Source organism: Microtus oregoni, unplaced genomic scaffold (genome assembly GCF_018167655.1).
Source record: "Microtus oregoni isolate MIOR12 unplaced genomic scaffold, Mior012 000005F_ref0000423, whole genome shotgun sequence".
Taxonomy (NCBI): domain Eukaryota; kingdom Metazoa; phylum Chordata; class Mammalia; order Rodentia; family Cricetidae; genus Microtus; species Microtus oregoni.
In genome coordinates, this window is record NW_024543064.1 from 244900 (window position 1) to 316988 (window position 72089).

At 39.3% G+C, this 72089-nt stretch overlaps 2 protein-coding genes across 2 annotated transcripts; both read left to right on the plus strand.

Moving 5' to 3' along the window:
• Window positions 1-18696: 18696 nt before the first annotated feature.
• LOC121448698 (zinc finger protein 431-like) lies at window positions 18697-38911 on the plus strand. The gene is made up of 4 exons (XM_041652868.1): window positions 18697-18730; window positions 18931-18991; window positions 20121-21341; window positions 38905-38911. The coding sequence occupies exons 1-4, from the start codon at window positions 18697-18699 to the stop codon at window positions 38909-38911; spliced, it is 1323 nt and encodes a 440-aa protein (XP_041508802.1).
• On the plus strand, window positions 36088-36573 carry LOC121448699 (SUMO-conjugating enzyme UBC9-like). Its single transcript, XM_041652869.1, has one exon. The coding sequence runs from the start codon at window positions 36097-36099 to the stop codon at window positions 36571-36573; it is 477 nt and encodes a 158-aa protein (XP_041508803.1). The 5' UTR covers window positions 36088-36096.
• Window positions 38912-72089: the final 33178 nt, after the last annotated feature.

Here is a 72089-nt window from a genome sequence, read left to right on the forward strand (position 1 = left end):
TGGCACAAGGGGAGCCTGGTCCTGTCCTGAAGATCCTTCGGAGGGGTGAGAGGGTTCTTGGCCTGCAGCAGGAACCACAAAAGAGAGTGAGGGCATTTTGTAAGCGGAGCCCTTGGCCAGCAGGGAAACCTAATCCGGTTTCTAAAGGATCCATTGGATAGGATCAATAGGAGGAGATGGGCAGGCGCCAAGGCAAGAACTCACCCAATAATCCGAAAAACAACATGAAAACATCAGAACCCAATGATCTTACAACAGAAGTATTTGAACAACCTAACACAGAAGAAGTGGAAAAAATCGACTTTATGAAGATAATAGAGTCCCTTAAACAACATGTAAAAAATGCCCTTATAGAAATGGATGAGAAGTACAACAAAAAGTTTGAAGAAATGAGTAAATACGTACATGATACCCTGGGAAACCAAGAAAAAACCATCAAACAGGTAATGGAAACAGTTCAAGAATTGAAAACTGAAATGAAGGCAAAGAAGAAAATACAAACTGAGGACCAGCTGGATATGGAAAATCTAGGCCAACGAGCTGAGTCTACAGAAACAAGCATAATCAATAGAATCCAAGAGCTAGAAGAAAGACTCTCAGATGCTGAGGACACCATAGAGAAAATAAACGAACAGATCAAAGAAAACAGCAAAGCCAACAAATTCTCAACACAAAACATTCAGGAACTATGGGACACAATAAAAAAACCAAACCTAAGAATAATAGGAATAGAAGAAGGAGAAGAGTCACAGCTCAAAGGCTCAGAAAATATTTTCAACAAAATTATGGAAGAAAACTTTCCCAACTTAAAGAAAGATATTCATTTAAATATTCAAGAAGCATACAGAACACCAAACAGACTGGATCAAAGAAAAACATCTCCTCGCCATATAATAATCAAAACACAAAATATACAGGTTAAAGAAAGAATATTAAGAGCTGCAAAAGAAAAAGGGCAAGTAACTTATAAAGGTAAACCGATCAGACTTACACCTGACTTCTCGATGGAAACTATGAAAGCCAGAAGGTCCTGGATAGAGGTTCTGCAGAAGCTAAGAGACCATGGATGCAAACCCAAACTACTATACCCAGCCAAGCTATCGTTCACTATCAACGGAGAAAACAAGACATTCCAGGATAAGAACAAATTTAAACAATACGTAGCCACAAATCCAGCCCTACAGAAAGTAATAGAAGGAAAATCGCAACCCAAGGAATCCACCACTGCCAACACTGCCTACAATAACCCAGGCATCTAATGGCCCTTCACGAGCACATCTCAAAGAAAGGAGACACACAATCTCTACTACCAAAAGCAATAAGAATAACCGGAGTAAACAACCACTGGTCATTAATATCACTTAATATTAATGGGCTCAATTCACCTATAAAAAGGCACAGGCTAAAAGATTGGATACGAAAACAGGATCCAACATTCTGCTGTTTGCAAGAAACACATCTCAACCACAAAGACAGGCACCTACTCAGAGTAAAGGGTTGGGAAAAAGTGTTTCAAGCAAATGGTCCTAAGAAAAAAGCAGGTGTGGCCATACTAATTTCTAACAAAACTGACTTCAAACTAAAATCAATCAGAAGAGACCGAGACGGTCACTTTATACTCATAACAGGAACAATTCATCAGGAGGACGTCTCAATCCTGAATATATACGCCCCCAATATAAAAGCACCTACTTATGTAAAAGAAATACTACTAGAACTCAAGGCAGACATCAAACCACACACACTAGTAGTAGGAGACTTCAACACACCTCTCTCTCCAAGGGACAGGTCAATCAGACAGAAACCTAATAGAGAATTAAGAGAATTATTGGAGGTAATGAAGCAAATGGACTTAACAGACATCTATAGAACATTCCACCCAAATAGGAAAGAATATACCTTCTTCTCTGCAGCTCATGGAACCTTCTCAAAAATTGACCACATACTCGGAAACAAAGGAAACCTCCACAGATACAAAAAAATCTCAGTGTCCACCTGTGTCTTATCAGATCATCACGGATTAAAGTTAGAAGGCAACAACCACGCTGCCCCCAAAAAACCGACAAACTCATGGAAACTGAACAGTCAACTACTGAACCACGCCTGGGTCAAGGAAGAAATCAAGAAAGAAATTAAAGTCTTCCTTGAATTTAATGAAAATAAAGGGACAACATACTCAAACCTATGGGACACAATGAAAGCAGTGCTAAGAGGAAAGTTCATAGCACTAAGTGCCCACTTAAAGAAAACGGAGAATGCATACATTGGGGACTTAAAAACACACCTGAAAGCTCTAGAAAAAAAAGAAGCAGACGCGCCCAGGAGAAGTAGAAGACTGGAAATAATAAAACTGAGGGCTGAAATCAACAAAATAGAAACACAGAAAACAGTCCAAAGAATCAATGAAACAAAAAGCTGGTTCTTGGAGAAAATCAACAAGATCGACAAACCCCTATCCAAACTAATTAAACGACAGAGAGAGAACACGCAAATAAATAAGATCAGAAATGAAAAGGGGGACATAACCACAGACACAGAGGAAATTCAGAGAATCATTAGATCTTACTACAAAAGCCTGTATGCCACAAAACTGGAAAATACAAAAGAAATGGACATTTTTTTAAATAAGTATCATATACCAAAGCTAAACCAAGACCAGGTGAATGATCTAAATAGACCGGTTTCTCGCGAAGAATTAGAAATGGTTATCAAAAATCTCCCTTCGAAAAAAAGCCCAGGACCAGATGGTTTCAATGCAGAATTCTACCAGAACTTCCAAGAAGAATTAATACCTATACTCCTTAAGGTATTTCACAATATAGAATCAGAAGAGTCATTGCCAAATTCCTTTTATGAAGCTACAGTTACCCTGATACCAAAACCACAAAAAGACCCAACCAAGAAAGAGAATTACAGACCGATCTCACTCATGAACATCGACGCAAAAATCTTCAATAAAATAATGGCAAACCGAATCCAAGAACACATAAGAAAAATTATCCATTATGATCAAGTAGGCTTCATCCCAGAGATGCAGGGCTGGTTCAACATACGCAAATCTATCAATGTAATCCACCATATAAATAAACTGAAAGAAAAAAACCATATGATCATTTCACTAGATGCGGAAAAAGCATTCGACAAAATTCAACACCCCTTTATGATAAAGGTCTTGGAGAGAATAGGGATACAAGGGTCCTACCTAAATATAATAAAAGCTATTTACAGCAAGCCAACAGCTAACATTAAATTGAACGGAGAAAAACTCAAAGCCATCCCACTAAAATCAGGAACACGACAAGGATGTCCACTCTCGCCATACCTCTTCAATATAGTGCTTGAAATTCTAGCAATAGCAATAAGACAACATAAGGAGATCAAGGGGATTCGTATTGGAAAGGAAGAAGTTAAGCTTTCGTTATTTGCAGATGATATGATAGTGTACATAAGCGACCCCAAAAATTCTACCAAAGAACTCCTACAGCTGATAAACAGCTTTAGTAACGTGGCAGGATACAAGATCAACTCCAAAAAATCAGTTGCCTTCCTATACACCAAGGATAAGGAAGCAGAGAGGGAAATCAGAGAAGCATCACCTTTCACGATAGCCACAAATAGCATAAAATACCTTGGGGTAACCCTGACCAAGGAAGTGAAAGATCTACTTGACAAGAACTATAAGTCTTTGAAGAAAGAAATTGAAGAAGACACCAGAAAATGGAAAGACCTCCCTTGCTCTTGGATTGGGAGGACCAACATAGTAAAAATGGCAATTCTACCAAAAGCAATCTATAGATTCAATGCAATCCCCATCAAAATCCCATCAAAATTCTTCACAGATCTGGAGAAGACAATAATCAACTTTATATGGAAAAACAAAAAACCCAGGATAGCCAAAACAATCTTATACAATAAAGGATTGTCTGGAGGCATTACCATCCCTGACTTCAAACTCTATTACAGAGCTACAGTATTGAAAACAGCTTGGTATTGGCATAAAAACAGAGAAGTCGACCAATGGAATCGAATAGAAGACCCTGACATTAACCCACAAACCTATGAACACCTGATCTTCGATAAAGGAGCTAAAAGTATACAATGGAAAAAAGAGAGCATCTTCAACAAATGGTGCTGGCAAAACTGGATGTCAATCTGTAGAAGAATGAAAATAGATCCATATCTATCACCATGCACAAAACTCAAATCCAAATGGATTAAAGACCTCAATATCAGTCCGAACACACTGAACCTGATAGAAGAGAAAGTGGGAAGTACTCTACAGCACATGGGCACAGGACACCACTTCCTATGTATAACCCCAGCAGCACAGACACTAAGGGCATCATTGAATAAATGGGACTTCCTGAGGCTGAGAAGCTTCTGTAAAGCAAAGGACACTGTCACTAAGACAAAAAGACAACCCACTGACTGGGAGAAGATCTTCACCAACCCTGCAACTGACAAAGGTTTGATCTCCAAAATATATAAAGAACTCAAGAAACTAGACCGTAAAAGGCTAATCAACCCAATTATAAAATGGGGCACTGATCTGAACAGAGAATTCTCAACAGAAGAACTTCAAATGGCCAAAAGACACTTAAGGTCATGCTCAACTTCCTTAGCGATCAGGGAAATGCAAATCAAGACAACTTTAAGATACCACCTTACACCTGTCAGAATGGCTAAAATCAAAAACACCAATGATAGCCTTTGCTGGAGAGGTTGTGGAGAAAGGGGTACACTCACCCATTGCTGGTGGGAATGCAAACTTGTGCAACCACTCTGGAAAGCAGTGTTTCGGTTTCTCAGGAAATTCGGGATCAACCTACCCCTGGATCCAGCAATACCACTCTTGGGAATATACCCAAGAGAGGCCCTATCATACAACAAAAGTATATGCTCAACTATGTTCATGGCAGCATTGTTTGTAATAGCCAGAACCTGGAAACAACCTAGATGCCCTTCAACGGAAGAATGGATGAAGAAAGTATGGAATATATACATATTAGAGTATTACTCAGCAGTAAAAAACAAGGACTTCTTGAATTTTGCATACAAATGGATGGAAATAGAAAACACTATCCTGAGTGAGGTAAGCCAGACCCAAAAAGAGGAACATGGGATGTACTCACTCATATTTGGTTTCTAGCCATAAATAAAGGACATTGAGCCTATAATTCATGTTCCTAGAGAAGCTAAATAAGGTGAATCCAAAGACAAACACATAGGCATCCTCAGGAATATTAACCTTCATCAGGCGATGAAAGGAGACAGAGACAGAGACCCACACGGGAGCACCGGACAGAAATCTCAAGGTCCAAATCAGGAGCAGAAGGAGACGGAGCACGAGCAAGGAACTCAGGACCACGAGGGGTGCACCCACACACTAAGACAATGGGGATGTTCTATTGGGATCTCACCAAGGCCAGCTGGCCTAGGTCTGAAAAAGCATGGGATAAATCCAGACTAGCTGAACATAGCGGACAATGAGGAATACTGAGAACTCAAGAACAATTGCAGTGGGTTTTTGATCCTACTGCACGTACTGGCTTTGTGGGAGCCTAGGCAGTTTGAATGCTCACCTTAGGAGACCTGGATAGAGGTGGGCAGTCCTTGGGCTTCCCACAGGTCAGGGAACCCTGATTGCTCTTCGAGCAGATGAGGGGGGGGGACTTGATCGGGGGAGGGGGAGGGAAATGGGAAGCGGTTGTGGGGACGAGGCAGAAATTCTTAATAAATAAATAAATTAAAATAAAAAAAAAAAAACTATTTTCTATGAAGTTAAGACATGAGAAGGTTTCAAGTGAATCTCTCCAATTTTGGTGGAACATCCCTACTCACCCAAGCCATTTTCTGTTATTGTTAAAGGAGAGAGAACTGAAGTCTATAGGATGAGTGCTGGTCAGTGATTTTTTAGAGTTCGATTTTGGTTAAAATCTTGTAGTTTTTATTTAAGAAAGCATAATATGTCTTTGTGACTTTGTCATCTATGTTATTGATTTTATTAATTTAAGAATATTGTTCATTTTCTGGGAAATAATGGTCTCACTAACTTTGTATTCAAAAAATTTCTCATGTTATTAGTTCCTTGAGTTTTTATTGGTTTGGGAAGTTTCTGTGGAGAGACACTTTTAGTTTTTTCTTCTTTATCTTGTATGTTTGCCATTTTCCATTCTCTGGCATATCTATCTTCATGTTTGTGTTTTTGCTGGTCAAGTGACTGATGTTATTAGTACATTGCCTTTAGATCTTTAAAATATTTTTGTATATTATTGTCTTTTTCTCTTAATTAGCCTCAGCTATCAGCATGCCATAGCTTAGAGTAATCTGAGAAAACACCAATTGAGGGTATTCCTAGATCAGAATGTCTGATTAAGTTGTCTGAGAGAGATTGTATTGGTTTTGATTGATATGGGAAGGTTTTCCCACTGTGTTGGCAATATGTCTGAGCAAGCAGCTCTGGGATAGATAGGAGAGCTAGCTAAGCACAAGACAGTGAGAAAAGAAGAGAGAAAGCTAGAAAATAATGGTTTCACATGTTTTGCCTTTAGCTATTATTTTTAGCTTGATTATCTGTTTTAAGCTCCCATAAGTAAGAATTGTGAAATAGGGTTAACAACCAAATAAACTTACTCATTACCTGAGTTTCTTTTGATTAGATAATTTAATAGCAGCAACAGAACAGAAATTTGGAACAAAAATGGGACTCAAGTGCTGCAAAGGACCTGGGAATGTTGACTGTTATAAGAATGCTAAAGATATCAGAAAACTGGACAAAAGGTCTAATCAGCTGTTCTTTGGGGACCTGGAAGATGGAAATGTTGAGAGTAATGGCAGAGAGTGGACATCAAAGTCATAAAATTTTTGTGGGCTGTAAGCTCTGCAGAGAACCATAGAGTTGGCCTGATCTAACTTCCTTGAGAGACCTGTGTCATAGGTTTTTCAGGTTAAAGTCCATGGTTCCTGGGTCACAATATACCTCCCAGTTCCTGGTAGACTGTTGCATTCCCTCAGACAGTGAAACATTCAGGCTGATTTGTGCTTCTTTGTATGATCCCTCAGTAGTCAAGGAATCATGAAAGTTTAACAGGACAATTCAATTTAAACATTAATCTTGTGTACACTGTATAGCTTGCAAATTTTATTATATCCTGGTATATACAGAGGCTGCTTGTTCATTTAACAGATGCCTAGACCTGCAATAAATATAAAAAATTATTTTAATTACAAGTCTGCTTAGCCAATAGCTTAGGCTTTTTATTAAGTAACTCTTACATCTAAAGTTAACCTATTTCTATTAATCTTTGTGTCATCATATGACTGTGGCCTACCAGTAAGTTTCCATCCAGCATCAGTCTCCTTCAGCAGCTACATGGCATCTCCCTGACTCTGTCTGCTTTTCTCCTTTATCTCTGCTTGGAATTTCTACTTGTTTTATTCTGTGAAGCCATAAGCCCAAAGTAGCTTCCTTATTAATTAATGGTAATAAAACATCTTCATAGCATAGAGGGGGAATCCCACATCACCTCCTATTTTCTGTCTAAATAAAAAGGAAGGTTTCAATTTTGACATAGCAAGATTACATATAATGAAACCATTATCCAGCAAGAATTAGACTTGCAATATTTAGTCCCTTTACACTTGGCAAGTTAAGGAAAATACTATATCATCTATTCCATCTTTTCGAACCTAAGGTTTTATGTCTAATCTTTTCTTTTTTTTTCTTTATCGAGACAGGGTTTCTCTCTGGCTTTGGAGCCTGTCCTGGAACTAGCTTTGTAGACCAGGCTGGTCTCGAACTCACAGAGATCCACCTGCCTCTGCCTCCCGAGTGCTGGGATTAAAGGTGTGCGCCACCATCGCCCGGCTTCTAATTTTTTTTTATAATTATAAAACTGTCTCTTTCTTCAACTTCATCAAAGACTCCAGAAGGATATACTACTACCTAAGTAAACAGGAAGTACATTATAAGCAACTTCCAAAACTCTAGAATTGACAAAGACATCTTGCTGCCTGGACAGTCACCCAAAGTTCTTCTGTAAAATTGGGGCATCCATCTCCAGCCTATAGGCCCATAGTGTCTGGCAGACTTTTCCATGAAGCAGGAAATTTCAAAGACAATTCTGCCTATATTGCCTAAATAACAGTTTGTTATTGAAAAAATTTGTGCCTCCTCCTGACCTACAATTTCCTTCCCCCTACTCCATCTCCTCTCCCCTCCTTCTCCAGTCCAAAGAGCAGTCAGGATTCTCTACCCTGTGGGAAGTCCAAGGTTCTCCCCCCTCCATCCAGGTCTAGGAAGGTGAGCATCCAAACAGTCTAGGCTCCCACATGGCCATTTCATGCAGTAAGATCAAAACCCAGTGCCATTGTCCTTGGCTTCTCATCAGCCCTCATTGTCTGTCATGTTCAGAGAGTCTGGTTTTATCCCATGCTTATTCAGTCCTAGTCCAGCAGGCCTTGGTGAGCTCCCAATAGATCAGCCCCACTGTCACAGTGGGTGGGTGCACCCCTTGCGGTCCTGACTCCTTGCTCATGTTCTCCCTCCTTCTGTTCCTCGTTTGGACTTTGGGAGCTCAGTCCAGCTCCAGTGTGGGTCTCTGTCTCTATCTCCATCCATTGCCAGATGAAGGTTCTATGGTTATATACAAGATATTTGTCAGTATGGCTATAGGATAGGGCCATTTCAGGTTCTCTCTCCTCAGTTGCCAAAGAAACTAATTGGGGACATCTCCCTGGACACCTGCAAGCCCCTCTAGAGTCAAGTCCCTTGCCAACCCTAAGATGGCTCCCTTAATTAGGATGTATACTCCCATATCCACCCTTCCTTTATCCCAACCATCCCATTCCCCCAAGCTTCCCCCATCCTCCATTTCTCACTTTTCTCTCCCCATTTCCCCTTACCCCCATCCCGCTCCACCCCCAAGTTCCCAATTTTTGCCCTGCAATCTTGTCTACTTACGATACCCAGGAGTTTGACTATATGTTTTTCTTTGGGTTCAGCTTTTTATTTAGCTTCACAAATTATAGGCTCAATGTTCTTTATTTATGGCTAGAAACCAATTATGAGTGAGTACATCCCATGTTCATTGTTTTGGGTCTGGGTTACCTCACTCAGGATAGTGTTTTCTATTTCCATCCATTTGCATGCAAAATTCAAGATGTCATTGTTTTTTACTGCTGAATAGTACTCTAATATGTATATATTCCACAATTTCGTCATTCATTCTTCCATTGAAGGGTATCTAGGTTGTTTCCAGGTTCTGGATATTACAAATAATGCTGCTATGAACATAGTTGAACAAATTCTTTTGTAATTTGATAGGGCATCTCTTGGGTATATTCCCAAGAGTGGTATTGCTGGGTCCTGGGGTAGATTGATCCTGAATTTCCTGAGAAACTGCCACAATACTTTCCAAAGTGGTTGCACAAGTTTGCATTCCCACCAGCAATGGATGAGTGTACCCCTTACGCCACAACTTCTCCAGCAAAGGCTATCATTGGTGTTTTTGATTTTAGCCATTCTGACAGGTGTAAGATGATATCTCAAAGTTGTTTTGATTTGCATTTTTCTGATTGCTAAGGAGGTTAAGCATGACCTAAGTGCCTTTTGGCTATTTGAATTTCTTCTGTTGAATATTCTCTGTTCAGTTCAGTGCCCCATTTTAAAGTCTAGTTTTTGAGTTCTTTATATATTTTGGAGATCAGACCTTTGTCTGTTGCAGGGTTGGTGAAGATCTTCTCCCTGTCAGTAGGTTGCCTTTTTGTCTTAGTGACAGTGTCCTTTGCTTTACAGAAGCTTCTCAGTTTCAGGAGGTCCCGTTTATTCAATGTTGCCCTTAATGTCTGTGCTGCAAGCGTTATACTTAGGAAGTGATCTCCTGTGCCCATATGTTGTAGTGTACTTCCCACTTTCTCTTCTATGAGGTTCAGTGTGTTCAGATTGATATTGAGGTATTTGATCCATGTGGAATTGAGTTTTGTGCATGGTGATAGATATGGGTCTATTTTCATTCTTCTATAGGTTGACATCCAGTTATGCCAGCACCATTTGTTGAAGATGCTTTCTTACTTCCATTGTGTACTTTCAGCTCCTTTATTGAAAATCAGGTGTTCATAGGATTGAGGGTTAAAATCCAGGTCTTATATTCGATTGGTCGACTTCTCTGTTGTTATGCCAATACCAAGCTGTTTTCAATACTGTAACTCTTTAATAGAGTTTGAAGTCAAGGATTTTATTGCTACCAGAAGTTCCTTTAATGTATAAGATTGTTTTGGATATCCTGGGTTTTTTGTTTTTCCATATAAAGTTTATTATTGTCCTCTCAAGATCTGTGAAGAATTTTGATGGGACCTTGATGGGGATTGCATTGAATCTATAAATTGCCTTTGGTAGAATTGCCATTTTTACTATGTTGATCCTCCCATTCCAAGAGCAAGTGAGAGCCTTCCATTTACTGGTACCCTCTTCAATTTCTTTCTTCAAAGACTTAAAGTTCTTGTCAAATAGATCCTTCACTTCCTTGGTTAGAGTTACCCCAAGATACGCTATGCTATTTGTGGCTGTTGTGAAAGGTGAAGCTTCTCTGATTTCCCTCTCTGCTTCCTTATCCTTTGTGTATAGGACGGCAACTGATTTTTTGGAGTTGATTTTGTATCCTTTCACATTACTAAAGGTGTTTAACAGCTGTTGGAGTTCTTTGGTGGAGTTTTTGGGGTCGCCTATGTAAACTATCATATCATCTGCAAATAACGAAAGTTTAACTTCTTCATTTCCAATTTGAATCCCCTTGATCCCCTTATGTTGTCTTATTGCTATTGCTAGAACTTCAAACACTATATTGAAGAGGTATGGCGAGAGTGGACAGCCTTGTCATGTTCCTAATTTTAGTGGGATAATTTGAGTTTCTCTCCGTTTAATTTGAAGTTAGCTGTTGGCTTGCTGTAAATTGCTTTTATTATATTTAGGTATGACTCTTGTATCCCTAATCTCTCCAAGACCTTTATCATAAAGGGATGTTGAATTGTGTCAAATGCTTTTTCAGCATCTAATGAAATGATCATATGGTTTTTTTCTTTCAGTTTATTTGTACAATGGATTACATTGATAGATTTTCGTATGTGGAACCAGCCCTGCATACCTGGGATGAAGCCTACTTGATCATAATGGATAATTTTTCTAATGTGTTATTGGATTCGGTTTGCCAGTACTTTATTGAGGATTTTCATGTTGATGTTCATGAGTGAGATTGGCCTGTAATTCTCTTTCTTCATTGAATCTTTGTGTGGTTTTTGTATCAGGGTAACTGTAGCTTCATAATAGAAATTTCTCAATGACTCTTCTTTTTCTATATTGTGACATACATTAAGGAGTATAGGTATTAGGTCTTCTTGAAAGTTCTGGTAGAATTCTGCATTGAAACCATCTGGACCTGCACTTTTTTTGGAAGGGAGGTTTTTGATAACAGCTTCTAATTCTTTGCAACAAACAGGTCTCTTCAGATTGTTCACCTGGTCCTTGTTTAACTTTGGTATATGGTACTTATCTAAAAAAAAAGTGTCCATTTCTTTTACATTTTCCAATTTTTTGGCATACATGCTTTTGTAGTAAGATCTAATGATTCTCAGAATTTCCTCAGTGTCTGTGGTTATGTCCCCCTTTTCATTTCTGATCTTGTTAATTTGCATAATCTCTCTCTGCCGTTTGATTAGTTTGGATAGGGGTTTATCAATCTTGTTGATTTTCTCTAAGAACCAGCTTTTTGTTTCATTGATTCTTTGGATTGTTTTCTGTGTTTCTATTTTGTTGATTTCAGGCCTCAGTTTGATTATTTCCAGTCTTCTACTCCTCCTAGGTGAGTCTGTTTCTTTTTTTCCAGAGCTTTCACATGGGCTGTCAAGTCTCCAATGTGTGCTTTCTCCATTTTCTCTAAGTGGGTACTTAGTTCTATGAACTTTCTTCTTGGCACTGCTTTCATAGTGTCCCATAGGTTTGAGTATGTTGAGTATTTTCATTGAATTCAAGAAAGACTTTAATTTCTTTCTTTATTTCTTCCTTGATCCAGGTATGGTTCAGTAGTTGACTGTTCAGTTTCCATGAGTTTGTAGGGTTTCTGTGGGTAACATTGTTGTTGAAGTCTAACCTTAATCCATGGTTGTCCGATAAGACACAGTTGGTTACTAATATTTTTTGTAACTGTGTAAGTTTGCTTTGTTACCGAGTATGTGGTCAGTTTTCGAGAAGGTTCCATGAGCTGCAGAGAAGAAGGTATATTCTTTCCTGTTTGGGTAGAATGTTCTATAGATGTCTAAGTCCATTTGATTGATTACCTCCATTAATTCTCATATTTCTCTGTTAGATTTCTGTCTGATTGACCTGTCCCTTGGTGAGAGAGGAGTGTTGAAGTCTCCTACTATTAGTGAGTGTGGTTTGATGACTATCTTGAGTTTTAGTAATCTTTCTTTTACATAAGTGGGTGCTTTTATATTAGGGGCATAGATATTCAGGATTGAGACTTTATCCTGATGGATTGTTTCTGTTATGAGTATTAAATGTTCATCTCCATCTCTTCTGATTGATTTTAGTTTGAAGTCAACTTTGTTAGAAATTAGGATGGCCACATTTGCTTGTTTCTTAGGTCCATTTGCTTGATAAAACTTTTTCCCAGCCCTTTACTCTGAGTAGATGTCTGTCTTTGTGGTTGAGGTGTGTTTCTTGTAAACAGCAGAATTATGGATCTTGTTTTCGTATCCAATCTCTTAGCCTGTGCCTTTTTATAGGTGAGTTGAGCCCATTGACATTAAGTGATATTAATGACCAGTGTTTGTTGACTCCGGTTATTGTTATTGTTTTTGGTAGTAGAGTTTGTGTGTTTCCCTTCTTTGAGTTGTGCTGGTGAAGGGTCTCTACATGTCTGAGTTATTGTGGTCAGTGTTGGCAATGCTGGATTCTTTGGGTTGTGATTTTCCTTCTATTACTTTCTGTAAGACTGGATTTGTGGCTACGTATTGTTTAAATTTGTTTTTATCCTGGAAAATTTTGTTTTCTCCATTTATAGTGAATGATAGCTTGGCTGGGTATAGCAGTCTGGGCTTGCATCCATGGTCTCTTAGTTTCTGCAGTACATCTATCCAGGACCTTCTGGGTTTAATGGTTTCCATAGAGAAGTCAAGTATAAATCTGATAGGTTTACCTTCATAAGTAACTTGACCTTTTTCCTTTGCAGCTCTTAATATTCTTTCTTTATTCTGTATGTTTTGTTTTTTGATTATGATATGGTGAGGCGATGTTTTTTTCTTGATCCAGTGTGTTCGGTGTTCTGTATGCTTTTTGAACCTTCATAGGAATGTTTTTCTTTAGGTTGGGAAAGTTTCCTTCTATAATTTTATTTATTTATTTATTTTTGGTTTTTCGAGACAGGGTTTCTCTGTGGTTTTGGAGCCTGTCCTGTAACTAGCTCTTGTAGACCAGGCTGTTCTCGAACTCACAGAGATCCGCCTGCCTCTACCTCCCAAGTGCTGGGATTAAAGGCGTTCGCCACCATCGCCAGGCTTATAATTTTATGAAATATATTTTCTGAACCATTGATCTGTACTTTTCCTTCTTCTGCCCCTATTATTCTTAGGTTTGGTCATTTTATTGTGTCCCAGATTTCCTGAATGTTTTGTGATGAGCATTTGTTGTATTTGCTGTTTTCTTTGATCAGTGCGTTCATTTTCTCTGTGGTATCTTCAGTGTCTGAGATTCTTTCTTCTATCTCTTGTATTCTGTTGGTAATAATTGTCTCTGTAGTTCCTGTTTCTTTACCCAGATTTTCCATCTCCATCCTTCCCTTGGTTTGTGTTTTCTTCATTACCTCCATTTCATTCTTCAAGTCTTGAACTGTTTTCCTTACCTGTTTGATTGCTTTTTCTTATTTCTCTTGTTTTTTCTTGGGTATCTTTGAGAGGTTTATTAATTTCCTCTACCTTTTTGTTTGTCCATCTCTATTTCTTCATGGCAGTTTTTCACCTCCTGTTTAAGGTCCTCTATTATTTTCATATAGTTCCATTTAAAGTCGATTTCTTCTATTTCTTCTGGAGTAGGGTGTTCGATTCTTCTTGTTTTGGGATCCCTAGATTCTGGTGATGTCATGTTGCCTTTCAGGTTGTTGCAGGAATTCATGCATTGGCACCTGCCCATCACTTCCTTCAAATGAAGCCAGGAGAGGTCTGGTGTCTTTGTCTAGTCTTTGCTGTGACTGATTCTCTGGGTGGATCTCCTCAGTGTAGAAGCAGGAACTGTTCCTGTCTGTATGGAACTCCTCAGCACCATCCAGATGGAACTCCTCAGCACTGAAACAGGGATGCCTGGTAACCTAAGGGTCCTCAGACAAAAGGGCTAAGGTGGGGAACAAGGCGGGGTTGAGTATAACACAGGAGACCCTGCATCACAAGCTGAAGGTGCCCACGCTTCCTTGCTGGGGACCTTCAGGCCTGCCTGGTAGGCAGGCACTCACCCTTCTGGGTGGGTAGCCTTGGTGCAGGAGCAGGAAACTGTTCCTGAGCCAAGGACCTTGCAGACAATAGTGCAGGCTTGGGGGGTCTAATTTGTATTTCTCAACTATACATTGCATCTTTAAATGAGCTGCACAAATATAATACCTTAAACAAGAACACACACACACACACACACACATATATATTTGTATATATATATAAAACAGTTGACCTTAAATTTTTATCATTAGGTCAAAATCTATACAAATCCAATGTATTATTATCTCTGTATCATGGCTCCTTTAAATGTAAACAAATGTTTATAAGCAATATTTGGGAATTGGGTAGTAGTTCTCTCCATACTGCTTCCTACTTTTTGTTTGTAGGGATCTCTGCATGGGCTTGCATCAGCCCCTGGAAGAAGCCTCTTTAATAACAAGTAGGCTAAACAGCAATCTATGATAATAGCAGAAAATAGTTATGAATCATTTCATTGATATTTTTTTCTTGGCCAACTGTATTTGGTTCTACCCCTGTTCTGAGCCATTCAATTTCTGGTTCCTGGCCATCTAGGCAGTGTCACTTATGGACTTCCTCTCACAGTATGAGTTTCAAGTTAGACCAGTCATCTATTGGCCACTAAGAAAGCTCTAAGCCACCAGTGTCCCAGCATATCTTGCAGGTAGTACAAGTGTGGGTTGAATGTTTTGTGGCTGGCTTGGTGTCGCAGTTCCACTGGGAACCTTATGTGGTTACAGAAGATGGCTAGTTCAGCCTCCTCTTGAGTACTAGGAGTCCTTCCTCACTAGGGTTACCTTTGTAGGTTCAGGAAAGTTTTCGCTATACTGTTTCTACATCCCCTGTTAAAAGTTCCCCTATTCCAGTTATCTCTCCCTGTCTTCTCCCCATCTGTCTTTTCTTCACTCACCTGATCCTTCCTGTTCCCATCCCCACCTGCCTCCACTGCACCGATAAAATCTGTTTTATTTCTTCTTACCAACGAGATGCATTCATCTCTTGTAGAGCTGTTCTTGTTACTTAGCCTCTCTGTGTCTACGGATTGTACTGTGATTAACTGTGATTACTGTGATTATACTTTACTTAACTGGTAATATCCACCTATAAGTAAATACATATCATGTTTATCTATGTGATTCTGTGTTTCCTCACCTAGGATATTAAAGAACTGAAAAAACTAGACAACAACAAACCAAATAATCCAATTATAATGGGGAACACCTCTAAACAGAATTCTCAGTAAAGGAATCTAAAGTGACTGAGAAACACCTGAAGACATGTTCTACATCCTTAGCCATTAGGGAAATGAATATCAAAACTATGTTGAGATTTCATCTTACAAGTCTTAGAACTGATAAGGTCTATAAGATAGGTGACAGCTAATGCTGGCAAGGACATATAGCAAGGGGATTCATTGCTGTCACAAGTGCAAACTTGTACAGCCAATGTAGAAATTAATATGCAGTCCTCAGGAAATTGGGAGTCAATCTACCTCAAGACAAATGTATACCACTCTTGAACATATACCCAAAAGATACCACCACAAGGACATTTGCTCAACTGTGTTCATAGTGGCTTTGTTCATAAAAGCCATAAACTGCCATATCTGGGAGAGATTGTGTTGATTGATGATTGATGTGTGATGGCTCCTCCACTGTGGGTGGCAATATCTCTAAGAAAGTGGGCTTGGGATACAAAAGGCACCAATCTGACTAGGCAAGAGAGAAAGCCATGAAACACTCCTTGTCCATGTATTTTTGCCTTCAATTATTAGCTTGCTTTTCTATCCTAAGCTCCCAAAATGATGAAGCCAAATTACCCCCACTCATTTTCTGAGCTGCTTTTCATTAAAAGATTTAATTGGAGATATATAAATGCAAGTTAGAACAAAAAATGGAGAACCAAAAGTAATATTGTTGCTAGACAGAACCTGGGAATGATGTCTCTTTGAAGAGTATAGAAGATATCAAAACTTTAGGTGGCAAAAATATTAGAAAGTAGTACACAGAATTAATTAGCTGTTCTTGTAGGATCAGAAAGATGGAAATGTTAAGAGAGATGACAGAAAGTGGAGATTGAAATCATAGAATTTCAGTTAAAATTGATTAATCTGGAGGTTATTTGTGTGATATTTTGGCTCCAAAATATTTCTTTTTCTGCCTCTGACCTGGAAATTTAGTAAAGCAGAATTTAAAAAATATGAGCTAATTCCTTAAATGGAATATTGAATGTGGTGGATGGTTATTACTGATGATTCATTCAAGACTATAGTGAAAAATAAACACCAAGTGGAGCAGAAATAAATGAAAATGAAAAGGCAGTTTCTTATGGCAGTCAATTACTGGAACAGGCAGGGATTTTCGAGGATTTTATCACCATTATAGAGAAGGCCCTTGCTATAGAATGGAAGCCTAGCAAGGTGCTCTAAGGGTAAGACTCCATTCACATAAGCATTCAACTTATGGAAGGAGTAAGCAAAGTGATTCTTAACCGTAACCCTAAACGCATTTTTCTTCATTGGTTGCCATGACCCTATTGTGACCCAGGTCAGGATGTAATTGATTGAATGAAAACCTCTCATATAGGAAGATGTATTTGAACATGTCCCTCTTCTTGTCAACTTTCATTTGATTGCTTGTGAATCCAGCCAGAGGAGGAGCCTTTCTGGATGAAATTCCTCACTGGACATGTGATATGAGTTTCTATAGCCTCAACCTATTCCCTGTTCTTTGTGCCTGCTATGTTGTGGTTGAAACTAATCAGTCAGCTTTCTTCTTTTGCTGTCATGACTTTCCTACCATTATAAACTCTATCACCAAATCACATAAGATTCAGCAAAATTAACTGCTATTTGATCCTAAGACAGTTTGGATCATTTTTGTTTGTTTATTTCTGAATACAAGATTTGTCTGTATAGCCCTAGATGTCCTGCAAGTTGCTGTGTATACCAGGCTGGCTTCAAACTCAGAGATCCCCTGACCCTGATTCCCAAGTACTGGGATTAAAAGTGAGCCTTGATTTTTTTTTTGTTTTTATATTGTTGTATGATGGTTTTGTTCCTATCAAGCATATACTGAGCTTCACCCATATCTTGAATTTTAAAATTTGACAGAGGGTATCATTATGTTTCCCAGGATGGCGTGTATTCATGACATTGACACTGGTTGTGCTTTCTGAGTCATTGGATTGCAGATGCATCACCTTCTTCCGTCCTGTTTTGTTTTGTTTGAATTTTTATTTTAATATGAGTATTTACTTGTACATGGATATGTACCATGTGAGTGCCTGATCCTTACATTGATTAAAAGATGGAACTAGGAACCGTGAACTTGGAATAATGAATAGTTGTGATCCCCCCATGTAATTCCTTGAGTCAGACCAGGAGTACTCTTTACTGTTGAAACATCTTTCCTGCTCAGTGTTGATTATTTGTAATCAACATATATATTTGATGCTTTCATTTGTCCAATTATAACTTTTTAAACATCCAGTGCCTTTTAGTAAAATCTTATTTATGTTGCAGTTTAAATTGAGACACTTCAGGTTTCTCATAGATGAATAAAGAGCTGGAGTAAATAGATAACTCTTTTCAGGAACTACAGCAAAAACCTCTGAGTTCTTTCTATCTTTTATGTTTGTTTGATTGACTTTTAAATGGAAACAGATCCTTAATATATATTTATGGCTGTCCTAGAAGTGATTGCATGGACTAGGCCATTCAACTCAGAGGCAGATAGATATATGCCTCTGCCTTCTGAGTGTAAGGATTAAAGGCATGATTCAATACACCCAGCTTGACTATCTTATTTTTCTTTTTTTGTTAGAAATTAATCATCCATACAATTTCTCTCATTTGTACTCTGTACTGTTGATCTGTTTACTTATCTTTTATTGTTTGTTAATAGGCATTTCAAAGGGTTCATAAATTACAGAGGTGAATCTTCCATTCAGTTTGTTTCTAAAGTGACTTGGTAATTAAATTATGTCTATTTCATAGAATAAGTATGGGGAGCACCAAAGTTATATGACTATACTGTCAAAGAAGTATACATCTGCAGTGTTGTCAAAGTCATGATTTCTGTTGTACAAATGTATGGAATATTTTAGAATGCAGTGACCTATGAGGATGTACATATCGACTTCACTTGGGAAGAATGGACTTTGCTGGATCCTACCCAGAGGAGTCTCTACAAAGATGTGATGTTGGAAACCTACAGAAACCTTACTAGTATAGGTAAGACTGAATTATATTTCATGTTTTAAAATAAGGGGACAATTGTTCATTGGTAACTGGTGCTCTTTTGTAATATGATTGAGGAAGAAGAAGAATGAAATGAATAAATCAGGCATGGCTGTAAGGTTCAATGCAAATGGTAACTAATTTTTTTTACACATTTCAATATATAACATATATATTCTGGCATTATATTTTAGGATACAGTTGGGAAGACCATAATATTGAAGAACATTGTCAAAGTTCTAGAAGACATGAAAGGTAATTTTCATGTGTAAGCTGATAGAATTGTATCTCTGAAGAATGTGTAATGCATCCTGTAAGCTTTAAACAAAAGCAACAGTGTAAATACTAAAGTGCATTGATGATTTTTAAATTCTCACAAAATCATATACCTTAATTTCAGATAAGTGAACTGCATTTGCAAGCCATTCTTTGAAGAAGGAAGATAATGAAACAATGTCTTAACCTATATTAAAATTTGAGTCATAATATGATGAGAGCTATGTTGTAGAATTATCAATCCATTTATTTCATGAATATATATAAAATATATACATATTGAAAAGGTGATAAGTATCTCTCTAAAACTCTATTATACTAATAGTCCATAGAAAAGGTAGGTTAACTCATATACTTGTGACTGTGCAAAGTTTAGTGAGGGGGCAGTTAAAGTCAACAGTCAAGGGGCAGCTGTTATGGAGAGGCCTTAATCCATATACCACAAGTCTATGAACATAAAGTCAAACTGTGTGAACTCAATGTGGAAACCTTATATTTGTTATTTTTCTTTTACTAGGTATATCATATGTTACTCTGGATACAAGCCACATGAGCATAGGGATGTGAAAATATATAACATACCTTTTTCTCAGAACAATTAGAAGATATGTAGCAGTCCCCATGTTGAATATACTTGTTGAATTTGTTGGACAAGTATATAAGTAATTGGTTTTCTAGCCTCATTGTTAATATATCAGTAAGCTCACATTTCAGAAAAGCATCATGAGTACTAAGACTGTGTAAGTACTTCTGTTTGTCATAGTTCACTTACCAAATGTAGTATCACTCACAATATAGGAAACTTTATGAATGAAACAAGGGTGGTGAAGCTCTGAGATTTTTCAGTTCTCTTCAAATAGGTAAAAATTCTCATATAGAAAAAAGATTCTGTAAATGTGAACCATGTAATAAAGGCTGTTATCTATTGTCTTCAAAGATGCAAAACAAGCCTTAATGAAGGGGATCAACAAGATTGTAAACATGGTGATAAAACCTTAAGATATAATTTCTCTTTAAAATTGGACCAAATTGTAAAATTAATTCATACAGATAAAAATATTCAACAATGAATGTGCTAATTCTTTCACATGTACCACTATCATTACAGGCATGAAAAAAGTCAAACTAGAGAAAAAACTTCTGTATATACTCAATGTGTTAAAGCCTTCACATGTGACAGTCATCTACACAGGTTTGAAAGAACACATACTAGATTGAAACCCTATGAACATAACGAATGTGGTAAAGCCTTTTTACATCACAGTCCTCTTCAGATACATAAAAGAACACATACTGGAGAGAAGGCCTGTGAATGTAATCAGTGTTGTAAAGTCTTTGCACATCACAGTCATCGACAAGTACATAAAAGAACACATACTGGAGAGAAACGCTATAAATGTAATCAGTGTGGAAAAGCCTTTTCACACCATTGTCATCTCCTATTACATAAAAGAACACATACTGGAGAGAAGCCCTATGAATGTAATCAGTGTGGAAAAGCCTTTGCATGTCACAGTTATCTCCAAAAACATGAAAGAACCCATACAGGAGAGAAGCCCTATGAATGTAATCAATGTGGAAAAGCCTTTTTACACCATGGTCATCTACAAGAACATAAAAGAACACATACTGGAGAGAAGCCCTATGAATGTAATCAGTGTGGAAAAGCCTTTGCATGGCACAGCCATCTTCAACGTCATGAAAGAAGCCATACTGGAGAGAAGCCCTATGAATGTAATCAGTGTGGAAAAGCCTTTGCACAACACAGCAATCTTCAACATCATGAAAGAACCCATACTGGAGAGAAGCCCTATGAATGTAATCAATGTGGAAAAGCCTTTGCATGGCCTGGTCATCTACAAGAACATAAAAGAAGCCATAGTGGAGAGAAGCCCTATGAATGTAATCAGTGTGGAAAAGCCTTTGTATGTCACAGTTATCTCCGAAAACATGAAAGAAGCCATATTGGAGAGAAGCCCTATAAATGTAATCAGTGTGGAAAAGCCTTTGCATGGCACAGCCATCTTCAACGTCATGAAAGAAGACATACTGGAGAGAAGCCCTATGAATGTAATCAGTGTGGAAAAGCCTTTGCATGTCACAGTTATCTCCGAATACATGAAAGAAGACATACTGGAGAGAAGCCCTATGAATGTAATCAGTGTGGAAAAGCCTTTGCACATCACAGTAATCTCCGAATACATGAAAGAAGACATACTGGAGAGAAGCCCTATGAATGTAATCAGTGTGGAAAAGCCTTTGCACATCACAGTAATCTCCGAATACATGAAAGAAGACATACTGGAGAGAAATCTAATGAATGTAATTAGTGCAATAAAGCCTTTGCTTATAGGATAGTTATTTTGAAGGTGCCTCAATGCCTGTGTTAGAGGAATGAATGCTTATACGATAGAAACTTTCATGTGTGAAAAAGTGTTTGTTTAAAGAGTTGTTTTAATTGTAATTGTGTGATGTCATTATATGTTTGTGTGAGTATGTAAAGTTTTCATGTTTGCTTCTGAGAATGTTTGACCCTTGGATCTTCTTGTAGCAAGAATTACAGGAAGTTGTCAAAAATTAGGCCTTGGTCTTAGGAATGAATATTTCTTAATTGCCCAGCTGTGTTTCTAGTGCTGCAAATATTTTAAAGCCTGTTTGTATCATGTTGAAGTCAAGAAATAGGGATGAACACATATGAGAGAAAAACTCTATTCCTGAAAATGATTTTGTAAAGACGTTGGACATCACAGTTGTCTTCAGCTTCAAGAAAAAAAAAAACATTTTTCATTTATTTTTTGTAATAGCCTTGAAGGAAGTAAATTAGTACCATGTTCACTGTAGATTGATGTTAGAGATCACTTCATTGTGGTTTCTACTTTGAAACATTTGAGGTAGATTCTAAAATGTGCTTCATGTGTGACAAATTCATTTCTTGCCTCTAAGACTTTCCAGAAATTAGAAAAATCACAAATCTTGCTTTATCAAGAGTTGCTGTTTGAGTGTAGCCAATGTTTGGCTTCAGAATATGTGAACTATGAGGGAAAGGGTATTGGAACATGCACACAAGGGACACCATATATTGGAAGAGGAACAAAAAGTGCTCTGAGAGACTGGAAAAGTTTCTACTAAAATACCAATTTTTCAAACTAGAGCCCTGTGTTTCCCTAGGGTGTAATGGCAGAGCTGGGAAGGGCAGTGCTGGCTTAGTAATTTGATTTCTGCTCATCTAGTAAGGGAACTTCTACTGTCTTGAGGCTCAGCTGGGCAATTCTAGCTCTTGAGGGACTCTGGGCAAGCCTAGCAATCAGGAGCACCAGTGGGAAAGTAGATTGTGATCTATGAGGGAGCCAATAGGGAGCCATGTGTGTTGTTTTTCTTTTTACCTAAATTGTATATTTGATTTCTACCTCCAGTTCTTATCCCACCTTCCTCTGCAGAGGTAATACTAACTACCATTATGGGATCGGGGGAATGACTGTTCTGGTTTGTTTCAGCTGAATTTTTTTTTAATTTATTTATTATGTATACAGTATTTTCAGTATTCTGTCTGCATGTATTCCTACAGGCCAGAAGAGCGCACCAGATCTCACAACAGATGGTTGTGAGCCACCATGTGGTTGCTGGGAATTGAACTCAGGACCTTTGGAAGAGCAGGCAGTGCTCTTAACCACTCAGCCATCTCTCCAGCCCCTCAGCTGAATTTTTTTTGGCATCAGGTGGTAGTATTATGGTACCTTTCCATAGAGCCTCTCATAAAGACCAAAGTCTCAGATGTAGACAGAGTTCTCTGGGAAGCACTAACATATGCAAAGTCCATAAGACATTCTTGACGGACTCACAATAGCTTCCATCTGTTAGAGGTTTCCATTTAACTTCTACAGTTGGACTCAATAGTGATGAGCCCACATCCAACTGTCACACCATTTTATACCTGTTTCATCAGCCAAAAGTCAGCATGATGCCCTCCCCATTTGACTTCTGGATAGGGAGAAGAGAGGTATTTAGTATCATTTAATTTGGAGGTTAAAATAATCCTGAGCCTGTCCTTCTTTGCTGTGTGCAGGTGCTTTAGGAGCCAAGGTCTGATGTCTCACATCCGTACAGAATCTTTTTATCAAGAAAATATTACTGAGATTGGCTAGCTAACTAACATCTCATGTAGACTTACATCTAATGTCTGTGAAGTGTGAACCGTTGTGTTGTTAGCAATCCTCTTATCCTTTCATTAAAATTTCTTGTTGAGTACTAAAGGCCAATGCAGGTGTCAAAAATTAATCTTTCTTTCTGTGTTGTCAAGGCCAGTTGAGCATCTAGTCTTTAGAGGTCACTTGTGCTTGGAAGGAACCTCAGATTCTTCATGTCTCTCTGTTATCAGTTGTCCATCAATGTGAGGATAAGTCAAAAGCTTTGCTTTATGTACTGTGGCTTCCTTTGAAGCCTTGAAGAAATCTTTCCCACATTGATCCTCCTTTTGTACACTTGATAATGATTCCAATTCATCGATTGGGTTCTTGTAGGGATAAGTCCCGCCCCTTAAGGGGCGTGTTCGCCTCGGGCTAATGTCTGCCTATAAATTTGGCGAGCAAGCTCCGAGCTCTCGCTTCTGCTTTCTTGGTCTCCGCGGGAACGGTGGTTCTGTAAGTCTATTTCTACATTAAAGCTATATATATATATTTTTACTCTCTGTCTGCATTCGCTTACGCCGCTACATTTTGGCGTCCAACGTCGGGCTATTTTGCCCCCGACTCAAGCGGGTAGCCTGCTACCTAACACAGCACCCTCCCGGGTGCTGTTTTTCAGTTCGTGACTCCGGCCCCAGTGCCGAGTCCGAGACCCACTCGGCAACACAGGCCCATTCTGCCTGCCTTGGCTAAGTTTTGCAGCGGAACCCCACTGCCTGAATTAGCAGAAGCTCAAGTACTTGCGGTTTTGCAACAAAAGCTGCCACAGTGTCAGATTTGGTCTGTTACAAAGTGACTTGGCCGGTTGTGGTGGCGCACGCCGGTAGGATTTGCTGAAGGAGGCAGAGGCAGGAGGATCACAAGTTTGAGGCCGGCCAGGCAGTGGTAGAGCACGCCTTTAATCCCTGCACTTGGGAAGCAGAGGCAGGCAGATCTCTGTGAGTTTGAGGCCTGCCAGGCCTTGGTAGTGCACGCCTTCAATCCCAGCACTTGGGAGGCAGAGACAGGCGGATCTCTGTGAGTTCAAGGCCAGCCTGGTCTACAAGAGCTAGTTCTAGGACAGGCTCCAAAAACACAGAGACCACCACTGGCAGGAACCGATCATTGCAGGTAAAAAAATTTTCTTTTATAAATAAAATGTCTGAACACATTACTGTTCAAGAATTTAATGATTTTTTTAATTGTACCATGTGGGAGATTTTACAAGAGGTGTCTATCACCCCACATATATGGATCCTTCTGGGATTCGTAGTTTTCATTGGCACCAAATGGTTTGATAACAGAAATATGATAAAGTCTTTACGAGACGAATCCAGGATTCTTAAGGTAGAGATTGAACGCTTAAAAACAATTGAGAATGACAACAATCTTCTCAAGAATCAGTTTGAAGTTCTCCAGGCTGATAACAATCTTCTCAAGAATCAGGTTGAAGTTCTCCAGACTGATAACAATCTTTTCGAGAATCAGTTTGAAGTTCTCCAGGCTGATAACAATCTTCTCAAGAATCAGGTTGAAGTTCTTCAGGCTGATGTTAAGGAGAAATTCATTACTATGGAAGAGGGAACAGCTGATCTGGACCATAAGATTCAGTCCCTTTCTGTAGGAAATGAAACATTAACTGAGAGAATCAAAACTGCTGAATGTGACAATCGGATTTTGTCTAAAGCTTATGACAGATTGACGGAAAGATTGTCAATACAAGAAGGCACGGTTTATGCCATAAAAATTATGTCCAAAGATGAGATGTTATCTCTAACGGACAAACTTCATACTTTAGAATCCTCAATGAAAGCTTTGGAACATAATTCTGGACAGGAGATTCAGACATTGCAGAAGGCAATGGTGAATAGAATTGAAAAGATTGAGGAATTTCTAAATTCTGATGAGGAAGAGCAAAGGGTAGAAAGGCAAATTTTAACTACATCTGTGGGTAAGTCTCTCCGGGACAATTTCCACAAAGCTCTACCTACAGCTCTACCTGCCTTTCCAGTAATAACAACAGAGAAGGTGATTGGTTCCAAAAACCCTAGGGTCATCAAGGAGGATACATGGGAGCCTGTGCGTATGAATGATCTCAAGGAAATAAAACAGGCTGTCATGACTTTTGGGATGCAAGCCTCTTTTGTTAAAGAGATGCTAAGATCTTGGGCCACGACAAGCAGAGCAACCCCCTCAGACTGGCTCCAGCTGAGCTCTGCGGTACTCGAGAGTGGACCGCAATTGAAATGGAAATGCTTATTCAGGCAAGAGGCTAGACTCTTAGAACAGCAGGAAAAAGCGAAGGGAATTGACATTTCCCTAGATCAAATTCTAGGTGAAGGGCTCTTTTCCGATCCTCAGGAACAAGCTAATTTGGATGAAAACACACTCTCCATGTGTACTACAGCAGCCTTAAGGGCTTGGGACAGGGTACAAGACCCAGGACAGAGAATGGAATCATTTGTCAGAGTTAAACAGGGTCAGAGAGAACCCTTTAGTGACTTTTTACAAAGATTAACTAAGGCTGTACAAATAGGAATATCTGACCCAGAAGCAAGACGTATAATGATTGAGTCTTTGGCTTATGAAAATGCAAATGTGGAATGCAAAAGGATTTTGGGTCCTTTAAAGCTCAGATCAGCGCCGTTGGAAGAATGGGTCTTGCATACACTCAATGTTGATACATTTGATTATGGCACTGAAGCATGGGTAGAAGAAGCAATTTCCAATGGTAAAAGGAGACACCAGCATACCAAATGTTTTAATTGTGGAAAAATGGGTCATATTAAAAGGAATTGTAGACAACGGATTTTCAGAAATAATAATAATAATAATAATAATGCATCTTCTAGAAATAACAGAAATAGGAGGACTCAGCCTTCAGGTTTATGTAGAAGATGTGGAAAGGGCAGACATTGGACGAATGAATGCAGGTCTACAAGAGATAGACAAGGCAACCTGATACAGCCGGGAAACGTGAGAGGGGGGGCCTCACAGGCCCCCATGGCAAACATGGTTCAGTCATATCCAGTTTCTGCAGAGAACGTGCCTCATCAGGACAATTAGGAAGCCCCATGCCTACTGATACAAGCAATAATGATCAGAAAGATAAGTTACGTGTGTTTTGGCAAACTTCTATAAATGATCAAAGACCTAAACTGAGAGTGTGTGTAAATGGCATTTTTATTACTGGCCTGCTGGACACAGGTGCTGATGTAAGTATCATTACCCCAGAATCTTGGCATCCGTATTGGCCTCTTCAGAATGTAAATGTTCAGCTCCTGGGAATTGGAACCCTGTCTCGAGTAAGGCAGAGCACGAGATGGGTTGAATGTATAGGGCCAGAGGGACAAATAGGAAAATTAAAGCCATATGTAGCCAATATCGCAATGAATTTATGGGGTCGTGACCTATTACAACAATGGAATACCGAAATTAACATTCCTGCTAAATCTAGAGCCTATATTTCTGAGAATAATATTAAAAGATATTACAAACGGAGAAAACCGGCCATTCGAGCTGTACAAGAACAAGCAATTGATGTCCCTTCAGAGATACCAACAGCCTTGCCTCTAAAATGGTTGACTGAGACACCAATATGGACAAAGCAATGGCCTTTAGCTGAGGAAAAGTTACAGGCTTTAGAACAGCTGGTACAAGAACAATTAGATGCTGGACATATAGAAGAATCTACCAGCCCTTGGAATTCTCCTGTATTTGTGGTTAAGAAAAAATCAGGTAAATGGAGAATGGTGACAGCTCTCAGGGCCATCAACAAGGTTATTCAACCTATGGGCCCTCTGCAATCTGGAATTCCTTTGCCCTCTTTATTACCAAAAGGATGGCCTCCTCTCATAGTTATTGATTTAAAGGATTGTTTTTTCACTATACCTTTGCAAAAAGAAGATAGAGAAAAATTTGCCTTCACAGTGCCTACTTATAATAATTCTCAACCTTCGAGGAGGTTCCACTGGACCGTTCTCCCCCAGGGTATGTTAAATAGCCCCTCCCTGTGCCAATATTTTGTGAACCAACCATTGCAAATAATACGCAAGAAATTTCCCAGATCTATAGTATACCATTACATGGACGACATCTTGTTATCCGATTCAAACATGGATACCTTGAACAGACTGTTTGAAGAAATAAAGATACTTTTACCTAAATGGGGATTGCAAATAGCTCCTGAAAAGATTCAGAAGGGAGATTCTGTTAATTATTTAGGTTATAAAATAGGTTTGCAAAAAATTAAGACACAAAAAAGCACAAATTAGGAGAGATCGCCTACGGACTCTTAATGACTTTCAAAGACTTTTAGGAGACATTTCCAGTCTACGACCAGCTATTGGAATAACACCTGATTTAATAATTCATTTGAACAAAACCTTGGATGGTGATAAGGATTTAAACAGTCCCAGAGAATTAACAGCTGAAGCAGAAAAGGAACTGACAATGATTGAGGAAAAATTACAACAGGCACATGTGGACAGGGTGAATCCAGAGCTCGATTGTATTCTCATCATACTACCATCAAAAATTTCTCCTACAGGAATTTTAATGCAGAGAGATGATATTATTTTGGAATGGATCTTTTTACCACATAAACCAAGTAAGAAACTGAAAACTTATGTGGAAAAAGTCTCTGAGTTAATTATAAAAGGCAAGCTGAGACTTCGTCAACTAGCAGGCATAGACCCAGCAGAAATTATAGTGCCTTTCACTGCTGATGAACTAAAGAAATTATGGGAAGATAATGAACCATGGCAAAGAGCTTGTGCTAATTTTTTGGGAGACATTAATAACAACTATCCAAAAAGCAAGCTGCTTAACTTCATAAAGAGAACTTCTTGGATTCTTCCTCGAATTGTCCGTGATGCTCCAATAGCTGGAGCCCGTACATTCTATACTGATGCCAATAAATCAGGGAAGGCAGGTTACAAATCAGAAGACATGGATAAGGTGGAACAAAGTCCGTATACTTCTGTCCAGAAGGCAGAATTATATGCCATTCTTATGGTGCTAAGGGATTTTAAAGAACCTATTAATATAGTTACAGATTCACAATACGCAGAAAGAGTTATTTTACATATTGAAACTGCTGAATTTATACCTGATGATACTGAACTAACCTCATTGTTCCTCCAGGTTCAAGATTTGATCAGGAACAGGCTTTGCCCTATGTACATAACACACATCCGATCCCATACGGGTCTGCCAGGTCCTCTAGCACAAGGTAATGCAGAAATTGATCAATTATTGATTGGTAGTGTGCTACAAGCCTCTGAATTTCATAAAAAACATCATGTTAATAGCAAAGGTTTGAAGAAAGAGTTTTCAGTTACATGGCAACAAGCTAAGGAGATTGTAAAGAAATGCCCTACTTGCTCTTTCTATAACCAAACGCCACTGCCTGCAGGGGCTAATCCAAAGGGCACCCAAAGGAATGAAATCTGGCAGATGGATGTGTTCCACTTTGCAGAATTTGGCAAATTAAAATATGTACACCACACCATAGACACGTATTCAGGTTTTCAATGGGCTACTGCCCTGAGCTCAGAAAAGGCTGATTCAGTAATCACACATTTATTGGAAGTTATGGCCATCATGGGTATACCTGCGCAAATAAAGACAGATAATGGTCCAGCATATGTATCTAAGAAAATGAAACGCTTTTTTGATTATTATAATATAAAACACATTACAGGTATACCAAATAATCCTACAGGTCAGGCAGTTATAGAAAGATCAAATCGTACTATAAAGGATATGCTGAACAAACAGAAAGGGACTGAAAATACCCCCAGAAATAGATTACATAATGCTTTATTAACCTTGAATTTTCTTAACGCTAATGAGAAAGGAACGACAGCAGCAGAAAGACATTGGATAATGGAAAAGTCTGCTGAACTAAATCAACCGATTTATTTCAAAGATGTGCTGACCTCTCAGTGGAAGCCAGGAGATGTGCTACGTTGGGGAAGGGGTTTTGCTCTTGTTTCCACAGGAGAAGAAAAATTGTGGATACCATCAAAATTAATAAAGTTTCGATTTGAAGAGGAGAAACCTCTTGGAAAGGAGAAATGACAACTCATCCACAACGATGATATTCATACAGGTGGTAAGAAAAACATATAGAATGGGGGCAGGGTTCTGTTCTTATCTCCACAGGAAAACACTCATCTTTGAGAAATTCAAGGGACCCTGGATGTTTGGATACTGACAGATGGAAAAATACCTGCCCAATAGGAAATATCAAGACAACTGAATGGGTTGTGTAAGTAATATTAAACCATATTTCTAAATTTATAAAGCTGGTTTTGAAGTTGGACTCTGGCTCAGTCCCTCTCCAATTCCAAGCCTGTTAGTAAGAGAAAAACCCAGAGTTTCTGGAGTTTCTGTCTCATGTCAAGAGCCATGATATGGGACAGAAAGAAATATGAGTTTAGAAAACATCTTTGCCTTTCTTCACATCTATCATACTTTTCATTGAATATATCTATCATGTCTTTCATTGAATATATATATATGTCTATATATGTCTATATGATTAATGTTTAAGTTTTTCATAATGAACAATGAGTTTTTCCTGAAGTGACATTTGAAGTTTCCAGGAAGAAGATGGGGCCCCATAACAACAACTCCACCTGGTTGATATGACGTCGTGATACTGACAGCGCTACTACAAGACCTGCTTTGGGTACCAGCTGCACAAGACAGTTCCAACTTGGTTAGCTGAAATGGTGCACATCTTATACAACATTTTGGCCAGACCTGCACGAAAATACTCAGAGACTATTTGCAATTTTAAAAGACATTATCTTGAAATTTAACCATCATTTTACTTTCACAGGATCCCCCAGAAAGAACGTCGCCCCTATGACAGCTGGAAGTAATTCTAGAGAACGACGTCCCCTCTCCCAGTAAAGTTTGCCCTTGTGTTTAGGGACATCATTTAGGGGTTGATTATAATTAGTATATGATTGAGGGTTGGGGGAGGAATTTTATAAGCTCAGGGATCATTTTGAAAAAAAAAAGAGGGGTGATGGGATAATAGACAAATATATTGGTATAGATTCTTGTATATTGATACAAAGTTAAATTATATTGACTATTGTACGCATGCATGTTTCTACCTCTGTTTAAAACATTTTTATGTATTGACATAAATTGTATTGATATATATATATATTGTATATATTTACCACATTGCAGTGTACATTTCTACCTCTGATTAAGATACTTATATAATATTTGTGTATTGATATATATTTACCTACTGCAATGTATATTTGTACATTGTTTATATTTGGAGGTCATTGTCCTCATTTGTTTCACAGTCGTTTATTGTCTTAGTCTTTAAGTTAGATAGATATTGAGAATTATATAGACTAATTGTCATCTAAGTTTGTCATTTATAATTAGACTAATCAGGTTCTTTAGATATATAGAGATTATACTCAGTATAGATAGATAATCTTCAACCTCTTCAAAGAGCTGTAGAAAATGGCCTTTAATCTAACTCAGAGTTTCGTGATAGTGAGACACAATTGCTCCTGGCAACACCGCTCTATTCCCGAGAGAATGTTGAGCACCAAAAACACTCCATCTGGAGCCTTTCTATTTGGCAGAACTGGCCTTTGGGCAAAGAAATGCCCATACCTCAACCACTGACACAGATACAGAGCGTGCATCAATGGATAAAACAGGACTGTCATATCCTGCCAAGACAGGGTAAGATAGTTTTGAAAAGTTCCTTGCCTTTAATAATGGTATGTCAGTTATGTTAGGCCTTAGCCAAAATTGGTTGACTCAACGTTGCAAACGAGAATTTGGGTGATTGCCCAGGTAGTCAGTTGTCTCTGTCAATTGTTGCACATTTTGGATATATCTCGTTTGTTGAGTAGTGTTTATTCCCTTCTCAGATCTTTGACTGAGTTGAAGATTATATAATTGTAGTTACTCTTTACATTATTTGGACTTCTTGAGATAGAATGTTTAGCAAAGCTTTTGTTCTCAATATTGTTTGTTGTATTTATTATTTGTTGTTATTGTATGTAGTTGTATTTGGTTTATTTCTGTCTTATTTAGACAAAAAGGGGAGATGTAGGGATAAGTCCCGCCCCTTAAGGGGCGTGTTCGCCTCGGGCTAATGTCTGCCTATAAATTTGGCGAGCAAGCTCCGAGCTCTCGCTTCTGCTTTCTTGGTCTCCGCGGGAACGGTGGTTCTGTACGTCTATTTCTACATTAAAGCTATATATATATATATTTTTACTCTCTGTCTGCATTCGTTTACGCCGCTACAGGTTCTCCATGGCCTCCATGAACAGGACAATAAATGATCAATAGATAGCCTTTGTTCCTATGGACCTCACTGATCTTGTATAGAAATGAGAGAAATAATCCCCCTTTTGGTCCCTGTAATGACATTAGAATAGCCTCTAAGAATGATTATTAAACACTAGAAGATCAGTTTTATACTAGTTTTGTACTTTTAACTACTTTATAATACTTCAGGAGTCAGACACAACTCAATAAACTTTCTTTGGCATACCTTTCAACCACTCCTTGAAATAGTTGGAATCTGACCTTGCAAACTTTAATAAATAAATGATTCCTAAGTCTCATCCTTATGTACCTTAAACAACTTACTCAGACCTTCATAGCTTGTAAGACCTTTCCAGTCTTCTTTATTCTGGAGCCATCTAGTCTTAATCTTGGTCATACATCTAAGTCCTTTTTTACTATGGTCATTTACATATTTATGTTCTTCTAGCATGTTCTTTTATGTACTTCTCCCTTTTTGCTAATATCATAATTACATAGGAACATTAACAAATATGTTTATGATCTGTTGTGAGAATTTTCTCCCCCATGGAAGGGGCAGAAGCAATTTCTATCCCATAACCATAATTCCCAATGAAGATACAAAGTACAATTTCACCAAAGTCCATCCTGGGGACCAACCAGTGAGTTTATTGAGCTTACTTACTGAGCATGGTTGAAAAGGTACATACAAGGGGTTTTGATTCTGTGGTTGTTTGAATCAAAATGACCCCCAAAATCCCATGGAGAGGCACTATTAGGAGGTGTGGCCTTGTTGAACTATGAAATAATCACTTTCTGCTGCCTGCTGATCTGGATGTAGAACACTCAGCTCTTTCTCCATGCTTTCTGCCATGATGATAATGGACTAAATCCTCTGAAACTGTAAGCCAGGCCAAATCAAATATTTTCCCTTATAAGTGTTGCTGTGGTCATGGTGTCTCTTCATAGCAATAGAAGCTCTAACTAAGATACACAGAAGCAGCACAAGGCATGTCTCCATCCAGTATATACAATGGCTCTCCCATAGCTGCATATGTGGAGCTTACCTTCTCTCTACACTTCCACTGCCCATATACTCTCCATTACAATATTTTTCTCAGTGGACATAGGATGTAAGTAAGCCTTATAGCACTCAAGGTAAATTCCCACTTTTTTTTTTTTTTGGTTTTTTGAGACAGGGTTTCTCTGTGGTTTTGGAGCCTGTCCTGGGACTAGCTCTCGTAGACCAGGCTGGTCTTGAACTCACAGAGATCTGCCTGCCTCTGCCTCCCAAGTGCTGGAATTAAAGGCGTGCGCCGCCACCGCCCGGCTTAAATTCCCACTTTCAAAGATGTATTTCTCATAGGTGCTAACACAGAATCAAGATCCACTCAAATGGTTCCCTGGCTACATACTCTAGCTCATTCTTAAAACCACAAGGTCCCATGTCATTAGGGATGAATTGCATATAGTTGCCTGGAAAAGAGGCTGTGTACTAAGATCGAATGGGATGCTTTTTTCTTGATGGAATATCAACATTCAGCAAAACTGATGGTGGTCATCCTTTGTAAGCAGCCATGGGTGATCATGGGATGATACCAAATGTTTGTCTTAAGATAGTGCTGAGCAACAACAAATGAAAGAAAGCTGAATAGAAACTGTATATGATAATGTAATAAATTTGTTTTTCCTCAACTAAACATTAGGTAAACACAAGGCATTATTCATATGATCCATGGCATCACTACTATAACCATGTTTTTGGGTTTTAATGTAAGTATGTAGTTGATTCCAAGAAATAGCAAATACATAAGAAAATATCATGTAATTGATGCTTACAGCATCCAGTACAACACAACTAAGAAATCCCTCTTAAAACTATGATGCTCCAGCTTACTCTAGAGAGTTACACAGGCAGCCTCTTTATCCATTCTATAAGTGAGTATCTCATTTGCTCTTTTCACTACAGACATGTATAAATAAACGTTAAATAAATATTTACATTTGAGCATCCAAATCTTTAATAGTCCTGATTAACATACTACTTGTCTTTGGGGTATTTCTGAGGCAGCCCTCCCTCAGCTAAATTCTACTTGGTGTGACTAACTCTCTCCTAAGCATTGGTCAATCCTTTATATCACCAATTCTAGTCTTCTACATTGCGACTTAGTACTGGAGTACTGCTCAGTACATGAGATGCCATTTACAACTTCCACAAATTAACTCCAAATGGACCTTCACTTAAATGTCAAATGCTAAGTGCAGAACTTCTAGAAAATACTTGAAACTAGGCGTCTCTGACTTTGGCAACCTGCCTAGGCTTTGGGAGGTTTCTCTAAGGCAATGATGTATAGAGAAACAGCAGAGCACTGTCTCTAATATCAGGAATATGCATGGGAGAGCTGGTAAAGATGTGGGGCCAGGGCCTTTGGAAAAGGGTTGTTTCAGATCCTCAAAACCCTAGACTTTTCACAGAAGGATGAAAACTGTGGTTATCAATTCTAGCACCACTGTGGACTTTGTTTATTATGTTCTTGATTTACCCAATATTCCTCTTGTGCAACATTGCCTGATTAGCCTCTTTCTGAATTTGTATACTTCCTTTTAAAACCAAACTCATTGATTTACCTTTGCAGGAGACTTGCTGTTGAATTTGATGTAAATCTCCAGCCAATCTGATATATACCTGTCTTTATATTTGCAGCCAGTGCTGGGAATTCTGTGCTGTTTCCCTTCTGCTCACATGGTTTTGATACTTAGACCTCACTAACTAATCAGAGCCTCTAGATGACCCGACAGTCAAATGGGAGGGTTCTGGGAGCCAGCCTTCCAGTTTAGCCCTTCCTGAAGAAATCAGTCTCTTTCATGCACTGCGCCTTGGGCTCCCATGTGTGGAGAGAAGGTGTCTGCTCAGCAGCTTCTCCATGGTGAGTGTGGGGTTGCTTTCCACGTAGGGGAGGTGTGGTGGCCCAAGGTGTGTAAGAAGCTGCTGTCACCATGTGTGGAGGAGTGACTGGGCTTGGTGAGTGAGGGGCCGCTGTCCTCAAACTAAGTAGAGCGGCCTGCTGAGGCTTGTGGGTGGTGTGGTGGGTCCTCCCCTGGCTAGGTGGGAGGCAGTGGACAAACCCAGAGTTTAGTGTGTTCCTGCCTCATCCTAAGTAGCCCTAAGTGATCCTTGCAACTCCCTGCTGTCAGTCTCTAAATCTTCACTGCCTGGGGTGTGTCTGCACAGAGCAGAGCTTTGGGATCCACAGATGGTGGTGCCTGTAGTGCTTATGTTGTTGCATGTGGAGCCAAATTTTTCAAATTCGGAGACTACTGGTATCTCCAGTCTCTTCAGAAGTGCTACACTTTTAACATTTATGTTTAGAATCCATCTGCAGTTAATTTCGTGGAGCTCATAAATGGTTTCTCCTTTGTAGAGTATCACTCCACTGCTAAACTGTGAATTAGGGGAGCATAATTGATAATAAAATTAATGGTATAAGAATTTACCAGTTCTTAGGAGACATTAAGTCACACAAAGTAGAATTTAAGTGAGGGAGGGCTGCATCCCAAATTCCCCAAAGATAAGTAGTATGCTAGCCATGCCTGTTAGAGATTATTTTCATGAGATGCAAATGTTTGTTCACCAGGATTAATATACCAGTAAGGTACATTCCTATAACAAATTAAAGAACCGTTATTTACAACCAGCCAAAAGACCTACTTTCTCATCAAAGACCTCTAACATGGTGCCCAAGGGGCCATTACAGGCTCAGAACCTGTGTGCCCTGAAAGTATAATAATTCTAGTACAGCTTCATTTTTCAGTTTTTAAAAAAGCAGTGTACAGTCAATGTCCCCTATACAGATTGAGGTGACTTGAATTCTGTCTGTAACCCCACAGAGCATTGCCTTTGCTATCCTCTTGGTTAACCACCATGAATTTTTGGATTACAAAAATGCTGCACCACAGAGTTCTAAAATTACCAGTTTGATTCATATTTGGGTTGTCCATTGCAATAACAATAAAAGGATTTGTGTGTGGATCATGGCTTCTCCCTTCAGACCAGAAGAGTAGGAACAGTGTACTGTGTACACTGGAAGGGGGAAAAACTGGACAATAACGAGATCACAGAATGAAGTTTAAGGGAGTGAGCTTCAGGGTTATCCATTACAAAGATGATTGGGCACAGTGTGTGACTTTCTGTGTAATTTCCCATCATACATTATTTCTTGCACATGAATGAAGACAGACACTCGTGGGTGTACAGTTGAGGGAGGATAGCTTGAACTACTACATGTTTAGTTTCCAATTAGTGAACTCTCCCATGCAGATATGTTCACTCCTGGTTGACACAGTTAAGTCAGCTCAGTTGTTTGAGACATAGGCCATTGGCTAACATTTTACATGGGACAAAGTCATGCATTCTCTTATTAATGGTATTCTCCCTATCAGGGAAGTGCCCACTCTGTTTCAAAGTCAGTATAACTAAGTGTTCAATTATTTTTTTATCATTTTAAGAAGTCGAGCTCCGGGCTGTGCGCGGAGGGTGCGGAGGGAAGTCCCGAGACAAAGGAGCGCCACCGCCTCTGCAGCCGCAACAGTCCCGGCCGTGGTCGCCTAGGGACTTTGAATATGTCGGGGATTGCCCTCAGCCGACTTGCCCAGGAAAGGAAAGCTTGGAGGAAGGACCACCCTTTTGGCTTTGTGCCTGTCTCAACAAAGACCCCTGATGGCACGATGAACCTGATGAATTGGGAGTGCGCTATCCCTGGAAAGAAGGGGACTCCATGGGAAGGAGGCTTGTTCAAACTGCGGATGCTTTTCAAAGATGACTATCCGTTCTCGCTACCAAAATGTAAATTTGAGCCACCACTGTTTCACCCAAACATGTATCCTTCTGGCACAGTGTGCCTGTCCATCCTGGAGGAAGACAAGGACTGGAGGCCAGCTATCATGATCAAACAGATCTTATTAGGAATACAAGAACTTCTTAATGAACCAAATATCCAAGACCCAGCTCAAGCAGAGGCCTACACAATTTACTGCCAAAACAGAGTGGAGTATGAGAAAAGGGTTCGAGCACAAGCGAAGAAGTTTGCCCCCTCATAAGCAGTGGCCCTTTGGCTCCATGACGAGGAAGGGATTGGCTTGGCAAGAACTTGTTCACACCTTTTGCAGATCTAAGTCGCTGCATACAGTTACTAGTCGCCTGGGAGGGTTGAGCAGGCGCCATTTTCCATTTCCGCCACTGGCATATACAGTCTCAATTCACTGAATTGCCCCAGTTTTTCATACAGGGTCTCTTCCTTCAGGCTTTTGTATTTTTGATTGTTATGTAAAACTTGCTTTTATTTTAATATTGATGTCAGTATTTCAACTGCTGTAAAATGATAAACTTTTGTACTTGGTAAGCCCCTAGGAGCTAGTTTCTTCGCGTTTGGATGCAGGCATGCTTCCCACTGTTCAGAGCTCTGGCCTCCAGCTGGCTGTATGACAGAACCACACTGTCCCTCCCTCCCCACCCTCAACCTCCTCAGAAACCTGGGCTGTAGTTTATGAGCCTCAGATCCAAAGTTGGCCAGCGTCTCCATTCTGCACCACTTCCTTTGTGTTTATATGGCATTTTGTCTGTGTTGCTGTTTAGAGTAAATAAACTTTATATAAAAAAATAAAATAAAAAAGAAGTCAATTATTGGTTATCATATTTTAGATTTCATTTTATTCAAAGGCATTATTGCTATAATTTCTTTGTTTTTATTTTCCAATGTTTCCCAGTTTTTGAATTTCATTCTGTTTTTAAGTGCTGTTTATTTATTCATCTATTTATTTCAACCTGGTGGGCCATGACTCTTTTTAGGGGGATCAAATGAACCTATCACAGTACTGGCCTAATACCAGCAGAAAGTACAGATATTTAAATTATAATTCATAACAGCAAAATATAGTTATGAAGTAGCAGCAAAAATAATTTTATAGGTGGGGGTCACTACATCATGAGTAACTGTATTAAAGAGTCACAGCACTAGGAAGATTAAGAAAACTGATTTAGATCAATGTCACCTATAGCTCAGGCTTACATCATACTATGTAACTGAGAATTTCTGTGAACAGCTAATCCTGCCCTTGGTTTCTAGTGCTGCAAAAACAGTCCTGCAACTCCTACCAGGCTGGATCTTGACTGCTCTGTGTGAAGGAGGAATAGATCAGTGAATGAGTATCCTCCAACTTCTCTAGATTTTACTTGTGACTTTACAAGTGAAGTGGGACCTGTGTAAGACTTGAGTTCACTGACCAGTTGTAAAGCCAGTGTAGACACAACAGGCAAAGGATTGGCAAGAAGAAGGGTAAAACTTTCCTGCTGTGACAGTAGTTGACATTAGCAGTGAGTAGTGAGGTAATCAATTTTAAATGCTCCATAAACGTGCTTACTTGCCATTTCGTGGCACCACAGACCATGCATACAAGAATCTATATAAAGAACTGAACATACCATTAAACTTAATTACTATAGTGACAGTAGTTCACGTAAAATAGAAGAGCTGGATAAAATGATATGGCCCTGCCTACTATGATTTATTTTCCAGGTTTTAGATGTATGCTCTGAGATAAATGATGTAAATAGTACTTGTTCTGCTCTAATACAAATCCCAAGTCTCTGGAGCACATGGCCATAAAATCTGTTTCAATATTTGAACAGAATTTTTCAGGATGATAAATACATTATTTCCACTATCTCTCTTCTGCCTCTAAGCCCTCCGATAGACCCTTTGTTGTGTTCTAATTCTCATGTCTTCTTTTTGTTTAACAACAATTACTGTTTGAATGTGACCTGTGTTTGGTTGAAGGATCTCCCAGCTATGAAGTAAATGGTTGGCTACACTGAACCTTGAGTGTGTAATGGAATATATACACAAAGGACTCTGCCTTGGAAGAGGAACAGGAAGTGTTCTGAGAGAATGGAAGGTTTTACTAAAGTACAAATTTTCCATATTAGGATCTTGTCTGACTATAATGTGGAAGGACAAACCTGGAGGATTTTTGCTTTCTAAGACATTTGATCTCTGCTCACCCAATAGGATAACTACTAATGACTTGAAGCCCACCTGGGTAGTCCTAGCTAATAAGGGACTCTAGTTAATTAGGAGCACCAATAGGAAGTAGTTTACAGGTTCTTTCCAGTAGTCTCTTGTTCTGCTCTAGAGAGTTGTAAGGAGAACCACAAGCCATTCCATGGTGAATGTAGGAGCCACTGTCCCCAGACCAGGAAGAGCAGGTTAACTGAGCTGTCAGAGCTGCTTGGACAGGGATGAGCCATGAGCCAGACAGGTTCTGTTGTTCTTTGTAGTGACCTGGGTAGTGGTCCTTGGCCTCTGAGCTTTGTTGAGTGTTGATTCCCTGGCGAGGAGGAGGCTCTGCCATCCTGGCATGGGAGACTATGAGCTTGTAATATTGTTTTAATCAGTGTGGTAAAGCCTTTGCATGGCACAGTCATCTTCAAAGTCATGAAAGAGGCCATACTGGAGAGAAAACCCTATGAAAATAATCAATGTGTTTAAAGCCTTTGCCTTTCATAGTAATCTCTGAAAACTTAAAAGAACCCATAATGTAGAGAAATATTATGTATGTAATTAGTGTGGTAAAGGTTTTGTTTAACATATTCATCTTCAAAGACATGAACTAACAAATGCTGGAGCTTCAGTCATAGCCAGACTTCTCAACAGTCAGGATTTCTTTCTCCTCATAGCTGTAGATATCAGGATACTTTCCCTCCACAGCTTCAGTTATAGCCAGACTTCTCAACAGTCAGGATTCCTTTCTCCTCATAGCTTTAGGTATCCAGGATATCTTTTCTCCACAGCTTCAGGAGTAGCCTGACTTAATAACAGTCAGGGTAGCTTTCCTAGCAGATGTAGATATCCAGGATTGCAGTTGAAGACTGCTCAGGCAGTGTCCATAGCCATCTAGACCCAAAAAGTCACACTGAAAATATACTAATGATAATGCTGGCACGTTAGAATGGCTCAGAATAGCTGTTGATTTAAGAACATAGTATGGATAGCTGACTTTCCCATAACATTTTTAAAATTTGTGTTCTATGTCCTTTGTATGTTAGAGGATTGTGGCATCAATACATGTTGTAATAGGAGCAGCGGGCTATGTTCCTGGCACCCGGCCGCCCACACGGCTAGCTTTATGCCTGAAATAATTACACGGAAACTGTATTCTTTTAAACAATGCCTGGCCCATTAGCTTTAGCCTCTTACTGGCTAGCTCTCACATCTTGCTTTAACCCATTTCTAATAATGTGGGTAGCCCCACGAGGTGTGGCTTATCAGGAAAGATCTTAACTTGCATCTGTCTGGAGTGGGAGAATCATGGCTACTGACTGACTCAGCTTCTTTCTCCCAGCATTCTGTTCTCTTTACTCCGCCTATCTAAATTCTACCCTATCAGAGGGCCAAGCAGTTTCTTTATTAATTAACCAATGAAAGCAACAAATAGATACAAGACCCACCTCCATCAAATACATCTTTTAAATGTATCTTTTAGATCATATATTAAGATCTATTTATCTTTTAAATCATACGTTATAATATATTTTTAATTTGATACTAATGCATGATCTAAAAGATAGTTTTGTTCTGTAAATCTCCATCTGCCTAAGTGTCTATACTTGCATTCTCCTGTCCCTATTTAAACTGTTCAATGTATAACCTCAGGCAGGCCTGAACTCAAAAAAAGACTTAAGGATGGCAGCGTATGTGGAATGCAAAATCTGGGCCAGGTTGTCTCCCTTTTTAACATTAACCACCACTGATTGCATACTTTTATTAAAGGAATTTGTGTCTCTTAAACTATAAGTGTGTGAATGATTTATCCCTGGGAAGGCATATTAATTCTAGAATAGCAGTACCTTCAGCATTGTAGAAAAATGTTTCGGAGACAAACATTTTTATGTTAGATCAGGTAGCCTTGATCCCACCCCATTGCTCCCCAGAGCAATGACCTGTTGTCCTTGTTATTAAACTAACAAAATTCTTAGATTAAAGAACTCAACCATCACTGAGCTTTAAAATTAAAAATTTGAGTCATGTAGTCAAATGTCTGTTTCACTAACAGGGAAAGGATTTGTATGTGAAGCCTGGGTTCCACCTTCAGACCAGAATAGGAGGAATAGTTTATTGCATACATAGTAGGTATGCAAACAGCTGCTGGAGTCACCATTATGAAATAGGACCCGATTGTGACAGAATTAGTGATTTTTGTAATTTCCCAGCATGTGTTAATCTATGTTATGCATATGAATGCAGGCTAGATTTTGGGTATAGAATTCTGGAAGGTTGGCTTGAGTCAATAAATATTGACTTTCTAACAAGGGAACTCTCCTACGCTTATATGTCCAATCCTGCCTGTCATGATTATATCCATTAGCTGTAGCTGTGTGTTTCAGGTCACAGGTCTCAGCAGCTAACATTGCACATAGGGGAATGGTGAAGTAATACCTTTTTAATGTCAGTCTCTCTGCCAGGGAATGTTTTTCTCTTGTTCAAAGTCAGTATAACTGTGTGCTTTTAAATTATATTTATGTTTTTAAAAAAGATAATTGCTATTTTTACTTTTTAAATTTTATTTACTTTACATGCATCACTGCTCTAATTTATTTGTTTCTATTCCTTATTGTTTTCAGCTCATTAAGAATTTCTTTCCATTTTTCTCAAATGCTGTTGATTATTTATTTCTGTCTCCTGTGGCTTTGGCTTACCTCACACTACGTAGTTGAGAATTGCTTTGAACACCTAATCCTGCTTCTGCTGTCCAGAAAGCAAGTTCTGCAAGTGTTTCAAGACTGGGCCTTAACCTCTCAGTGAGAAGGATAATATATGAGTAAATGAGTATCCTCCAGCTTCTCTGGATTTTATTGTGAACTGGCAAATAAAGAGGGACCCATGTAAGAATTGAGTTCACTGACAAACTGTAAAGCAGGTGTAGTACCAGCACAGAAAGGGATGGGCAAGAAAGAACATGAAAGTTTTCCTTCTCTAGACCATAGCTTACATTAGAAATAAGCAGTGAGGTAATCAATTTTAGACGATTATTAAATGTTCTGACTGGCCATTTCTTGCATCAACAGAGCAAGGAATCAAGAATCTGGATAAAGAACAGAACCCTAACCCTAACCCTATGTCCAGGTCTTATCCCACCTCCCTCTGAAGCAGTAACACTAACTACCATTGTGTAATTGGGGCAGTGACTGATCTGGATTTCCTAGCTGAATTTGGGTTATCAGGTAGCAATATTGTGATACCCTTCCAGAGAGACTCTTGTAAAGACCAAACTCCCATATGGAGACAGAAAAGGAATTCCTTTACTGTTGTCTGGGAAGAACTAAAATGTCCAAAGTCCATAAGACATTCTTGATGTGCTCACAATAGTCCCCCCGTCTATTAGATGTTTCCCTTTAACCTCTACAGCTGGTCTCCAGAGTGATGAACCCACAATCAACTTTCACATCCTTTTATAGCTGTTTTATCAGCCAAAAGTCAGCATGATGCCCTTCCCATGTAGTTTCTGAATAGAGAGAGAAAAGGTATTTAGCATCATTTAATTTGAATGTTAAAACAATAAATGCCCTATCCTTCTTTGCTGTGGGAAGGTGTTTCAGGAGCCAAGGTCTGATGTCTCACATCTGGACAACATCTTTTTATCAAGAAGAAAATATTGGTGAGATTTATTATTTAAATAACATCTCATGTAGACTTACATCTAATGTCTGTGGAGTGCAATCCCTTGTGTTGTTACCAATTCTCTTAGTCTTTGATTAAATTTTCTTCTTGAGTACTAAAGAACAATGCAGGTTGCCAAAATTAATCTTTCTTTGTTGTCAAGGCCAGTTGAGCAACTAACCTCAGAGGTCACTTGGGCTTGGAAGGAATCTCAGACTCTTCAAGTCTCTCTTTTATCATTTGTCCATCAATGTGAGAATAATGCAAAGACTTTGCTTTATGTATTGCAGCTTCCTTTGAAGCCTTGAGGAAATACTTCCCACATTGTTCCTCATTTTGTAGACCTGATAATGTTTCAGATTCATTGAGTGGGTTTTTCATGGCCTTCATGGACTGGACAATAAGTGATCAATGGCCTTTGTTCCTAGGGACCTCATTGACCTTGTATGGAAAGGGGAGAAATAGTCCCCCTTTTGGTCCCTCTTATGACATTAGAATAGTCTCTAAGAATGATTATTAAACACCTCGAAGATCAGTTTTACACCATTTTTGTACTATTAACTACTGTATAATATTTCAATAGCCAGATACAACCTAATAAAATTTGTTTGACATACATTTTAGCCGGTCCTTGATATAGTTGATATCTGACCTTGCCAACTTTAATAAATACATGATCTCTAAATCTCATTCATTATATACCTTAAACAACTTACTCAGACCCTCATAGCTTGCAAAAACCTTTTCAGTCTTGTTTATTCTGGAGCCACCCAGTCATCATTATCTTCATATATCTAAGTCCTTTTTTTCATTAAGGGCATTTACACATTTATGGTCTTCTAACATGTTCTTTTATGTACTGCTTCCTTTTTCTAATATCATGAGAAATAGAAACATTGACAAATGTGTCTATGATCTGTCATGAGATTTTTATCCCCTGTGGAGGGGGAGGAAGCAATGTCTATCCCAGCTGTAAGTCCCAATGAAATTGCAAAGTATAATTTCACCAAAGTCCATCCTGGGGAACCAAGGAGTTTATTGAGCTTACTTACTGAACATGCTTGAAAAGATACTTAGAAGGATTTTGATCCTATAGTGGTTTTTGTCAAAATAACCCCAAATGTCGCATGAAGAGTGGCACTATTAGGAGGTCTGGCCTTGTTGGAGGAAGTATGTCATAGTCACTTTCTGCTGCCTGTTGATGTAGAACTCTCAGCTCTTTCTCCAGCACTGTGTCTGCCTGTATCCACCATGCTTCCTGCCATGATGATAATGCACTAAACCCTCTGAAACTGTAAGCCAGCCTCCATCAAATATTTTCCTTTATAATTTTTGCTGTGGTCATGGTGTCTCTTCGCAGCAATAGAAACTCTAACTAAGATACCCAAAAGCAGCCACACAGGGATGGCTCTCTCATAGCTGTCATATGTGTAACTTATCTTCTCTCTACTCTTCTATGCCCATATACTCTCTATTATATTACTTTTCTCAGTGGATGTAGGAAGTAAGCATGATATCACTTAAGGTAAATTCCCACTTTTAAAGATGGCTTTCCCATAGGTGCATACATGGAATCTACATCCTCCCAAGTCTTTGCCAGGCTGTTTACTCTCGTTCACCCTGATTACCACAAGGTAACATGTCATTAGTGATGAATTGCTTGCCTGGAAAAGAGGTTGTGTGTGCAGATGGAGGGGATACTTTCTTTCATGATGGAATATCCAGCAAACCTGGAGGTGGTCATCCTTTGTAAGCAGGCACAGCTGATCACAGGAAGGTGCCAACTGTTTGTCTTCAGATAGTGCTGAGCAACAAATAAATGAAAGCTGAATAGAAACTCTATAAGATAATGTAATAAATTAATAATTTCCTAGGTATAAACTGTTCAACTAAACCTTAGATAAAACACAAGACATTCTTCATATGATACATGGCAATACTACTGTAACCGTGCTCTTGGATTTTAATGTGAGTAAGTAGTTGATACCAAGAAACAGCTAATACATTACATAACATCATCGAATGATGTTTACAGCATCCAGCACACCATAACAAAGAAATCCCTCTTGAAACTATGATGCTCCAGCTTACTCTAGAGAGTTCTTTACACAGGGGTCTATCCTCTCTATGGATGAGCATCTCATTTGTTGTTTTCACTACAGAGGTAAATAAACATTTACACCTTAGCATCCAAATCTCTAATAGTCCTGATTAACATACTACTTGTCTTTGGGGTATTTCAGAGGCAGCCTTCCTTCAGCTAAATTCTACTTGGTGTGACCCACTATCTCCTAAGCATTGGTCAATCCTTTATATCACTAATTCTACTCTTCTACATTGCGACTGAGTAGTGGAGTACTATGTAGTACATGAGATGCCATTTACAACTTACACATATCAACTCCAAATGGACCTTACTCCTAAACATCAAATGCTAAGTGCAGAACTACTAGAAGACACTTATGACTAGGTCTCTCTGAGTTTGGCAACCTGCCCAGGCTTTGGGAAGTTTCTCTAAGGCCCTGATGTATAGAGCAATAACAGACTTCTGTCTCTAATCTCAGGAATACGCTTGGGAGAGCTGGTAAAGATGTAGGGCCAAGGTTTATGGAAAAGGGTTGTTTCCTATCCTCAGATCCTAGGACTTTTCACAGAAGGGTGGAAACTGTGGCTATTGTTTATGATGTTCTTGGTTTACCCAATGCTCCTCTTGTGCAACATTGTCTGATTAGCCTCTTTCTGAATTTGTATACTTCCTTTTAAAATCAATTTACATTAACAAGAGACTTGCTGTTGAATTATAATTAGCCTCCAGTGCTGGGAATGCTGCCCTGTGTCCCTTCTGCTCACCTGGTTCTGTCATTCATACCTCACTATCCAATCAGAGCCTCCAGCAGACCCACCACTCAAATGGGAGGGTTCTTCTGGTAGCCAGGCTTCAGGTTTAGCACTTCTGGTTTAGTGCTTCCGGAAGAAATCTTAGTATCCCTTCTGCACTGCACCTTGGGCTCCCTTGTTGGGAGAGAGCATGTCAGCTAGGCAGCTTCACCATGGTAAGTGAGGGATTGCTTTCCACAGACAGGAGGAGTAAGGGACCAATGTTTCCTGGCCGCGAGGCTTACATCATACTATGTAACTGAGAATTGCTGTGAACACCTAATCCTGCCTCTGCTACCCTGTGCTGCAAAGACAGTCCTGCAACTCCTACCAGGCTGGACCTTGACTGGTCTGTGTGAAGGAGGAATAGATCAGTGAATGAGTATCCTCCAATTTCTGTAGATTTTATTGTGAATTTACAAGTGAAGTGGGACCTGTGTAAGACTTGAGTTCACTGACCAGTTGTAAAGCCAGTGTAGTCACATCAGAAGAAGGGATGGGCCAGAAAGAGGGTAAAAGCTTTCCCACTGTGACAATAGTTGACATTAGAGTAGTGAGGTAATCAATTTTAGATGTTCCATAAATGTTCTGTCTGGCCATTTTTTTGGTCAACAGACCATGTATTCATGAATCTATATAAAGAACTGAACTTATCATTACACCAAATTACTATACTTACAGTAGTTCAGTAAAATAGAAGAGCCAGATAAAATGGTGTGGCCTTGCCTACCATGATTTATTTTCCAGGTTTTAGATGTATTCTCTGAGAGAAATGATGTGAATAGTACTTGGTCTGCTCTAATACAAAACTCTATTCTCTGGAGCACATGACCATAGAGACTGTATCAACTATTGAACAGAAATTTTCAGGATTATAAATACATTATTCCCACTATCTGTTTCCTTCTTCTAAGCCCTCCCATAGACCCTTCACTGTGTTCTAATCCATGGCCTCTTTTTAACAATTACTGTTTGAATGTGATCTGTGTTTGGTTACAGGACCTCCCAGCTATGAAGTAAATGGTTGGCTACACTGGACATTGAGTGTATAATTGAATGTGTACACATATGACCCTGTCCCTTGATGGAAGAACAGGAAGTACTCTGAGTGAATAGAAGATTTTACTAAACTACAAATTAGTGTCTTGTCTCACCATAGTGTGGAAGGACAAACCTGGAGGACTTTTGCTCTCTGAGACATTTGATCTCTGTTCACCCAGTAGGTTAACTGCTAATGTCTTGAAGCCCAGATGGGTGATCCTAGCTAATGAAGGACTCTACTTGGTAATCAGGAGCACCGGTAGCTTACAGGTTCTTTAAAGGATTCTCCTCTTCTGCTGAAGGGAGCACCAGGAAGAGCAGGTTGGCTGAGCTATTAGCTGCTTAGAAAGCAATGGACCATGAGCCAGACAGGTTCTGTTAGTTTGTGTGGTGACCTGGGTAGTGGCCCTTGGCCTTTGAGCTTTGTTGAGTGTGAATTTCCTGGGGGATGGGGAGGCTTTGCCATACTGGCATGGGAGACTATGAACTTATAATGTTGTTGCCTCATGCTATGTAATTGAAAATTGCTTTAAACACCTAATCCTGCCTCTGCTGCCCAGTGCTGGGTAGGTAGTTCTGCAACTCCTTCAGGACTGGGCCTTAACTGGTCTGTGAAAAAGATAAATAGACCAGTTAATGAGTGATCTCCAGTAACTCTGTCTTTTAATGTTGCTTATAAATGAAGAAGAATCTGTGCAAGAACTGAGTACAAAGGTCAAGTTTGAAGTTGGTAGATTCACAGTGCAGAAAGGGAGAGACAAGACAGTGGTTAAGAATTATCCTACTTCAACAGTAGTTGAGATTAGCAGTGTTTAGCTGTGTACTAATTACCTAATTAGGAATTAGGTAATCAATTTTAGATGCTCCATAAATGTCCTGGGTGGCCATTTCTTATAGTCCACAGGCCAGGGCAATCAAGAGTCTGGATAAAGAACTGACCTGTCATAAAGCCAAATTGCTATAGTTATATTAGTTCAACCAAAATAGATCTGAGTAAAATGTGGCCCTGCCTAACAGGATTGTTATTTTACTGGTTTTAAATATACACGCTGAGATAAAAGGGCTTTCCTGCTGTGGGGAACTGGGCAGGGCAGAAATTCCAACATGCAGGCCCCCCTCATGTTAGAGAATGGGACCCACGTGGATAACTGCATCCACAGAAAGCCTGAGAAAGCTTGGGAAATAATACAGTTAAGCATGTTTTCCTGGTAGCAGCAATTTCTCAGGTCTGCTTCCTAGAGGCAAGTAAGTACTCTAATCTAAGTGAGGCTTCCTGACTCAGCTTTAGCTGCAAAACCCTGCAGCTCTTTAAGAGGTCCTGCCAGGAATCACTTAAACAGTGTTGATGAAAAGCTGAACACATGCTTTGTGGTTTTCAGTCTTAGCAGAAAAAAACTGTGCAGTTTTAAAATGTCGGCTTTCTGGGACGTCCTGCGAGGGCAAACTCTGATTCTTTCAGGCGGGCAGTTCGACTACAAAAGCACTTGAGTATGGTCTGAGAGCAGAATTCTGCAGCTTGCTTGCTGGCAGGGACCTTGAAACACTGTGGAGTTGTGGCAATGAACAAGGCTCTGGCTGGTTCCTCAGCCACAAGGCTGGAATCACAGAAAGCTAAGGAATGGGCTAGATCCAGCCATCAAAACCACGGCTTTAATCCTCTCCATAAAGACTCATGTGGTCAGAAAAAGAGAGATGTACAGTAAAGACAGATTCAAAGATGAAGAAAACCTCTAAATGGCTTACAGTGTGTTTAAAATATATATACAAGGTAAAGGTTAAAGTTTTTAAAGTGGAAAAAAGAGAGTAGTTGGTTATGGTAGTACACACCTCTAATCCCAACACTTGGGTGCCTGAGGTAGATTGATCTCTGTGACTTCAAGGTGTGGCAGGACACACCTTTAATTCCAATGCCTGGGAGGCAGGGGAAGACAGATCTCTGTGAGTTCAAGCACAGCCTGGTGTACAGAGTTATTCCAGGACAAAGATATACAGAGAACCTGTCTCAAAAAGTAAATGTAAAAATAAAAGAAATAGAGGTTAAGTAAAGCCACATAAAGATGGAAAATACACAGAAAATATTGATACTGTATGTTATTATGTTCTCTTTGAATTGTTTTAATACTGGCCCTTCATGTTACAAAATAGCATTACAAATATTATGGTTTCTGTGTGATTAGTTCAGGTCTGAACAGCTGGGAAGAAGCAAGCAGCCACTCATCCATTCCTTAGAGAAGGTAAGGCACATTACTTTGTGGAAGGTCCAAGTCCCTCCCTAATATATCTAGGCTGATATTTAAGTTCTCAGTTTTAGGGGGTCCCTTTATTTATTGTAGCTCTCAGTGTCTATGCTACTGTTGTTATATTAAAAAAAAGTAGTGTCTTCTGCCCATGCAGTGAAGGCTACTTCCCACTATCTCTTTGATCAGGTTTATGGTAGTGAGATTTATATTGAGGTCTTTAATCCAATTGTACTTAAGTTTTGTGCATGGGCATAGATATGTATCTATTTTTATTCTTCCACATGTTGCCATCCAGTTATGCCAACACTATTTGATGACGATGCTTTTTTCCCATTGTATAATTTTAGCTTCTTTGGCAAAAATCAGGTGTTCATAGTATCTGGGTCTTCGATTTGATTTCAGTGGTCAACGTCTCTGTTTTTTATGCCAATACCAAGCTGTTTTCATTACTGTAGCTCTGTAATGGAGGTTGATGGATTGTGATACCTCCGGAAGTTCCTTTCCTTTACAGGATTGTTTTGGCTATCCTGGGTTTTTAGTTTTTCCATATCAAGTTGATTATTGTTCTTTAAATGTCCATGATGAATTGTTTTGGTATTTTGATGTGAATTGCATTGAATCTGCAGAATGCTTTTGGTAAAATTGACATTTTTATTGTGTTAATCTTATCTATCCAAGTACATGGGAAATCTTTCCATTTCCTGGTGTATTCTTCAATTTCTTTCTACAAAAACTTAAAGTTCATTTCATAAATGTCTTTAACTTCTTTGGTTAGTGTTACCCCAAGATATTTTATTTAATTTGTGTCTATTTTGAAAGGTAATGTTTCTCTGATTTCTTTCTCAGCTCCTTTATAATTTGTATATAGGAGGGCTACTGATTTTTTTTGAGTTGATCTTGAATCCTGACACATTACTGTAGGTATTTATCACCTGTAGAAGTTCCTCCGTAGAGTTTTTGGGGTCATTTATACATACTATTATATTGTCTGCAAATAACAAATGTTTGTCTTTTTCCTTTCCAATTTAAATCCCCTTGATCGCTATTTTGTTTTCGTATTGCTCTAGGCAGAACTTCAAGAACTATGTAGAATAGATATGGAGAGACTGGACAGCCTTGTCTTCTTCCTGATTTTAGTGGAATCACTTTTTCTCCACATTTAATTTGATGCTGGCTGTCAGGTTGCTGCATATTGCTTTATTATGTTTAGATATATTCCTTGTATGCCTGATCTCTCCAAGACCTTTGTCATGCATAGCTATTAGATTTTGTCAAATGCTTTTTCAGAATCTAATGAGTTGATCATATGGATTTTTTTCTTTCAGTTTATTTATATGATGGATTACATTGATAGATTTTTGTATCTTGTACCATCCCTGCATCTCTGGGTTGAAGCTGACTTGATCATGGTGGATTTTTTATATGTTCTTGGATTTAGTTTGACACAGTTTTTGGAGTATTTTTGCATCTATGTTCATAAGTGAGATTAGCTTGTAATTCTCTTTCTTGGTTGAGTCTTTGTGTGGTTTTGGTATCATGTTAACTGTAGTTTCATAACAAGAGTTTGGCAATGTTCCTTCTGTTTCTATTATGTGGAACACTTTGAGGAATATAGGAAGTTCTGATAGAATTCTGCATTAAAACCATTTTTCCCTGGGATATTTTTGTTTGTGAGGCTTTTGATGACAGCTTCTATTTCCTTACAGTTTATACATCTATTTAACTTGCTCACCTGTTCTTGATTTAATTGTCATATGGTACCTAACCAGAAAATTGTCCATTTCTTTTATGTTTGCTAATTTTGTGGAGTACAGGTTTTTGTAGTGTTATCTAAGGATTTTCTGTATTTCCTTAGTGTATGTTATTATATCCCCCTTTTCATTTCTGATTGTGTTAATTTGGATGTTTTCTCTGTGCTTTTTTATTAGTTTGGATAAGGGTTTGTCTATCTTGTTGATTTTCTCAAAGAACCTGCTCTTTGTCTCATTGATTCTTTGTATTTTTAAAATTGTTTCTATTTAGTTTATTTCAGCCCTCAGTTTTATTATTTTCTGTCTTCTGCTCCTTTTGGGCATATCTGCTTTTTGTTCTAGAGCTTTCATGTGTGGTGTTAAGTCACTAGTGTGAGCTTTCTGTATGTTACTCCATCCAGTATGTACAATGGCTCTCCCATAGCTGCATATGTGGAGCTTACCTTCTCTCTACTCTTCCACTGGCCATATACTCCTCATTACAGTACATTTCTCAGTGAACGTAGGAAGTAAGCCTGATAGCACTCAAGGTAAATTCCCACTTTTAAAGATGGCTTTCTCATGGGTGCATGCACAGAATGTACATCTTTTCAAGTCTTTCTTAGGCAATGTACTCTAGCTCATTCCTAAAACCACAAGGTCACATGTCATTAGGGATGAATTGCATACAGTTGCCTGGAAAAGAGGTTGTATACTTAGATGGAGGGGATACTTTCTTTCATGATGGAATATTAACAGTCAGCAAATCTGGTGGTGGTCGTCCTTTGTAAGCAGGAACAGTTGATCATAGGAAGGTGCCAATTGTTTGTCTTAAGATAGTGCTGAGCAACAACAAATAAAAGAAAACTGAATAGAAACTATATGACAATGTAATAAATTAGTATTTCCTAGGTACAAACTGTTCAACTAAACCTTAGATAAAACACAAGACATTATGTATATGATACATGGCATCACTACTATAACCATGCTTTTGGATTTTAATGTAAATATGTAGTTAATACCAAGAAACAGCAAATACATAACAAAATATCATGGAATTCATCTTTATAGCATCCAGTACAACACAACTAAGAAATCCCTCTTAATACTATGATGCTTCAGCTTACTCTAGAGAGTTACACAGGCAGACTCTCTATCCTTTTTATGGGTGAGCATTTGCTATTTTCACTACAGACATGTGCACACAAAAGGTAAATAAACATTTACATCTTTGCATCTAAATTTCTAATAGTCCAGATGAACATACTATTTGTCTTTGGGGGTATTTCAGAGGCAGGGTTCCCTCAGCTAAATTTTACTTTGTGTTGTGTGGCTTACTCTCTCCTAAGAATTGGTCAATCCTTTATATCACCAATTCCACTCTTCTACATTGCGACTTAGTAGTGGAGTACTACACAGTACATGAGATGCCATTTACAACTTCCACAAATTAACTCCAAATTGACCTTACAGCTAAATGTCAAATGCTAAGTGCAGAACTTCTAGAAAATACTTGAAACTAGGCCTCTCTGACTTTGTTAATCTGCCTAGGCTTTGGGAGGTCTTTCTAAGGCCCCGATATATAGAGGAACAACAAAGCTCTATGTCTAATCTTGGGAATATGATTGGGAGAGCTGGTAAAGATGTGGGGCCAGGGCCTTTGGAAAAGGGTTGTTTCTGATCCTCAGAATCCAGGGCTTTTCCCAGAAGAATGAAAACTGTGGTTATCAGTTCCAACACCACTGTGGACTTTGTTTATTATGTTCTTGATTTACCCAATGTTCCTCTTGTGCCTCTTTCTGAATTTGTATACTTCCTTTTAAAACCAAGCCCATTGATTTACGTTAACAAGAGACTTGCTGTTGAATTTGATTTAGATCTCTGGCTAATCTGGGACTTGTCTTTCCATAGTTTAGCAGTCAGTACTGGTGCTATGTCCCTTCTGCTCACCTGGGTCTGTCACTCAGACCTTACTAGCCAATCAGAGCCTCCGCCAGTCAAATGGGAGGGTTCTTCCAGGAGCCAGGCTTCTGATTAAGGGCTTCCTGAAGAAATCACAGTCTCTCTCATGCACTGCACTTTGGCCTCCGCTGTGGGGAGAGAGTTTATCAGCTAGGCAGCTGCACCATGGTGAGTGAGTGGTTGCTCTCCACAATGGGGAGAACGGTGGGCCAAGAAGAGTTGGTGAGTAAGGAGCCAATGTCCCCAGGTCGGGAGGAGTGGCCATCCTTGGTGTGTCTGGCTGCTCTTCCCAAGTGTGGAAGAGTGGCTGGCCTTGGTGCTCATGGCTGCTCCCCCCACTAGGGGGAGTGGCCACTAGGTGGCTTGTGGCCAATGTGGTGCATCTTCCCCTGTGGGTGGGAGCCAGTGGACAAACACAGAGTTTAGTGTGTTCCTGCCTCATTCTAAGTAGTCCTAAGTGATCCTTGCAATGCCCAGCTTCACTTCCTGGGCTATGTCTGCACAGAGCAGCACATTGGGAGCCATAAATGGTGGTGCCTGTAGTGTTTATGTTGTCGTATGTGGAGCGATATCACCAAAATTTCCAAACTTGGAGACTCCTGGTCTCTCCAGTCTCTTCAGAAGTTCTGCACCTTTAACATTTAGGTTTAGGATCCATCTGTAGTTCATTTTGTGGAGCTCGTAAACGGTTTCTCCTGTGTAGAGTAGCATTCCACTGCTAAACTGTGATTTAGGATGGCATAATTCATAATAGAATTAATAGTTTAAGGATTAGCCAGTTCTTAGGAGACATTAAGTCACACAAAGTAGAATTTAAGTGAGGGAGGGCTGCATCCCAAATTCCCCAAAGATAAGTAGTATGATAACCATGCCTGTTAGAGATTAGTGTCATGAGATGCAAATGTTTATTCACCAGGATTATTAAGCCAGCACAGTACATTTCTATAACAAATGAGACAACCATGATTTACAACCAGCCAAAAGACCCACTTCCCCATCAAAGAACTCTTAATATGCTGCCCAAGGGGCCATTACAGGGTCACAACCTGTGTGCCATGAAAGTATATTAATTCTAGAACAGCTGCATTTTTCAGCTTTTAGAAAAGCAGTTTACAGTCTATGTTCCCTATACTGATTGAGGTGGACTTGAATTCTGTCTGTAGCCCCACAGGGCATCACCCTTGCTACCCTCTTGACTAACCACCATAAAATTTTGCATTACAAGTATGCAGCACCACAGAGTTCTAAAATTACCAGTTTGAGTCATATCTTGTGGCATCCATTGCAATAACAATAAAAAGATTTTTGAGGAACATGGCTTCTCCCTTCAGACCAGAAGAGTAGGAACAGTATACTTTGTTCACTGGAAGGGGGAAAAAGACTGGACAATCACTAGATCACAGAATGAAGTTTAAGGGAGTGAGCTTCACAGGTATCCATTACAAAGGACCTGATTGACACAGTGTGTGACTTTCTGTGTGATTTCCCATCATAAATTAATTCCTTACATGTGAATGAAGAGAGACACCAGTGGGTGTACAATTTAGGGAGGAGAGCTTAAACTACGACATGTTTAGTTTCCAATTAGTGAACTCTCCCATACAGATATGTTCAATCCTTGTTGACACAGTTAAGTCAGCTCAGATGCTTGAGACACAAGTCATTGGCTGTAACTCCATGTGTTAGCTTACCGCACTCAGCAGCTAACATTTTACATGGGACTAAGTCATGCTTTCTCTTATTAATGGCATTCTCCCTACCAGGGAAGTGCCTACTCAGTTTCAAAGTCAGTATAACTAAGTGTTCAATCATTTTTTTATCGTTTTAAAAAATTCAATTATTGGATGTCATATTTTAGATTTCATTTTCTTCAAGAGCATTACTGCTATAATCTCTTTGTTTCTATTTTTCAATGTTTCCCAGGTTTTGAATTTCATTCCATTCTTAAGTGATGTTTATTTATTCATCTTTTTATTTATATCAGTTTAGAGCAGTGATTCTCAACCTAGTAGGTCATGACTCATTTTGGTGGATCACAGGACAGGCCTAAGACCATCCAAAAGTACAGATATTTGGATTATAATTCATAACAGCAAAAATATAGTTATGAAGTAGTAGTGAACATAGTTTTATAGGTGGGGAGATCACTACCTCATGCGTAACTGTATTAAAGAGTCACAGCACTAGGAAGATTGAGATTAATGTCTCCTGTAGCTCAGGCTTACATCATACTATGTAACTGAGAATTGCTGTGAACACCTAATCCTGCCTCTGCTAAACCGTGCTGCAAAAACAGTCCTGGAACTCCTACCAGGCTGGACCTTGACTGGTCTGTGTGAAGGAGAAATAGATCAGTGAGTGAGTATTCTCCAACTTCTCTAGATTTTATTGTGAATTTACAAGTGAAGTGGGACCTGTGTAAGAATTGAGTTCTTGGACCAATTGTAAAGCCAGTGTAGTCACAACAGACAAAGGATGGGCAAGAAGGAGGATAAAAGCTTTTCTGCTGTGACAGTAGTGGACATTAGCAGTGAGTAGTGAGGTAATCAATTTTAAATGCTCCATAAAGGTGCTGACTGGCCATTCTGTGGTTCCACAGACCATGCATACAAGAATCTATATAAAGAACTTATCATTAAACTATATTGCTGTAGTTACAGTAGTTCAAGTAAAATAGAAGAGCTGCATAAAATGGTGTGGCCCTGTCTACCATGATCTATTTTCCAGGTTTAAGATGTATACTCTGAGAGAAATGATGTGAGTAATACTTGGTGTGCTCTAATACAAATCCCTGGTTTCTGGAGCACATGACCATAGAGACTGTTTCAACTTTTGAACAGAATGTTTCTGGATTATGAATACATTATTTCCACTATCTCTTTCCTGCATCTAAGCCCTCCCATAGACCCTTTGTTGTGTTCTAATTCTCGTGGGGTTTTTTTTGTTGTTGTTGTTTAACAACAATTACTGTTTGAATGTGACCTGTGTTTGGTTGCAGGACCTCCCAGCTATGAAGTAAAGGGTTGGCTACCCTGGAACTTGAGTGTGTAATGGAATATGTACACATAGGACCAAGTTTTCTGGAGGAAGTACAGAAAGTGCTCTGGGAGAATAGAAGATTTTACTAAACTACAAATTTCTGAGATTATGATCTTGTCTGACCATAGTGTGGAAAGACAAACCTGGAAGATTTTTGCTTTCTGAGACATTTGATTTCTGCTCATCCAGTAGGGTAACTTCCAATGTCTTGAAGCCCAGCTAGGTGGTCCTAGCTAATGAAGGACTCTGGTTGGCAATCATGAGCACCAGTAGGAGGTAGTTTACAGGTTCTTTCAGAATTCTCTTGTTTTGCTCTAAGGAGCTGTAAGGAGGACCACAAGCCATGCAATGGTGAATATAGGAGCCACTGTCCTCAGACCAGGAAGAACAGGTTGCTGCACTGTCAGAGCTGCTTGGACCAGGCTGAGCCATGAGCCAGACAGGTTCCGTTGTTCTTTGTGGTGACCTGGGCAGTGACCCTTGACCTCTGATCTTTGTTGAGTGTGGGGGAGGCACTGCCATCCTGGCATGGGAGACTATGAGCTGGTAATATTGTTTCCTCATGCTATGTAATTGAGAATTTCTTTAAACACCTAATCCTGCCTCTGCTGCCCAGTGCTGGGAAGATTTCAGGACTAGACTTTGACTGGTCTATGAGAAGGAAAAATAAACCAGCTAATGAGTGACCTCCAGTCTCTCTGAATTTTCGTGTGTTATTATAGATGAAGAGGGATCTGTGCAAGAATTGAGTGCATAGAGAAAGCTTGAAGCTGGCAGATTCACAGTGCAGAAAGGGAGAGACAGGACATTGGTTGAGAACTTTCCTACTTCAACAGTAGCTGAGATTAGCAATGTTGAACTAGGTAATCAATTTTAGATGCTCCATAAATGTCCTGATGGTCATTTCTTGGTGTCCACAGATCAGACAATCAAGAATCTGGACTGACCTTATAATGAAACTAAATTGCCATAGTTACTATAGTTCAACCAAAATAGATCAGAGTGAACTGTTGTGGCCCTGCCTAACAAGACTGTTACTGGTTTTAGATATATACCCCCAGTTAAATGTTTGAGATATCTTTGATGTGCTCTAATACAAATCCCTAGTTTATGGAGCACATGGCCATAAATCCTGTTTCAACTTTTCAAAATAATTTTTTGAGATTATAACTATATCATATCCACATTCTCTTTTCTGTCCCCAAGCCCTACTATGACCCCTCAGTGCCTTCTAATTTATGGCCTGCTTTACTTTAACAACAGTTGTGAATGGGACCTGTGCTTGGCTGCAGGATTCCCCAGGTATGAGGCAATGTTGGCTGCACTGCACCTTGAGTGTGTAATGGGATGTGCACACAAACGACCCTGGGCTTTGGATGAGGAACAGATAATGCTCTAGGAACATTGATGAATCTCTACTAAAATACAAACTTTCTGGACTAAGGCCCTTCCTACTGGGCTGGAAGGGCAGAACAGAAAGTTCTGTTATATGTGAGTAATTTGATCTCTGATCACCCAGTATGAGGCTGATAATATTCTTAGGCCCAGCAGGGTGGTATTAGCCAGTGAGGGACTCTGGGAAGGCTTAGCAAGCAGGAATAATAATGTGGGCTAGCTTACAGGTGGTTATTTTCATGATTCTTCGCTGCTTCTCTTGTAATGACTTGTAAGGAAGACCACAAGCTATGCCATGGTGAGTGTAGGGTGTTCAGAGAAGGTCTGTTGAGCTTTCATTTCTGTTGACATTTGGATGAAACATGAGCCAGGCTATGGTTCTGTTGGTCTGTGTAGTGACCTGGCCAGTGTTCCTTGTCCTCTGAGCCTCCATGAGTATGGATTTTCTGGGAAGAGGGAGACTCTGCAGCTCTAGTATGGTAGGATATTATGCTTGTAATATCATTCTACAGTCTACACACAGGGGCATGCTTTTGGTTTGCAGTGGGAAGATAGATTGGAAAACTGATGATATGGTTTCTAGAATTTTTGAATATTGCATTCCACTTTCAAGTTTGTCTTATAGATGTTTCAAACGGTTTAAAATGTGGTAGAACTATGGTGATATTGATTGTCTTTTGGCAATACACGATTATAATGCTTCTAACTTTCTGCTCTCACTAGCCAAAATGATATGATTCAGTGATGTTTAGTTCTAGGGGACAAAAGGAGCTACCAAGGTTTCTCAGGTGTGCATGCTATTGGGCAGGTAAATAGGGCAGAATCTGTATCTTGTGATATAATCCTTGTGACATGAAGCAGATATTAAATTATTTTTCATAATTATTTTTTCATAAACTCATTGATCACTCTGAGTGTTTCCACTATGAATGTAGCTTTGTAATCAGCTTTTCTGTTATATATTTTCTGTTTTGAAAATTGTCATTGAATTGTATTCATTTTATGCTGCCCATTTACTATACACAGCATAATGTTCCCAAGAATTAATTATTTGCTTCTTCATTTACTTAGGTTTTGTTTTTCTTGTTGCTGTTAATCTGTGAAAGATTTTGGTTTAGTGGCTAAAATGTCTTTGTATGTCGTTTCTCATATATTGTGATTTCAAATACCAACACTCAAGTTGAGAGGCTCATAAATATCTACTATTTCAGATCCTGTATACATGCAGAGAACATTCATTCTCCCATGCAAAGATTTGCAAAAAATAGCAATAAACTTGTTTTCAAAAGTGCTTGTGCCCAGGCAGTGGTGGTAAATGCCTTTAATCCTAGCACTCAGGATGCAGAGGTAGGCCAACCTGGTCTACAAAAGCTAATTCCAGGACAGGCTCCAAAGCTACAGAGAAACCCTCTCTCAAAAAAACCAAAAAAAAAAAAAAACTTGTGAAACAATTATAAACTGAGTTGCTTTAGGTATATATTGATTCTTTAAAAGTCTGTTATCTTGGGCTGGAGAGATGGCTCAGAGGTTAGGAGCATTGCTTGCTCTTCCAAAGATCCTAAGTTCAATTCCCAGCAACCACATGGTGGCTCACAACCATCTGTAATGAGGTCTGGTGCCCCCTTCTGGTCTGCAGTCATAAACACAGACAGAATATTGTATACATAATAATAAAAAATATTTTTAAAAAAAGTCTGTTATCTTGTATTTTGTTTTTTTAATTAATTAATTAATTTGTTCCATTAAAAAATTTACACTTTCTCCTCTCCTTTCATTCTCCCCCTCCCCCACTCCCCTTCCTCCCTCTCCTTTCCTCCTTAAGAGAGGGCAGGGAATCCTGCCCTGTGGGAAGTCTAAGACCCTCCCCCCTATGTCCAGGCCTAGGAATCTTTGCATCCAAACAGAATAGGTCCCAAAAAGCCAATACACACAGTAGAAACAAGACCCAGTGTCTTTATCAATGGCTTCTCAGTTGCCCTTATTGTCAGCCACATTCAGAGAGTCTGGTTTGATTGCATGCTTGCATGCTCATTCAGTCCTGGTCCAGCTGGATTTCGTGAGCTCCCATTAGACCAGGCACACTGTCTCAGTGGGTAGACCAACCCCTCGTGGTCCAGACTTCCTTGCTCATCTTCCCCCTCCTTCTGCTCTTCACTGTACCTTGGGAGGTCAGTCCACTGCTCTGATGAGGGTCTCTGTCTCTATCTCCATCCTTCACCAGATGAAGATTCTATGGTGATACTCAAGATAATCATCAGTGTGATAATGGGGCAAGGCCAGTTCAGGCACCCTTTTCTCTGCTGCCCAAGCACTTATCTTGGGACATCCTCATGGACACCTGGGATCCCCTCTATAGCCAAGTCTTTTGCAAACCCAAAAATGTCCACCTTAATACAGATATCTTCTTTCCTGCTCCTATATCCACCCTTCCTCTATCTCCACCCTCCCACTCACCCAAGCTCTCTCCTGTCTTTCCTTTTTCTCTTCTCTTTACCCCTCTCCACCAATCCCACCCCCACCCCTACCTCACCCCTGAAGGCGTAAGTCACAAACAATGCCATACCAATTCGGGGTAATGATTATTAGGGTGGTATTTATTTAAAGGGGAAAAAACTTACAGATCACTGTCCCAGGCAACAGCCCTCTACGCAACCAGGAAAGGAGTCTAGTCACCAGCGGAGCAGGAAGTGAAGAGAGAGAGGAGAGGGAAGTGGTCGCTTTTTTAAAGGGAGAGAAACCACGCCCCAATGGGCTGGTACCTCAGCGGTGATAGGCTGGAGGAGTGGGAGGACCTCCCGCAACACCTCCCCCTTTTGTTTAAATAAGAGAGTTCTAAACCTACTATGAAATTATATACAATAAGTACAAATATCCTATTCTAACTACCTTAGGTCTTGTATAATAAATAACTTGGCCAAGTCATGAGAGAAAGTAACTACATTTATATAGTCTTCAACCCCATCAAAGATCTGAGAAGGGAAATAATGTTACCTGGGTAATTAGGAAGTTTAGTAAAACAACTTCCAAAACATGCAACAAATCACAGAGACAACTGGTTACCTGGGCAATCACCCAAAATCACGTTAGCAGCGTTGAAGCAACCAACTTTGGCTAAGGCCTAACATAACTGACATACCATTTTCAAAGGCAAGCAACTTTTCAAAACTATCTTACCCTGTCTTGGCAGGATATGACAGCCCTGTTTTATCCATTGATGCACGCTCTGTATCTTTGTCAGTCATTGAGGTATGGGCATTTCTTTGCCCCAAGGCCAGTTCTGCCAAAAAGAAGGCTCCAGGTGGAGTGTCTTTGGTGCTCAACATTCTCTCAGGAATAGAGCGGTGTTGCCAGGAGCAATTGTGTCTCACTACCACAAAACTCTGAGTTAGATTAAAGGCAATTTTCTACAGCTCTTTGAAGAAGTTGAAGATTATCTATCTATACTGAGTATAATCTCTATATATCTAAAGAACCTGATTAGTCTATTATAAATGACAAACTTAGATGACTATTAGTCTATATAATTCTCAATATCTATCTAACTTAAAGAGACTAAGACAAAAAACGACTGTGAAACAAATGAGGACAATGACCTCCAAATATAAACAATGTACAAATAAACATTGCAGTAGGTAAATATATATCAATACACAAATATTATATAAGTATCTTAATCAGAGGTAGAAATGTACACTGCAATATGGTAAATATATACAATATATATATCAATACAATATATGTCAATACATAAAAAATGTTTTAAACAGAGGTAGAAACATGCATGCGTACAATAGTCAATATAATTTAACTTTGTATCAATATACAAGAATCTATACCAATGTATTTGTCTAAAAACAGTAACTCACAATTACAAATCTATTATCCCAATCATCCCTCTTTTTTTTTCAAAATGATCCCTGAGCTTATAAAATTCCTCCCCCAACCCTCAATCATATACTAATTATAATCAACCCCTAAATGATGTCCCTAAACCCAAGGGCAAACTTTACTGGGAGAGGGGACATCGTCCTCTAGAATTACTTCCAGCTGTCATGGGGGCGACGTTCTTTCTGGGGGATGCTGTGAAAGTAAAATGATGGTTAAATTTCAAGATCAATGTCTTTTAAAATTGCCAATAGTCTCTGAGTATTTTGTGCAGGTCTGGCCAGAATGTTGTATAAGATGTGCACCATTTCAGCTAACCAAGTTGGAACTGTCTTGTGCAGCTGGTACCAAAAGCAGGTCTTGTAGTAGCGCTATCAGTATCATGACGTCATATCAACCAGATGGAGTTGTTGTTATGGGGCCCCATCTTCTTCCTGGAAACTTCAAATGTCACTTCAGGAAAAACTCATTGTTCATTATGAAAAACTTAAACATTAATCATATAGACATATATAGACATATATATATATTCAATGAAAGACATGATAGATATATTCAATGAAAAGTATGATATATATGAAGAAAAGCAAAGATGTTTTCTAAACTCATATTTCTTTCTGTCCCATATCATGGCTCTTGACATGAGACAGAAACTCCAGAAACTCTGGGTTTTTCTCTTACTAACAGGCTTGGAATTGGAGAGGGACTGAGCCAGAGTCCAACTTCAAAACCAGCTTTATAAATTTAGAAATATGGTTTAATATTACTTACACAACCCATTCAGTTGTCTTGATATTTCCTATTGGGCAGGTATTTTTCCATCTGTCAGTATCCAAACATCCAGGGTCCCTTGAATTTCTCAAAGATGAGTGTTTTCCTGTGGAGACAAGAACAGAACCCTGCCCCCATTCTATATGTTTTTCTTACCACCTGTATGAATATCATCGTTGTGGATGAGTTGTCATTTCTCCTTTCCAAGAGGTTTCTCCTCTTCAAATCGAAACTTTATTAATTTTGATGGTATCCACAATTTTTCTTCTCCTGTGGAAACAAGAGCAAAACCCCTTCCCCAATGTAGCACATCTCCTGGCTTCCACTGAGAGGTCGGCACATCTTTGAAATAAATCGGTTGATTTAGTTCAGCAGACTTTTCCATTATCCAATGTCTTTCTGCTGCTGTCGTTCCTTTCTCATTAGCGTTAAGAAAATTCAAGGTTAATAAAGCATTATGTAATCTATTTCTGGGGGTATTTTCAGTCCCTTTCTGTTTGTTCAGCATATCCTTTATAGTACGATTTGATCTTTCTATAACTGCCTGACCTGTAGGATTATTTGGTATACCTGTAATGTGTTTTATATTATAATAATCAAAAAAGCGTTTCATTTTCTTAGATACATATGCTGGACCATTATCTGTCTTTATTTGCGCAGGTATACCCATGATGGCCATAACTTCCAATAAATGTGTGATTACTGAATCAGCCTTTTCTGAGCTCAGGGCAGTAGCCCATTGAAAACCTGAATATGTGTCTATGGTGTGGTGTACATATTTTAATTTACCAAATTCCAAAAAGTGGAACACATCCATCTGCCAGATTTCATTTCTCTTAGTACCCTTTGGGTTACTCCCTGCAGGCAACGGTGTTTAATTATAGAAAGAACAAGTAGGACATCTCTTTATAATGTCCTTAGCTTGTTGCCAAGTAATGGAAAATTCTTTCTTTAGGCCTTTACTATTGACATGATGCTTCTTATGAAATTCTGAGGCCTGCAACACACTTCCAATCAATAATTGATCAATCTCAGCATTGCCTTGGGCTAGAGGACCAGGCAGACCTGTATGGGACCGGATGTGTGTTATGTACATCGGACAAAGCCTGTTCCTGATTATGTCTTGTACCTGGATAAACAATGAAGTCAACTCTGTGTCATCTGGTATAAATTCAGTGGTTTCAATATGCAAGATAACTCTTTCTGCATATTGTGAATCTGTAACTATATTAAGAGGTTCTTTAAAATCCCTTAGCACCATAAGAATGGCATATAATTCTGCCTTCTGGACAGAATTATAAGGGCTTTGTTCCACCTTACTCAATTCATCTGACTTGTAACCTGCTTTCCCTGATTTATTTGCATCAGTATAGAACGTACGGGCTCCAGTTATTGGAGCATCACGTACAATTCTAGGAAGAATCCAAGAAGTTCTTTTTATGAGATTAAGTCCATCACTTTTGGGATAGTTGCTATTAATTTCTCCCAAAAAGTTAGCACAAGCTCTTTGCCATGGTTCATTGTCTTCCCATAACCTTTTTATTTCTTCAGTAGTAAAAGGCACTATAATTTCTGCTGGGTCTATACCTGCTAGTTGACGACGTCTCAGCTTACCTTTTATAATTAATTCAGAGACTTTTTCCACATAAGTTTTTAATTTTTTACTTGGTTTATTAGGTATAAATATCCACTCTAAAATAATATCTTCCCTCTGCATTAGAATCCCTGTAGGAGAAATTCTGGAAGGCAATATGACTAGGATGCAGCTAAGATTTAGGTTCACCCTATCCACATGTGCCTCCTGTAATTTTTCCTCAATCATTGTCAGTTCCTTTTCTGCTTCAGCTGTCAGTTCTCTTGGACTATTCAAATCTTTATCACCATCTAAGGTTTTGTTTAAATGAACTATTAGATCAGGTGTTATCCCAACAGCTGGCCGTAGACTGGAAATGTCTCCTAACAATCTTTGGAAGTCATTAAGAGTCTTTAAGCGGTCTCTCCTAATTTTTGCCTTTTGCGTTTTAATTTTCTCTAACCCTATTCTGTAACCTAGGTAATTAATAGAATTTCCTCTTTGAATCTTTTCAGGGGCAATTTGTAATCCCCACCTAGGCAAGACTTTCTTTACTTCTTCAAACATCCTTTCTAAAGTATCTTTATTTGAATCAGATAACAAGATGTCATCCATGTAATGATAAATGATGGACTTGGGGAATTGTTTACGAATTATTTCCAATGGCTTACTTACAAAATATTGGCACAGTGTAGGACTATTGAGCATACCCTGTGGGAGGACAGTCCATTGATATCTCCTATTAGGCTGAGAATTATTATAAGTAGGCACTGTGAAGGCAAATTTTTCTCTATCCTTTTCTTGTAATGGTATAGTGAAAAAACAATCTTTCAAATCAATAACTATAAGAGGCCATCCTTTTGGTAACAGAGAAGGCAAAGGAATTCCAGATTGTAGTGGGCCCATAGGCTGAATTACTTTGTTGACAGCTCTTAGATCTGTCACCATTCTCCATTTACCAGATTTCTTTTTTACAACAAACACAGGAGAATTCCAAGGGCTGGTTGATTCTTCAATATGGTGAGCATCTAGTTGCTCTTGCACCAGCTGTTCCAATGCCTGTAGTTTATCTTCAGCTAGAGGCCATTGTTTGGTCCATATTGGCTTCTAAGTTAGCCATTTTAAAGGTAGGGCTGTTGGTACCTCTAAAGGTTTGGTATTTGCTGTATGTTCTTGTACAGCCTGAATGGCTGGTGACCTTTTTCCATAATACCTCATCATATCCTTCCCAGAATTATGAGTTCCTGGAAATACAGGAATGTTAATCTGGGTATCCCATTGCTGTAGCAGGTCACGGCCCCATAAATTTATGGCAATATTGGCTATATATGGCCTTAGTCTTCCTATTTGCCCTTCGGGCCCTATGCATTAAACCCATCTTGTGCTTTGTTTTACACGAGATAGGGTTCCAATTCCCAGGAACTGAACATCTACCTCTTGAAGAGGCCAATTCGGATGCCAAGATTCTGGGGTAATGATACTTACATCCGCACCTGTGTCTAATAAGCCTTCAATAAAAGTGCCATTTATACAGACTCTTAGCTTTGGTCTTTGATCATTAATAGAAGTCTGCTAAAATATACATTTACTCTGTCCTATTGGGTTTTTTGACTCATCCTCCACACGTAATTCATCATTTAGACCAGTATTACTTTTTACAGCAGAAATTGGAGCTTTTAATTTTCTTGGTGAGGCACGTTCTCCACTGTGACTGGGAATGACTGGGCCACTGTTGGCTTGGGGGCCTGCGAGAGGCCCCCCAAGGAGTTTCCCGATATCGGATTGCCCCGTCTGTCTGTTGTTGACCAACATTCGTTGGACCAATGCCTGCCTTTACCGCATCTCCTACATATACCTGAAGGCCGGTGTCTCCTATTTTTGTCATTCCCAGAAGAGATATTATTCCTAGAAATTCGTTGCCTGCAATCCCTTTGCAAATGTCCTAATTTACCACAATTAAAACACCTGGCAGTTTGATGTCTCCTCATTGCTTTGGAAATCGCTTCTCCTACCCAAGATTCATCATTATAGCTAAACGTCTCAACATTCATCGTATGCTGAATCCATTCATCCATAGGTGCTGATCTAGACTTTAAAGGCCCAATTATCTTTTTGCATTCTATGTTTGCATTCTCAAAAGCTAGAGATTCAAGAAGTATTCGTCTAGCTTCTGGGTCTGTTACCCCTATGTCCAGAGCCTTAATTAATCTTTGCAAAAAGTCAATAAAGGGTTCTCTCTGTCCCTGCCTAATTCTGGTATATGATTCAACCCTTTTTGCTGGATCTTGTATCCTATTCCAAGCATTTAAAGCTGCTTGGTGACATAGACACAGTACTTCATCGTCATAAAGAGCTTGGACCTGTGGATCAGCATATTCTCCTGCACTAAGAATTTGATCTTGGGAAACCTCAATACCTTTTGCTCTTCCTTGCTGTTCCATATGTTTGGATTCTTCTCTGAAATAAATTCCGAACATCAAGGAAGGTCCATTATCTAAAACTGCAGACACTAACTGATGGAAATCATGGGGAGTAGCTCTAGCATTAGAAGCCCAAGTCCTTATCATTTCCTTTACATATGCATTGTGCAAGCCAAAATTAACAACAGCTTGCTTAATTTCTTTCAGATCATTCATTGCTATTGGCGTCCATCTAGCTTCTCTGACTCCCTTTGAGCCTTTAGAAGTTGATGCTTTTTCAGAATTAAGTATAGGGTATGTCGCTAGAACACTGGGTAAGCCAGTTCTAATAGCTGGTGGAGGCCTTGTATCCTGTCCTTGTGCCTCCTTACTCTGTTCACCAGCTGCAATAATTTCCCCAATCTTTTCAAATCTTTTTATCATTGTCTCTCTTAAATCCTGAATCTCCTGACCTGTATATATTTCCAGTGATTTCACTGAGGTATCATTTTTTTGGTCCCCATTCTGCACCTGTGATTCCAAAGCTTTAATTTTTTCCTTCAAAGATAACATGTCCTCCTTAAACTTTTCTTGTATATCATGTAGATTCCCATCTTGGAGGTACATTCTGTCTGTTACCTTATCAAAACTTTGTGATAAAGTCTGAACGTCAAATTCAACAGCCTGAACCCTTTCAGGTAACTTTCTAATACCCTTGGATATGGAATCAATTTTGTCTGTCATAGTATCCACTTGTTCAGATAACCTCTGATTTTCAATAATTTTAATCCTGTCAATTAGTTGTTCATTATTAGTTCGTAAAGATTCTATCATTCTTAGGAGTGCCATATTCTTCTGTTCATTATTAGTTTGTAAAGATTCTATCGTTTTTAGGAGTGCCATATTCTTCTGTTCATTATTAGTACGTAAAGATTCAATCGTTCTTAGGAGTGCCATATTTTTCTGTTCATTATTAGTACGTAAAGATTCAATCGTTCTTAGGAGTGCCATATTCTTCCTTAATGATAGAATATGGAAAAGAAAACTGAAGGCTAGTAACAAGCAAATTAAGGTATCCCCATAATCATATAAACCTTGTATGATGTAATTCATTGTATTAGTAAATATAAATTTACTAATCCATTGTATTAGTGAAAACAAAGCAGTAAAATTTGCGTTAGAAACAAAAACTGCAATATTACCTATTATCCAGCAGGTGGCGCTGTTGCAGAGTCGCGGTGAAAACATGGTCCTGTTTCAGTGCCTTAGTAGATGTTAAAAACTGGAAAATGCAAGTTTCTCAACAAAGTAAATGTAATTAAATCAATTCCTGAGACGGAACCAGAAACCCAGAATCCAGGGGTAGAGAAGAGCAATCTGGAAGCCGCTTATGCCTCCACGTGACAGAGTCACGCTGAGGGGTTGCAGCTTTCAGCAACCACGTGCTCTGGTTCGAGCCACTTAAGAACTGTACTTGCAAGGGAGATTTAAAAATGACTCAGAAAAGAGCAAACCACGCGGCCAGAGACTACACGGGCCTGTGGAGTTTAAATCCACGTGGGGAGTCCAAGGCCGCTGGCGGCTGAGGAAGGGAGGGCTCCCGCCAAGCCAAACTAGAGCCCGCCAAGCCCGCGGCTGCCAAGCTGAACTTGCGCCCGCCAAGCCCGCAGCCGCCATGCCGAACTTGGGGCCGCCAAGTCGAACTCGCGGCTGCGAGTGGGGAAAGGAGAGGTTCTAAAACCAAACCAAACCAAACCAAACGTTTTGTGCCAAAATGAAGGCGTAAGTCACAAACAATGCCATACCAATTCGGGGTAATGATTATTAGGGTGGTATTTATTTAAAGGGGAAAAAACTTACAGATCACTGTCCCAGGCAACAGCCCTCTAGGCAACCAGGAAAGGAGTCTAGTTGCCAGCGGAGCAGGAAGTGAAGAGAGAGAGGAGAGGGAAGTGGCCGCTTTTTTAAAGGGAGAGAAACCACGCCCCAATGGGCTGGTACCTCAGCGGTGATAGGCTGGAGGAGTGGGAGGACCTCCCGCAACACACCCCCATGCTCCCAACTTTTTCCTGGCAAACTTGTTTGCTTCCAATTTTTAGGATGATCTATATATGTTTTTCTTTGGGTTCACCTTGTTATTTGGCTTCTCAAGGCTTGCAAACTATAGGCTTAATGTTCTTTGTTTATGGCTAGAGTCCACTAATGAGTGAGTACATACCATATTCATCTTTTTGGGCTTGGGTTATCTCACTCAGGATAGTGTTTTCTATTTCCATCCATTTGCATGCAAAATTCAAGATGTCATCATTTTTTACCACTGAGTAGTACTCTAATGTATATATATATTGTACACTTTCTTTATCCATTCCTCCATTGAAGGGCATCTAGGTTGTTTCCAGGTTCTGGCTCTTACAAGTAAGGCTGCTATGAACTTAGTTCAACAAACGCTTTTGTAGTATGATTGGGCATCTCTTGGGTATATTCCCAAGAGTGGTATTGCTGGATCCTGAGGTAGATTGAGTCCCAATTTCCTGAGAAACCACCACACTGATTTCCAAAGTGGTTGCACAAGTTTGCCTTCTTACCAGCAATGGATGAGTGATCTCGTTACCCCACATCTTCTCCAGCATAGGCTATCATTGGTGTTTTTGATTTTAGCCATTCTGACAGGTGTAAGATGGTATCTCAAAGTTGTTTTGATTTGCATTTCCCTTATTGCTAAGTAGGTTGAGCATGACTTTAAGTGTCTTTTGGCCATTTGAATTTCTTCTGTTGAGAATTCTCTGTTCAGTTCATTGCCCCATTTTTTAATTGGGTTAATTAGCATTTTAAGTCTAGTTTCTTGAGTTCTTTATATATTTTGGAGATCAGACCTTTGTCTGTTGCAGGGTTGTTGAAGATCTTCTCCCAGTCAGTAGGTTGCCTTTTTGTCTTAGTGACAGTGTCCTTTGCTTTACAGAAGTTTCTCAGTTTCAGGAGGTCCCATTTATTCAAGGTTGCCCTTAATGTCTGTGCTGCTGTGGTTATACATAGGAAGTGATCTCCTGTGCCCATATGTTGTAGAGTACTTCCCACTTTCTCTTCTATCAGGTTCAGTGTGTTCAGATTGATATTGAGCTACAGAGACTAGTATTACCAACAGAATATAAGAGATAGACGAATCTCAAACACTAAAGATACCATAGAGAAAATAAATGCATTTACTCTTTCTGTCTCTTATTGATCATACCTTCTGTATACTCCAGATGGAATGGGTCTTTTATTTGGATTATTCCTAGAAAAAAAGAAACATTGTTTCTAGGAAGCCCTGTTTACAACTCATTTTTAGGTGATCGTGTTCACCATATTTCAAATAGTTGATGTTTTGGTTTTTCTTCAAGCCTCTGGAAATCACCTCTTATATTCAAGCATCATCACGGTTATAAGATTCAAAACTGACTGTATTCTGGATCCTTTCCTCTATGGATACTGATATTGACTTTAAGGGCATAATTACCCTTTTATATTGTAAATTAGAATTTTCAAAAGCTAAAGATTCAATTATTATTTGTCTACCTTCTGAATTGAGTATAATTCTATTTACAATTGAAGTCAGTCTTTGTAAAAAAAAAAACAATGAAGGTTTCCTTTTGGCCTTGTATAGCTTTAGTAAATGATTCAGTTTTCTTTCTGAATTCTTAAATTTTGTCCCAAGCATTCAAAGTTGCTGCATGTCATAGAGCCAGAGTATGGTCTTCATATAGAGAATATTTATATCATAAAATTAATTGAAACTAATTACTTTGGAAAACTAATTTTATTTTTTATTATTGCACTTTAATTGTTTAAAACTAATTTTCAAATTTGACCATATCCTTTTTTATCTTTTTTTAATTTAATTTTATTTTTTTTAATTAATTCATTTATTTATTAAAGATTTCTGCCTCCTCCCCGCCACCGCCTCCCCTTTCCCTCCTCCCCCCCATCAAGTCCCCCTCCCTCATCAGCTCAAAGAGCAATCAGGGTTTCCGAACATGTGGGAAGTCCAAGGACCAACCACCTTCATCCAGGTCTAGCAAGGTGAGCATCCAAACTGCTTAGTCTCCCCCAAAGCCAGTATGTGCAGTAGGATCAAAAACCCATTGCCATTGTTCTTGAGTTCTCAGTAGTCCTCATTGTATGCTATGTTCAGCAAGTCCGGTTTTATCCCATGCTTCTTCAGACCCAGGCCAGCTGGCCTTCGTGGGTTCCCGATAGAACATCCCCATTGTCTCAGTGTGTGGGTGCACCCCTCGCGGTCCTGAGTTCCTTGCTAGTGCTCTCTCTCCTTCTGCTCCTGATTTGGACCTTGAGATTTTAGTCCGGTGCTCCAATGTGGGTCTCTGTGTCTGTCTCCTTTCATCACCTGATGAAGGTTAATATTCAGGAGGATGCGTATATGTTTGTCTTTGGATTCGCCTTCTTATTTAGCTTCTCTAGGATCACGAATTATAGGCTCAATGTCCTTTATTTATGGCTAGAAACCAAATATAAGTGAGTACATCCCATGTTCTTCTTTTTTGGTCTTGCTAACCTCACTCAGGATAGTGTTTTCTATTTCCATCCATTTGTATGCAAACTTCAAGAAGTCATTGTTTTTTACTGCTGAGTAGTACTCTAATATGTATATATTCCATACTTTCTTCATCCATTCTTCCATTGAAGGGCATCTAGGTTGTTTCCAGGTTCTGGCTATTACAAACAATGCTGCTATGAACATAGTTGAGCATATACTTTTGTTGTATGATAGGGCCTCTCTTGAATATATTCCCAAGAGTGGTATTGCTGGGTCCAGGGGTAGGTTGATCCCAAATTTCCTGAGAAACCGCTACACTGCTTTCCAGAGTGGTTGCACAAGTTTGCATTCTCACCAGCAATGGATGAGTGTACCCCTTTCTCCACAACCTCTCCAGCAAAGGCTATCATTGGTGTTTTTGATTTTAGCCATTCTGACAGGTGTAAGATGGTATCTTAAAGTTGTCTTGATTTGCATTTCCCTGATGGCTAAGGAAGTTGAGCATGACCTTAAGTGTCTTTTGGCCATTTGAATTTCTTCTGTTGAGAATTCTCTGTTCAGCTCAGTGCCCCATTTTATAATTGGGTTGATTAGCCTTTTATGGTCTAATTTCTTGAGTTCTTTATATATTTTGGAGATCAGACCTTTGTCAGTTGCGGGGTTGGTGAAGATCTCCCAGTAAGTGGGTTGCCTTTTTGTCTTAGTGACAGTGTCCTTTGCTTTACAGAAGTTTCTCAGTCTCAGGAGGTCCCATTTATTCAATGAGGCCCTTAATGTCTGTGCTGTTGGGGTTCAAATTTGACCATATTCTTGCCCGGCCTCAAGGCTTTTAATATCCTCTCCCTCTTCCTATCCACCCAACTTTAAATTCTTTCTTTAAGAAAAAGGGGCCTATATGGTCAGGCAATACTGACATGTGCCTTTAATATCAGCACTTGGGAGGCAGACTGATCTGTCCAGCATGGTCTGTTGAGAAAGGTACAGGGCAACCAACGATACACAAAGAAACCCTTCCTGGGAAGAAAACCTGTAAAAACACTAAACTATAAACAAATAAAATACACAGCAAAAAACTCTAGAGTCCATTTTATTTTGCTCAAGTTCTCCTGAATATGAGGCTTCATGGAAGTGCTTGATATACCCAGTATCCTTCCATTAGAGAAGATTGATTTTCCATCTTCCAGCAGATATAAATGATATTTCATTGGTAGCTTTTACCCTAGCATCTAGGTATTCATTCATTTTATACTTTTATTCATTTTTAACAAAATAAATTAGATTAAGATAGAACTATCACATCAAAATTGGACATTACAAGCCAACAAGTAAAAGAATACAATCGAAGAATCAGGGACTCATTCTTTCTCACACTTTGTAATTCCATACAAATACTGAACTGAAAGTCATATTATATAGACAGAGGACCTGTTACAAAATTCTACTTCTGTAGTAATAAGGGCGGCAGGGCTGTGTCCCTGGCACCCAGCCGCCCCCACGGCTAGCTTTACCCAAAATAATTAAACGGAAACTGTATTCTTTTATCACTGCTTGGCCCATTTCTATCTAGCCTCTTCTAGGCTAATTCTCACATATTAACTTAGCCCATTTCTAATCATCTGTGTTGCGCCAGTAGCTGCGCTTACCGGGAAGATTCTAGCCTATGTCCATACTGGGTTGGAGCTTCATAGTGTGCGGCTGCCCAGGAGCCAGGAGCATGGCTTCTCCCTCAGGCATCTGCTCCCGAGAGCACACCTCCCCTATGTGGAAAGTAACCCCACACTCACTATGGAGAAGCTGCTGAGCAGACACTTTCTCTCCCCACATGGGAGCCCAAGGCGCAGTGCATGAAAGAGACTGATTTCTTCAGGAAGGGCTAAACTGGAAGGCTGGCTCCCAGAACCCTCCCATTTGACTGTCGGGTCTGCTAGAGGCTCTGATTAGTTAGTGAAGTCTAAGTATCAGAACCATGTGAGCAGAAGGGAAACAGCACAGAATTCCCAGAACTGGCTGCAAATATAAAGACAGGCATATCTCAGATTGGCTGGAGATTTACATCAAATTCAACAGCAAGACTCTTGCAAAGGTAAATCAATGGGTTTGGTTTTAAAAGGAAGTATACAAATTCAGAAAGAGGCTAATCAGGCAATGTTGCACAAGAGGAATATTGGGTAAATCAAGAACATTATAAACAAAGTCCACAGTGGTGCTAGAACTGATAACCACAGTTTCCATCCTTCTGTGGAAAGTCTAGGGTTCTGAGGATCTGAAACAACCCTTTTCCAAAGGCCCTGGCCCCACATCTTTACCAGCTCTCCCAAGCATATTCCTGATATTAGAGACAGAGCTCTGCTGTTTCTCTATACATCATTGCCTAAGAGAAACCTCCCAAAGTCTAGGCAGGTTGCCAAAGTCAGAGAGGCCTAGTTTCAAGTATTTTCTAGTTCTGTGCTTA

What these genes read in the sequence shown, in the direction of transcription:
- LOC121448698 (XM_041652868.1), top strand. Translation starts at nt 18,697, where the DNA reads ATGTTGGAAACCTACAGAAACCTTACTAGTATAG. An exon ending in CAGAAACCTTACTAGTATAG is followed by an intron (nt 18,731 to 18,930) that starts GTAAGACTGAAT and finishes ATTATATTTTAG; the next exon opens with GATACAGTTGGGAAGACCAT. An exon ending in AGTTCTAGAAGACATGAAAG is followed by an intron (nt 18,992 to 20,120) that starts GTAATTTTCATG and finishes CTATCATTACAG; the next exon opens with GCATGAAAAAAGTCAAACTA.
- LOC121448699 (XM_041652869.1), top strand. Translation starts at nt 36,097, where the DNA reads ATGTCGGGGATTGCCCTCAGCCGACTTGCCCAGGAAAGGAAAGCTTGG.